Raw genomic sequence first — 72,089 nt, 5'->3', positions numbered from 1 at the left:
TGGAAGGTCCAACACACCCACTGGCTCGCTACTGACTGCCGCTAAATTCCGTGTCCGCGCGCTCCCACGCCGCGGCGTGACGTCACGTGTTTTGAAAACGTCAGTGCAATTGGCCGTTGTCCGTCGCCGTCGATCGCCGTTGCCATCACCCACTAGTGGACGGGTGGTACACATCTTCTTTAACACCGGCATCCATATACCGTTTAATTTCACGCCCTCCTCCTTTCGGTTGAAATGTGGCCGTCTATCAGAGTAAAATTACTGATCTACTGGATCCGCAAGCATATAGGAAGCTGAATAAGGACCCCACTAACAACGTTCTCAGAACTGTGTCGCGGTTAATAAAAAAGTCCTCCATTGAAGAGAGTGTACAGAAAGGTCTCTGCAATTCGATTGCGCTACCACCGAGGCTTTATGGATTGCCCAAAGTTCATAAAGAAAATGTGCCGTTAAGACCGATACTAAGTGCCATTGGTTCGCCCACCTACCCGTTAGCCAAGTTCTTGACTACGCTGTTAAAACCACATGTGGGCCGTTCGGACTCTTATATGAAGAATTCGACACATTTCATCAGCAGATTGAATGGTATAGTGGTCCAGCCGGAGGACATATTGGTCAGCTTTGATGTGGTATCGCTGTTTATCATGGTTCCACTTAATGATGTACTGGAACAGCTGGATCGAATTTTTCCTGCCGACATTTCAGAACTGTTTAAATGTTGTTTGACGACCACATATTTCAAGTGGAATGAACAGTTTTATGAGCAAACGGATGGCGTGGCTATGGGAAACCCCATAAGTCCCGTAATTGCAAACTTCTTTATGGAGAAATTCGAAGAACAGGCCTTAGGTACTGCCAGCAAAAAACCAAATGTATGGTTCCGATACGTGGATGACACGCTTGTGCTGTGGAGACACGGTAGGGAGGAACTAAGCCGGTTCCACGAACATCTGAACAGAATAAACACGAGAATTCAGTTTAAATGGAGGAGGAGGTAGACGGCAAATTACATTTCCTCGATATGCTTGTTTTTGGAAACGAAAATGGTAGTTTGGGCCACTCAGTATACCGCAAACCCACGCACACGGACCGTTATTTGCACCGGCATTCGAACCACCACCCACAACAGAAGCGAGGTGTTATCAAGACGTTAGCGGACGGAGCTAGAAACATTTGTGAACCTGAGTTGTCGACGCTGAGATGGAACATCTCCACAACGCACTAATGAAGAACGGGTATTCGTCCGCCGAAATAAAACGTGCGTTGAAGCAGCCACGCAGAAATCATACTGACGTACAGGCTACTGCAAACTCTAAGGTTTTCCTGCCGTTTGTTAAAAATGGAAAGGATAGGGAGGATCTTGACGAAGCGGAATATTACCGTAATTTACAAGCCCACCAGGAAGATACAGGAATACCTTAAGCCTGCCAAGGACGCTCGCAAACCATTGGAAAAAGCCGGAGTGTATAGGATCCCATGCAGCTGTGGTGATGTTTATGTGGGTACCACTAAAAGAACGGTTTCTAAACGTTTGGAAGAGCACAAGGGAAATTGTAGAAGAGGAGAAACGGAACGATCAGCTGTTGCGGAGCATGCTTTCCAGCCAGGGAACCACAATATTCGTTTCGAGGAGACGCAAGTACTAGCGGCCACAAGCGGATATTACTAAAGGCTCTACAGGGAGGCAATCGAAATCGCTCAACACCCAAATAATTTCAACCGAAAGGAGGAGGTCGTGAAATTAAACGGTATATGGATGCCGGTGTTAAAGAAGATGTGTACCACCCGTCCACTAGTGGGTGATGGCAACGGCGATCGACGGCGACGGACAACGGCCAATTGCACTGACGTTTTCAAAACACGTGACGTCACGCCGCGGCGTGGGAGCGCGCGGACACGGAATTTAGAGGCAGTCAGCAGTGAGCCAGTGGGTGTGTTGGACCTTCCATCGAGCTACGGACCCCCTTGAAGATGTCTCCCGCAGTCGGAGACGAATCGTTGGGAACCGACACAGAATTCATCAACCGACCACGGCATAACAGCCCGGATAATTATAATGGACATGATATTTCCGGCCGTGAAAGTCTACATTTTAGTAATCCTTTTCTTGGATACAATTCGCGCCCCCGTCGTGCACATCTTGTGAATAATTTCCTTGAGGATAATGACATCTCCCGACTAGAGTGGCCATTATGTTCTCCAGAGGTGAACCCAATCGAACATGCCTGGGATAGATTGAAAAGGGCTGTTTATGGACGATGTGACCCACCAACCACTATTAGGAATCTACGCCGAATCGCCGTTGAGGAGTATGACAATCTGGACCAACTGTGCCTTGTTGATCTTGTGGGTAGCGAATACAGGCATGCATCAATGCAAGAATACGTGCTGCTGGGTAATAGAGGTACCGGTGTGAACAGCAATCAGGACCACCACCTCTGAAGGTCTCGCTGTATGGTGGTACATCTTGCAATGTGTGGTTTTCATGAGCAACAAACGGGACCGAAATGATGTTTATGTTGATCTCTAATCCAATTTTCAGTACAGGTTCTGGAAATCTCTGTCCCGAGGTGATGCAAAACATTTTTGATGTGTGTACATTGCCACAAGTTCTCTGCTCAGTGTCTGTCTCACTACTATTCAAACAACCGTGCACCCGTGCTCCTTGCTGCCAAGCAGCAATGACAAAACAAACACATCTTCCAGCGACAGAGCTAGTCTGACCAAACATTGCGTTCGAATAATAAGCGATTCAAAATTGTCGCTTAGTGTTTGATACATCAGAAGTATGTACAAATTCCAGAAATGCGAGTAACAAACTCCCAATTGACCTGTTTTGCCACGGCCATTTGCAACCAGTGGTGTCAAGCGAGAGCTCATTGCAGGGCAGTGTGAATGTCTGTTGTGTTTGTGATGAAATGTGGTTCTGCTTAGGTGCCGATAATGGCAGCGTGTTGGTTAGCAGGAGACCACTTGAGGGCAAGCAACCAAACTGTCAGCATGCTAGACACACTAGACATACAACTGGCGTTATGGTCTGGAGTGTAATTTGGTTATCCTGCGCACCCTAACTGGAAGTCTGTTTGTCAGTCTAGTTCGATCTGTTGTGCTGCGATTCATGAACAGCATTCTAGAGCGTGTTTTACATCAAGACAATGCTCGCCCACATATCGCTGCTCTAATCCAACATGCCCTGGAGAGTGTCTACATGTTGCATTGGCCTGCTCGTTCACCAGATCTGTCTCCAGTCAAGCACATACGGGACATCATCAGACGATAACGTCAGTTTCATCCACAAACAACATCAACCATCGACCGAGTAAGTGTGACAGTCATGATACTCCATTCCTAAAACTGAAATCTTGCATTTGTATAGCCCAATGCTTCCACATATGCATGCTTGCATTCAATCAAGATTATTAATGTACCAGCATTGCGGACTTTCAGTGGTTGCATTAACCTGTCATCTTGCAATGTTAATTACTTATATTTGTTACCCCATTACCAAGACAAAGTATTCCCAAAATTTCATTGCTCTAAATTAATGATTTTTGGTGTTCTGATTCTCTCTCCCTCTCTCTATGTGTATATGTGTGTGTGTGTGTGTGTGTGTGTGTGTGTGTGTGTGTGTGTGTGTGTGTGTGTGTGTGTGTGTGTGTGTGTGCCGGGGGGGGGGGGGGATTGAGTGTGTAGTTACGGGTATGTGGGTGGCTGTGTCTTTATGACACCTTCTCAACTGAAACTGCCAAGTTTTTTTTTTTTTTATTTCAGCAATTTTGTACTGAGTGGTACAGTATCTACTACCCTCGCAACCTGTTAACTTCTATTTCATTTCCTCATTCCATTCTGGGAGATAAATATTTTTAGCAGGAAGTACAAAACATAACTGGTCCTTGATACCCTATATACTGGAGCGCATTAGAGTTCATGGTTGAGCTGATTCCACAAATGGTCGATTGGGCACAGATCTGGGAGCCTTTCTGGCCATAGCACAGATAGTTGATAGGGATATGGGCTGTTATGGAAGATCATTGTCTTGCTGAAAAAATGGCGCTACAATATTGTCACATGAGATGTAGCATACTAAGGAGTAGGATGTCTGTGGCGTAGTACTGTGCCTTTAGAGTTCTGTTCGTCACAGCCTGTGATTAGAATCATATCCATTGGCTCCACATTTGATGAGGCCAGAAGAATTGTCGTGCCTCTCCAAATCATTGGAATAATGAGTCTCACCCCATAAAGCTGTATGAAGCTGTCATACTCCTCAATGATGGTCACCTGAGCAGATCATGGACGAGCAGAATATGCCATTCACCAGGATCTACCCATACCACTTATGGCACTACCCCAAACGAAGCTGTTTCTGTTGTGACATTAATGGTAGATGATGAATTTACAGTAATTAATTAGTCCAATTTGTAGTTGCACCACCGTTTAAGATAGGAAAGTTCGACTCAGTGCAATTTTTCTGAGAGCACAATTTCCAGCCAGTTGCAAGCCTGTTGACAGTAAGTTACAATGACCAGCGGCTGCGAAGTAGAATGGAGACCACAGAGCCATCGAACTGCTAGTTTGCATGGCGCAAGTTACAGGCAGAAGGGGCCCACTTGCCCAACCTAGGTGTTATGTATACGTGACTCGGAGCAGTGCGTTAGCAAAACAGAGGCACACAGCCGAGTATATATTGGTGTCGGTTTTTTAATGAGGGGAATTCAACTGTGGCAGCTCTCCTGGACGATGGGGCGTGTCACACCACCGGCTACACGCAGCAGCAGATGGGATGCAAGCATTCCAGTTAACGGTGGGTCGCTGGTTCGACCCTCTGACGCCGACACTGGGTCTGTAGCCAGAGAGCGGCGGGCAGTCTTGTTGGCTCCCAGCACACGCCAGTGGCAACCCAAAGTGAGTGCTGGAGATTTGGCTGTCAGATCACAGGCATTTCTTGTCGCTGTGATCTTAACAACGACGGCGAAGAAGCTTGCAGTAGGCTACCCTGTGGATCCCAGGGAGTGGCGCTGAAGCAACGGGGTCGAAGGCCACTGAGTCGGCTGCCAGAGCATCCTGACGTCGTCAAAACTACACGGCTGCACACGGTTGGCACGCCGCAGTATGTTGCATGGGTCGCTGAGGTAGCACTTCTGCACCAAGCTGTTTTGCAGACAGCAAAGTGGCGTCCTCAACATTGAAGGACCTTGTGACGTAGACAGACAGGAACGTGGGACTGTAGCTGGGAACAATGAAACACTTGCAGATCATGGCCGGGTTTTAATATGGCGCATCCTGACAGTTTCAACCCATGTCCTACATTCCTCCACCGTACGAGAACATCTACATTTGGCAGTGACAACTACATTTGGTGTCAGAATAGCGGGCGTCGTCTGTACAGTACGTCGTTCGAACCTGCTGCCTGCTTTACAGTCACAAAATGTGGTGAGTGTTGACCCTTTTTTTTCTGGGGGGTTGGACGTTTTCTTTCTTTGCATTGTCAGAGTAAGTATTAGTGTGTTTGGGGCAGTAAGATTTATCTTTCTTTCATCGCATTTAATTACTTTTGTATTGGGTTGAGAATGATGTTTTATTTATCTCATCCTAAACGTAAGAAGAGATACTGAGCTGCAGGAAGTCAGTTTACTTTTTCAGTTAAATGTTTTGTTTCTGTGGCATTTTATAGGTTGAAATGGGACTAACTGGTAATGAAAGCAACACAACGGCAGAGTCAAGAACGCAAGGTGTGTCGGAACCAGAAACGGTACGGATTTTGTTGGAAATGGTAGAACAATTAACAGAAGACAATACGCAGTTGAGAAGTGAATTAACATCTAGAAGTGAGTGGGAAACCGTATCTGATCAGTCGTTGTTGCCTACTGTGACGCAGCAAGAGATTGATCCAGCTGCTGTGAGTTTGAACGTTCCACTTTCTGGCAAGGCATCTGAGGATGTGCGTTCGTTTGTGGAGGACTTGGAAATTTCAGCTGTGATGAATGGTTGGTCTGATGAACAGTTGTTACATATAGCCAAAATCAGATTAACGAGTGAAACGAAGACATATGTAAGGTGTTCTCAGGGCTTAAGGAAGGCAGGACAGTTGAAGCTGTTGAAGGAGCGGCTTTTACAGAGGTACAAGAAACAGAATAGCGCTCAGTACTTTAGGAAGAAATTGAGTACAATGACGGAGAGACAGTGGTAGACGGAAGAGAAGTTTGCGGACAGAATATGAGAAATTAATGAGTATACTTACGAGTTGGGTCAGAGCGATGAAGCAAATAGTGTTCTGTTGAAGAAGGCGAACAAAAGGGCGCATGATGTATTTTTGAGGGTTTACCGATGCATATGGCGCGGAAAGTCTATGAAGGGGCCCCAAAAGATTTTTATTCGGCCATTCAGCAGACAATCCAATGTGAAGAAATAGATGTGGCATCTGGGGTACATGATAGACAAACAGTGTTTACAGCAGGTATAAAATGCTATGAGTGTGGTCGTATGGGACAAGTGCAGAGGCAATGTACCCAGTCACTGAGGAATACAGGAAGGGTTGGAAATCAGCAGAGTGGAGGATGGAGAAGTGGAATTAGAGGTAGACAATTATTAAACGACAGAGGGGCCTAAGACCCACCTAAGGGAGCTCCCGTTTAATTTCAATGCTACAAATACGTATGCAGAGGTGGAATATTCAGTGGTAGGAACTAAAAAGTTTAAGGTTTTGTTGGACACAGGGGCACAAGTGTCAGGGGGTACTAAGAGTTTAATGGGACGAAAGAAGTTAGAGCCACCACGTTATAGGTTGTGTGGAGTAGGGGATAGGGAGGTCACACCTTTGGGGTCAGGGACAGTTGACTTTCGCATAGGGAAAGTCCGATTTGACGCATGCATGGAGATAGTACCATTTGCACCCAGTCACTGAGGAATAGAGGAAGGGTTGGAAATCAGCAGAGTGGAGGATGGAGAAGTGTAATTAGAGGTAGACAATTATTAAACGACAGAGGGGCCTTTCTTGAATCAACATCAAGTCAAAATTGACCTTGGACAACGAACTGTGGAACGGTGGAATGTTATTTCAGCTATGGGAAACTGTTGTCAATACAGATCTGTTGCGAGGGGCTTTCAACGGAACGAACAAACAAATTCAACCGTGTACATTAGCATTAAGGCTTAATTCGCATGAGTGTGTGTCTAGTGGCACCAGAAAGTCACTTTGCGTAAGTGTAGAGTCAAATCTACCTGTGGGTACGGTATGTGTTATTGAACCATTGGATGATAATGAAGTTTTGGATCCATTAGGTTGATTTTTGAAAGGTAGTACAAGAGGGAAACGACGGGCGAGTAGTCCCTGTGAACGTAGATAATTTTAGCGCTGTAGACACGAATTGGAGTAAAGGAGTTTTAGTAGCAAATTTGGGTGTGCCCGATGACGAAGACTGGTGTTTCAGAGGTAGGCGCAGTGATGAACCACTAACTGCCGATAGAACTGCATTGCGTAACAAAGTAAAGGATTTGACAGGAGGAGAAAAACAACATATGGAAGAATTGTTGTGGGAAATGAATTATTTGGTTTTTTTTTCTTTTTTTTCCGAAAGGGCCGTTTCCAGCTACTCCAGTATTTCAACATACAATACCAACAGGGAACTAAGCACCTGTTTACCGTAAACCATGCAGAATACCGAGGTATTTGCAGCCGATTGTGGAGGATTTCATTGGTCAGCACCTTGCCGACGGTATTATAGAGCACAGTAATAATTGATGGGGAGTGGGCATTATCGATGTGGCTAAAAATCTATGGATTTAACTAAGAAATACAGTTTCTGTTGTGGCTACTGATACCTAAATAATAAGACAGTAGCGGAAGCATACCCCATTCCAAACACATCAGAGACGTTGGATCACTTAAGACAGTGCCAGTACTTTTTACGATGGATTTGAAAAATGGTTATCATCAGTTAGAGGTGGCTCCAGAGGATCGTCCAAAAACTGATTTCTCTTCTCCAGGAGACCATTACCAGTACATCAGAATGCCATTCGGTTTGAAAAACGTTCCGGCAACGTTTCAGAGGTTGCTAGACGGTGTCTTAAGGGTTTGAAAGCACGGCAGTGTCTTGTCTATTTGGATGACATGATAGTGTTTTCAAGTAGAATGAAGCAGCATAGACAGCGGTTAAGGAAAGTCTTTATGAGGTTAAGAGTAGCTAGTTTCACGTTGAGCCTGGAGAAGTGTCATTTTGCGTTGGAAGAAGTGAAATATTTGGGTCATATCGCCAGTAAGGACGGAGTGCAAAAAGATACGAGGTTGCTACAGGCTGTAAGGGATTTTCGGGAACCGAAAACACTTAAGGAAGTGCAACCATTCGTCGGAATTTGCAATTTCTATCGAAAGTTCGTGAAGGGTTTTGCAGATTTACCACAGCCATTGACGCCATTGTTACGGAAGGGTGAGAAATTTGAGTAGACAGAAGACTGTCAGAAAGCGTTTGACAAATTGAAAGACGTGTTAACATGAAGTCCGGTTCCTGTGTTCCCAGATTTTGAAAAGTAGTTTATTCTAGCATGCGATGGAACGAATCAAGCGTTAGGGTGTGTCTTCATTCAGGAAATTGATGGGAAAGAACATCCCGTAGTCTATGCGTCTAGGCAGTTGAATGCCGCAGGGTGGAATTACTCAACAACAGTGAGGGAGATGCTAAGTGTAATCTATGGAATCAGATGTCTTAAATGATATTTATATGGGAGAAGATTTCTGGTAGTGACAGATCATGCTGCGTTGAAGTGGTTGTTGGGGTTGAAGGATCCGTCCACTAGACTCGCTAGGTGAGCAGTGAGGCTTACTGAATTCGACTGTGTTGGGAATTGATGTCTTAGGGCCTTTTAGTCTAACACCATCGGGGAACAGATTCGTTCTGACAATAATAGACCATTTTTCGAGATATGTGAAGACTGTGGTTCACAAGCCTGGGAAGAAGCATGGTAATGCGGATGCACTGAGCACAAAGGTGGCAAAAAAAGATGTCATAAGTTATGACGTAGCTGTATGGAAAGAATTACAGGACGCTGACAACGATTGTAAATTGTAGCGGACACAGCCACAATTTAATATGTACGACTGTCTTCTGTGCAGGTAAATGACGTTAGGACCAAGCTGAGAGGTGAGGTTTTAAAAGAAGCACATGATCCCGTGTTATCTGCTCATGGTGGGAGAAGAGCGACGAATAGGAGAGCGGCGGAGAGGTATTGGTGGAGTGGTTGGAAAGTAGATGTGAATCAGTATGTCTAGAATTGTATTTCATGTGCGAAGAGAGCAGATTTGTGTCAGAAATGGATACAGCTACAACGATTGCCGGAAGCGACATGTCCACTTTCTGTGTTGGGAATTGATGTCTTAGGGCCTTTTAGTCTAGCACCATCGGGGAATAGATTCGTTCTGACAATAATAGACCATTTTTCGAGATATGTGAAGACTGTGGCTATGCCTAAACAACAGGCAGCAATGGTCGCACAAGCTTTAATAAACAACTGCATTTTAAAGTTTGGTGTACCAGAGACAATAATTACTAAAGGACCAACTTCATATCGGATTTAATGAAGGAACAGTGTAAACTGTTGAATGTATAGAAGCTGAGGATAAGCGCGTTGCATACACAGGCGAACGGAAGGACAGAATAGGTACACAGAACAATGGGGAAGATGCTGCATTTTTATGTGGATTCTCATCACCACCAGTGGGGCGAGTATTTGAAGCATATTGTACAGTGCAAAAATCCGTACCAATACAAGTCCGTCTCCGTATGGGGTAGCATATGGGCGAAAAATGCCGTCACCGTTTTATTTAGTGAAGCTGCAGAAAGGAAGGACCGTTGAATCTGTACATCAATTTGCGAGGACAATTCAGGATGTTTGGAAACGGGTACAAAAGGCGAATACAAAGGCTTTGAAAGGCAGGAAGACGCAGTGAAGTGGAAAGGAAGTTTACCGCAGTACACAGCAGGCCAATAGGTAATGCTATCCAGCCCCTATATGCCAAACGGAAAACGAAGAAGTACGTCACGAGGTGTCAAGGGCCGTACCATGTAGTTGAAACAATATCCCCCGTCAATGTTAAGCTTCAGCTGGCAACTATAACAACAATAGTAAACATTGGGCAGTTGCGGCCATTTAAGGGTTGTCAAGATGTGATTCCAGGCATGTCACAAGAAAGGGAAGAGGAAAAAAGAGAGAGTGGAGAGAGGCATTAAACGCAGGGAACACTAGGAAGATAGAGTACAGCATGATGCTTTACGATCCAGAAAGTAATAGAGTATTTGTAGTTTTTTGTTTTCTTGTTATGTATCATTGGGTTTGTGTGGATTAATTAGGCATTGTATTCTCATATTTTGTATGTGCTTTCGAGTATTGTGAGACAGCTGGGGACAGTAGTGTTTTTTAAGAAGGAGGTTGGGTGATGGTGATTACTGCCCTCAGGTTACTGAAAAGAGGAGCGTTGAGCAAGTTGGTAGAAGTAAAAAACTGAGGAGGTGTTGCTGATCTCGGCAGTTAACAGCAGGTACACAGAGATGACAAGGGAGGAATTGCGGAGCTGCATACAGGGAAGGGTGATCAACACCAGTCTGGACATATGCACGATGCAGTTATTTTTAGCCAGGAGGAAAGAAATGGACGGTCCAAGGGACATCGTGCAGCCCAAAATTGTGCTTGCAACGGGTCGGGATGCACAGGATCTTCTCCACCTACGAAAATTTGGTAGTATTAGCTAGTTGTTTTGAGCAGGGAGTATTTGCAGAAGCGAAATGTATAGAGCTCGAGGGGAGTGGAATTTTAATCAATGGAACTGCGTGTAACATAATAGGACCAACCTTCCATCTGCCAACGACAATTTCAGAAGTCACGCAAATGAATGTTAGACACCCACACCTGTACTGGCCAGAAACAACTTTTGAGTTTTGCCAAGGTAGAATCTGACCTTGTTAAATCAAACTCTGGACTCATGTCTGTTGAGACCCATAAACCAGTTCATTTCACAGCAAGAGTGACGCATATCAGCCAAGCAACGTGTGCAGCATGTCGCTCAATATAGGCAAAGGCAATGCCAAGTAACGATCGTTTTGAACCACGTCTGTGCCAAGTGTCTTCACAGCCTTAACATTGTTGTGTGTTGTTTCAATTCTGATCAGGCAGAGAACCAGTTCCAAGAGGGAACCGACAGCAGTCCTAATCCTAGTGGATTGGATACCAAGGGTGTAGGATGGGTAGGTAAGGGGTTGGTCGAGCATTAAGTAGAGTGGTCATCCAGCAAGGAATAGTTACGTTTCGTCTCATCTGATGTGCTTAAGAGTACTCGTAGCGGTGCGTTAGCAAAACAGAGGTGCACAGCCATGTGTAAATAGGTGTCTGTTTTCTGAGAAGAGGGATTCAAGTATGGCAGTTCTCCTGGACAGCGGGGCATGTCACACCACTGGCTACACGCAGCAGCAGATGGAGCGCCAGCGTTCCAGTCCAGTCTCAGTCCAGCACAAAGTTTTAATCTGCCAGGAAGTTTCATATTAGCGCACACTCTGCTGCAGAGTGAAAATCTCATTCTGGAAAAATCCCCCAGGCTGTGGCAAAGTCATGTCTCCGCAATATCCTTTCTTCCAGGAGTGCTAGTTCTGCAAGGTTCACAGGAGAGCTTCTGTGAAGTTTGGAAAGTAGGAGACGAGGTACTGGTGGAAGTAAAGCTGTGAGGACGTGGCATGAGTCGTGCTTGGGTAGCTCAGATGGTAGAGCACTTTCCCGCAGAAGGCGAAGGTCATGAGTTCAAGTCTTGGTCCTGCACACAGTTTTAATCTGCCAGGAAGTTTCATATCAACGCACACTCTGCAGCAAATTGAGAATTTCATTCAGGTATGTAGTCTTTCGCTCCTACTGTTCAGTCTGTACATCAAAGAAGCAGTGATGGAAATAAAAGGGAGATTCATAAGTGGAATTAAAATTTAAGGTGAAAGGATATCAATGATATGATTCACAGATGACATTCCTATCCTTAGTAAAAGTGTAGAATTACATGATCTCATGAATGGTATGACCAGTGTAATGAGTACAGAATATGGATTGAGAGTAAACAGATAAAAAACGAAAGTAATGAGAAGTAGCAGAAATAAGAAGATAGAGAAACTTAACATCAGGATTGATGGTCATGAAGTAGATGAAGTTAAGGAATTCTGTTACCTGGGCAGCAAAATAACCAATGATGGATAGAGCAAGGAGGACATCAAATGCAGACCAGCACTGTCAAAAATAGCATTCCTGGCCAAGAGAAGTCTACCAGTACCTAACATAGACGTTAACTTGAAGAAGAAATTCCTGAGAATGTACATTTGGAGCACTGCGTCGTGCGGTAGTGAGACATGGACTGTGGAAAAACCAGAAATGAAGTGAATCTAAGCATCTGAGATGTGCTGCTAGACTCCAATGTTGAAAATTAAGTGAAATGATAAGGAATGAGGAGGTTCAGATCAGAGTCGGAGAGGGAAACTATATGTGGGAAACACTGACTGGGAGAAGGGAGGGAATGATAGGACGAGGGAAAGACTTCCATGGTACTAGAGGGAGCTGTAGAGGGCAAAAACTGTAGAGGACGACAGTAATTGGAATACATACAGCAATAACTGAAGACATAGGTTGAAGGTGCTTCTTTTTAGATGAAGAGGTTGGCACACGAGAGGAATTCGTGGTGGTCCACAAGAAACTACTCAGAAGACTGGTGACTCAAAAAGGAAAGTACAAGAACTTCAGAACTGAAATACAGATATCGCAGTGCAGTTAGATGAAACTCTTAAAAATTCTCGAGAAATCGATCTTTAAGTTTCATGAGCGTTTTTAATGTGTAATATTCTAATACAGATGGCATGTCGCTCTGGTAGAATACTCATATGTCATGGGAGGCTTGGGTTTGATTCGTGGCTGATGCACGCTTCTAAATGGGGGTGTGTACATTTCCGTGGCATATAAAAAACATAAAATTAAAAACATCATTAATTTGTAATGTTTTTCTATCTTTTGTCAGAAATCAGTAATTAATATTTTATATTTTAATGAAATCTGGATTTATGTGCGCAATATGTAATTAGGAACAAAATGACATGAAGGTTTCATAAAATGACTGGATGTCCTAAGAATCAAAATAAGTGTTACTATAGAACTGGGTCTCCCCCTCCTGCAGGGTCAAAGAATGATGTTTTTTCGTTTCGGTCTGTTAGTAATATAGTAATATGAGAAGTAGGTACGAGTTAATAGGCACATTTAATGAAATTTACATGTAAATGGCTTAGATATACGAACTGAACAAAAAAAGAGAAAAAGATACGAAATAATAATTACCAAAACAAGACTTGATCCACCAATTTCTATTCCTGTGTGCTAGAGATGTTTCCCCATCATGTAAGTACTTTACACTTTACATAACTTCTCATAGAACTTGCAGCGTTGTTTAAAAATCCGTTGGATCAGGAATGGGAGCCATGTCCCCCTTCCACACGTAACACAACAGCATTATACCACAACGCCATGCTATCTATAGAATACAAACCTTACTTTAGTGCATTAAAACCCTCGGAAAACTTCAAATACGATTTTCCCGAGAAGTATTTAGAGCTGCGTCGAACTGCCTTGGAATATTGATTTTGACTTCTGAAGATCACATACACTAAATATAAAAAATTATAAAAGTCCGATTGTGCATATGGTCTTCTTGTTAGTGAAGGAACGTAATGCTGAGAGGTGCTGCAATAGATTCACTTGACATAAGTAGCTGATTGAGAAAAAGTCACTTGTGTAAAAGGGGCTTTAGTATGGTAAGCTCTCCACATTCTCAGAACAAGAAAAATAAGAAATATGTGCCAACGGACATGGTAAATCATGTTTTCACTAAATAATATGTCTTTTTAACTGCTGAAACAACTTCAGTCAGTCAATAATCAATAAATAATGGTCTACATATATTTGTATTCTTTTTATACATGGTGTAGGGTATTTTCTTTGTCAACTTATGGTAAAATATTAGTAAATTTTGGCTTTCAGATTATTCAGTGTCACATGTGGGAGAACACTATTACAAAATACTACCAGTCGCTTTTGCAACATTTGCGAACAACAAAGCAAAGTTTAAGAAGACACAAAAGCAAAAAAACCATTTGTAATACGTAATGCTGAAAAGTGTAGCAGTTCAGATCTCCAACCAGGTACTCAGACTCTGGTTTTCCTTTACTCACTTAAGAGTAGGTAATTTTTCGGTAACATGATCACATGTTGAAATAATATGTTCGAGAAAAATATTTTAAGTTGAAATGAAAAATACTTAAGGTTTAGACTGTTTTGCCAATACATTAGAGGGTGCAATCTTTGATGTAACTTTGTTTGTTTTACTTATTACAAAATTGTATTATTATTATGACTTTACATGTAGGGATGGAGTAAGCATCTGGTGTAATTAATGCTGGAACAGTATGAGACAGGACATATAATTACTATAACTGACACTTTGAGAAGGTAGTTTCATTCAGGAAGGGACATGCATTCAATTTCATAAATAATTTGGCACAGAATGCAAAAAATATTTTGTAAAACGTGCAAACAGTGATCAACAATCGGTGTTCGGTGTAATGTTCCTCATGGAATCGTATGGTTGGAGCTTTGTGTCATTAAGGTAATATGTGTAAAAATACTTCATAATCTTGGTTTCATGTTGGTGCTACCCGGCACATGTTGTTCAAAGCACATGAATGCTAAAATGTAAGTCGATAATTTTGGCATAATTACTACAAACTCATATTATCATTCATATGTGAAATGACAGAACGTAATGTATTTTACATCGCTTTGCAGCATTAAGGAAGAACTTTTTCTGAAGAATTCCCATAACTATAGGCTTACACATCATATTTAAATAGTTATTAGAATTATCCAGTTTCGTATTTTAACTATAAAATAAAGAATCTGCCATGGAAATGCTCATAGTGCTATTTTTGTGTGTCTACTACTGTTTCCTGAGGTGATAATATTCGCAAAAAAACAGAAAACAAGCATCATGACATAATAATAATAATAATAATAATGTCGTATGACGAGGGCCTTCCGTCTGGTAGACCGCTCGCCTGGTGGAAGTCTTTCTATTTGACGCCACTTCGGCGACTTGCGCGTCGATGCGGATGAAATGATGATGATTAGGACAACACAACCCCCCTGTCTCTGAGCGGAGGAAATCTCCGACCCAGCCGGGAATCAAACCCGGACCCTTAGGATTGACAGTCCGTCGCGCTGACCACTCAGCTACCGGGGGCGGCACATATGGCACAATGAACAGCACGGAACAGCAAATGAAATTAACATAATGTGAAAATGGAGGTGGAAAGTAGGAGGGAAAGTCGATCAGAGTGTGAATACAATCAAGAGACCTCAGCCAAACACCAACTTCATAAACTATTTGTGTGTTTCATACTAAAATTCGTGGAGTATATTGTTTCCAGTCATGTTGTACAAGTAAGTGAGAGTACTTCGAAAGCAGGTGATACAACACTGAAATGTCATTTTTAGATTTAAAAATGGACTCCAGATGCAAAGAACATATCAAGGAACAAAATAATCGATTTACATGACGGTGACAGCACAGATATAAGCCAGGTACGTTAACTAACTCTTTTTATTAAATATACTTTTTTAACAAACTGGCATAAATTAAAAGTCAGTTCTATAGCTTTTAACACTGAAGATTCTGTTACCAGCTGTCAGGTTCTTTGCGAAATATTTTGATGTAAAAATATTCTCCTCGTTGTTAGTTCATTTTCTCTACGGACTCGACGGTATGTCCTGTCTATCTCTCGTGAGATATAAGTAGCACACTGTCATTTTATACCGCCTATTTACATTTTTCTTGCACTATTAAATCATCTGTACTCAGTAAAAACAATTATTATACTGCATGAAACTCCTCAATAAAGAACAGCATAGTGTAACGTAGTATCCGTACTCTGCTTCAAAACACACTTATCCAAACTTTGATATTACAGTGTTCAACTCCATGGTATATAAGACTTAAGCATTCATATTCCTTTACAATCGACATTAACTCATACTTCGAGGAATACCTTTATTTGACTTGTAGTGTTAGTTTTCGGAGAAAAAATTAAACAAATCAGGTTCAGTTTGCTATTCGAGAAAGTACATCGTAGACCAACAAATTAAAACATTTTTGAATTATTGATAATTCTGAAAATAATGCATTTTTAGCTGAAATCTCTTCGCTCCACTTGGTGTTCAATAACCTAGATCTCTATTTGATTGTCTCAACTATGGAACCTGTAAAGTTACTTAAAGTTTTTAGCTATCTATAATTGTATTTCAGAATTACAAAAGCTTGATAAAAATATAAATGGTTAGTATTTTCAACTACATAGCTAATAAAATGCTCTGACAGTATTCACAACAGAGTAATATGATTACAAAAGGACACTGGTTATCATGTCACAGAAAAGAATTTAATTAAAGTATTATTAGTTGCAAATGTGTGTCTGTATTTGATGAATAAAGAAGTAGAAGAATTTGTCGTATGTATTAAACCTGTTCCTTCTTCTGCGGCTACATCATACTTACTGGCTCTTGTCGTTGAGGGCACTAGCGATTGTACATTTGACTCAGCAATGCGTAGTATGAGTAAGAGGCATTTACCAACTGAAAAACAAAACATCATTACTGTGAACATCACAAACAATAATGCACAGAAATTAAACTCTATTTTCTAATGTCATTCCGATACCTACACATTTGTTATTGAATTGGCCCATATCTTAACGTCGATATGCAGCAGAATTTTGGAACATATATTGTGTTCGAGCATTATGAATTACCTCGAAGCGAACGGTCTAATGACACACAGTCAACATGGGTTTAGGAAACATCGTTCCTGTGAAACACAAATAGTTCTTTATTCACATGAAGTGTTGATGGCTATTGACAAGGGATTTCAAACCGATTCCGTATTTCTGGATTTACGGAAGGCATTTGACGCGGTACCACACAAGCGGCTCGTAGTGAAATTGCATGATTATGGAATATCGTCTCAGTTATGTAACTAGATTTGTGATTTCCTGTCAGAGAAGTCATAGTTCGTAGTAATTGACGGAAAGTCATCGAGTAAAGCAGAAGTAATTTCTGGCGTTCCCAAGGTGGTGTAAAAGGCCCTTTGCTGTTCCTTATCTATATAAACGTTTTGGGAGACAATCTGAGCAGACGTCTTCGGTTGTTTGCAGATGACGCTGTCGTTTATCGACTAATAAAGTCACCAGAAGACCAAAAGAAACTGCAAAACGATTAAGAAAGGATAGCTGAATGGTGCGAAAAGTGGTAGTTGATCCTAAATAACGAAAAGTGTGAGATCATCCACATTAGTGCTAAAAGGAACTCGTTAAACTTCGGTTACACAATAAATCAGTATAATCTAAAAGCCGTAAAATCAGCCAAATTCCTAGGTATTACAATTACGAACAACGTAAATTGGAAGGAACAGATAGAAAATGTTGTTGGGAAGGCTAACCAAAGACTGCGTTTTATTGGCAGGACACTTAGACAATGTAACAGACCTACTAAGGAGACTGCTTACACTATGCTTATCCGTCCTCTTTTAGAACACTGCTCCACGGTGTGGGATCCTTACCAGATAGGACTCACGCTGTACATCGAATAAGTTCAAAGAAATGCAGCACGTTTTGTATTATCGTGAAATATGGGACAGAGTGTCACAAAAATGATACATGATTTGGGCTGGACATCATTAAAAGAAAGGCGTTTTTCGTTGCGACGGAATCTTCTCACGAAATTCCAGTCACCAACTTTCTCCTCCGAATGCGAAAATATTTTGTTGACACCGACCTACATAGGGAGGAACGATCACCACGATAAAATAAGGGAAACCGGAGCTCGTGTGGAAAGATATAGGTGTTCATTTTTTCCGAGCTCTATACGAGATTGGAATAATAGAGAATTGTGAAGGTGGTTCGATGAACCTGCTGGCAGGCACATAAATGTGATTTGGAGAGTATCCATGTAGATGTAGATGTAATGACGTACTCAAATTAACTGTGATTCTGTGATTTCGGTCATTCAGCAATCCTAAATGTGCTTCGTAAATATATCTTGAGTTTGTGTTAGTTACGAGGGAACTTCAAACAGCAAGTTACAGATGATGTCCAACGCTAAGACCATTGGACAGTAACAACGGCACTTGGTCAGAAGACAGTACACGTTCCCTGTTTTCTGCAGTCACAGCACAGCTGTGGCATGGACAACAGGAGCATCATAATGTGAGAGTGAAATGACGAGGCAACTGGGATCGTACTCCAAAGTTGAAGTATGTGGGACACTACGATTCTTGTGGACAAAACGTCTAAGTTGCACATAGTGACCAAATAAAATGTCTTGTCGCGGGGTAGTGTAATGGTGCACACTGTTTTACCAAGGCCACACAGACATATGTGATACTGACCGGAAAGGAACGCATGCTACATCGCCCACAGACGACGATGTCCAGGCAACCTGTTCTGCGACGATGACGATGTTCATATGGTGCTTCTCGTATGGCTTAGTGACTAAGGAACGGATATCAGTCGTCAGCGAGTTGAGTGATCGATAGATCATTCTTTTCGGGATTTCCAGAGACTCAGTGATTACGTTGTAAGTAGTCTCATGTATCTCTGTCAATTTAATATTCAGCGAACTATTCAATAGATACTACTTCGGCTGCCATAATAATGTGTAACTTTATCTTTGATGTCCCTTCATTGGCCGGTCGTTGTGGCCGAATGGTTCTAGGCGCTTCAGTCCGGAACCGCGCCGCTGCTACCGTCGCAGGTTCGAATCCTGCCTCGTGCATGGAAGTGTGTGATGTCCTTAGGTTAGTTAGATTTAAGTAGTTCTAGGTCTAGAGGAGTGATGACCTCAGATGTTAAGTCCCATACTGCTTAGAGCCATTTGTTCCTTCATTGTTATTTACGTATTCAATGGATCAATTGATCTACTCTTTCATTGGTGTGATCCAGAACGAGTTAGTTTACATTGCGTGCATGAGAAATAGACATGAAGAAATATGTATCGCTAGAAATAATGATCGCTGAATGCTATGTGATACGGAAGCCCTTGCAACTGAATACACAACCGTTTAATGTTGTTAAAATACAGTACTACAGAAACTGATATTATCTAATTTTCGTCATTACGTCTTAACAGTCATCTTGCTTGCTATTAGGGTTCATAGATGGAGAGAACATGTGTAACGTGGTTACCTGCCAGACTACACAGTCCATCGTCGTACATTCTCAATAGAGACAATGTATGCTTCCTGAGGTCCAATCTTCAGTGTTTAAGAGAGCGCTATGTTAAGCCACTGATCCTTGCTGCTTACACCAGAGGCAGTGCAGACAATACTGGCCAAGTTACGCCTATTTGCTGCGACGTCGTAGGATGCTGAGTACGTGCTCCCACAGCTGCAGGGTGGAAAACGCGTGGTGTCAGAGCATTCCAGTGAGGCTAGCACCTTGCCGTACGCCGCTACTGTTGGTTACCGTGAATAGTGACCGTGTATTGGGGACCAACATATGCTTGTTTGTTAACAGTGTTTTATTACAGTCTTTGGGCGCAGCAAGTCATCTGTCATCGAGCCACGACTCATCCATCTCCGAAGGATTACTGTCAGGTCTGATCCTGACGTCTACAACCCCATACCGTCAGCTAACGTACTGACCGGTTGCTGGATGGTTACAATACTGACTCAGTTCTATCGAGATGTCTTTTAGGGACTGTTGGCATGGTCACCTGAGGATTTTCTACTGAGCGCAATCGGTCATAACGGTATAAAATTTTATAAATACTACCCGAGGTGACTTCTGATTTATATTAGCGTGGATTATCTTGCGTTAGCCATTATTATTGACTCAGTTGAGACAGTAGTATACCAACCGTAAGGAACGCTTCCTTGTCGATGGGGTAGAGGTGTCCGGCGGTGAGAACCAGCGGCTTCTGTGAGCGACTGATGATGATCCTCAGAGCGCGCTTAAAACGCTCACTAGCGTCCACCCAAGAGCAGCTGTATATTGCTACCGAGACCGCCTCTGCCTGTTGAAAACCGTAAGCATTACTGCGTGGATGTTTTAGCAATTTTGTTATTTTATATTTGGCTTAAAGTGAGAAGTGTACTGAAGTGACAAAAATAGTGATCAGAACATGTACAGTTAGTCGTGGAATCGCGTACAACAGGGCAGAGAATTGCCGGCGCAGTCATTTGTACTCAGCTGATTCATGTGAAAAGGTTTCCGAAGTGAGTATGGCTCCGCGACAACAGTTAACAGTCTTTGAACGCAGAATGGTAATCGGAACTAGAAGCATGGAATATTCCATTTCTGAAACTATTACTTGATAGAGAAAGACATCCATTGTAGAGGCAGGCGACAGTTCAGATTTGACACAACTTTTAAGTATAGAAAGGTCTTAATGGAACAGTTCTTTACTAAGCGTTACACGTTTCAAAATATTATCATCATACTGGAGCTGTGAAGTGAAACGTACAAGAAAATTAGTGACAGAAAATATGTACATAAGTGTGCGTTAAAGTATTCTAATATACAATTAGTATGTACTTACATTAAAAGCAAACTTTAGTACAAATTTCAAGAAAGGGAGTACATAGAAGGAACGCAATATAAATCTCATCTCTTGTAGTGATATTTGACAGTGGAGTTGTCTATTCCAATAGAACCAGTGCAAAACTAAGTGTGGTGATTAAGCTATCAATGAAGTAAAGGATGGCCTTTCATACCGCATCCAATAACATCGCTGGAAAGGATGGCAATGCAATAGGCGGCGTCCGAATGGCCCATCTAGTGTCAGCGGGAGGAACTTTATGATAAGTGAGGACAGAAAGTAAATTTCCAAAAGGCTGAATACCTACGCATTGAACAAATGTAGAAAGCACATTGGTAAATGGCCAGCATATAAGGATATGTAAAGAATTTAATTGTTTGAAGAGTAACATAAAAAGACGGAAAAAATAATCAGAGAATGCAGCCAAAAGTAGTTTATGCGGAAACAGCTACACAGGAGCTATACCCTGTGTTATCATATTATAAGATGGGTTGGAAAGTAAAGAGGATGCGCTACAGAACTATTGTGAAACTTATAATGATCCACAGATGCGGGTGTTATGAGCTCAGAGGAAAAATGAAAGATATTGAGAGCTGGCGAAATGAACTGTCTTAAAAGGTCTTACATAGTGCCTCCGTTTGGACCAGTGGTCTAGCAGTAGCGTCTTTCATTAGCAACCAAACCGTCCTCGGACCCCTGTTCTAAACTCACCATAGCTTAAGTTTTGATTAATCATCATGGGCGGCCAAAGACACCATCATTCTGCAGCGCCCTTGTCAAGGAGAGCTGAGGAGCGTACAGAGGTTCAGGGCCACTATCTTATCCTTGGGGTAGGAAACTGCCCGTAAAGGAGGAACAATCAGCAACCATCAACGTCATGAGGATGCAGAAGGCAACGGAAACCACTGCCTTAAAGATACATAACGTGTCTCCACAGGACATGTAGCTTGTAATTGAAAATGTGTGAACATGATCTCTTTGTGGGCAAAAGGTTCCAGAGAAAATATACTCCCCCAATCGGAAGTCCGGCAAGTGAATGCCAAGGGAGGTACCATGAGAAAACGACTGAATAATCAACGAAAGGATAAAGTTCTATGAATCGGGACCTGGAGTGCCAGAAGCTTGAACGTGGTTGGAAAGCTAGAAACTCTTAAAAGGGGAATTCTAAGACTCAACCAAGGTGTAGTGAAGTGAAATGGAAAGAAGAGAAGGATTTGTAGTCAGACGAATATAGGGTAATATCAACAAAGGGAGGAGATGGTGTAACGGGAATAGGATTCGTTATGAATGGGAAGGTAGGGCAAAGAGTGTGTTACAATGAACAGTTCAGAGATACTATTGTTCTTACAAGAGTCGAAGCAGACCCACACCAACAACGACAGACCAGGTATACATGCAGACGTTGCAAGCTGAAGATGTAGAGACAGAGAAATTATATGAGGATATTGAAAGGGTATACACTACGTAAACGGAGATGAACATCTAATAGTCATGGGCGACTGGAATGTAAATAGAGAGGAAGGAGCAAAATAAAAGATTACTGCAGAATATGGGTTTCGGACAAGGAATGAAAAGAAGAAAGAGTAATTGAGTTCTGTAATAAATTTCAGTTAGTAATAATGAATACTGTGTTCGAGAACCACAAACGGAAGAGGTTTGCTTGGAGAACACCGGGTCATATGTGAAATTTTCAGTTAGAATACGTCTTGCGCAAGCAGAGATACCGAACTCAGGTACTGGATTGTAAGGCGTATCCAGAAACAAACATAGATTCAGATCACAATGTAGTAGGGATGAAGAGTAGACTGAAGTTTAAGACATTAGTCAGGAAGAATAAATAGGCAAAGAAGTGGGGTATGTAAGTACTAAGGAATGACGAGATAAGCTTGAAGTTCTCTGAGGCTATAGATTTAGCAATAAGGAATAGCTCACTAGGCAGTAGAGTTGAAGAGAAATGGACATCTGTAGAAAGGGAAATTACAGATGTTGCAAGGGAAAATATAGGTACAAAGAAGGCGAAGAAACCAAGGGTAACAGAAGAAATACTTCCGCTGATCGATTAAGGAAGGAAGTAGAAAAATGTTAAGTGAAATTCAGGAATACAGAAATACAAGTTGCTGCGCAATGAAATAAATAGGCAGTGCAGGGATGCTAAGAGGAAAGTACTTAATGAAAAATGTGAAGAAATTGAGAAAGGAATGATTGTTGAAAGGACTGACGTAGCATATACGAAAGTCAAAACAACCTTAAGTGAAATTAAAAGCGAGGGTGGTAACATAAAGAGTGCCGCTAGAGAGGTGAAAACACTGCATTGAAGGCCTCTGAGAGTAGTATGATTTGTCTTATGTGATAGAACAAGAAACAGGAGTCGATTTAGAAGAGAAAGGGTATCCAGCATTATAATCAGGATTTTAATGAGCTTTGGAGGACTTACGACTAAATAAGGCTGAAGGGATAGATAACACTCCATCAAAATTTCTAAAATCATTGTGGGAACTGGCAACAAACGAATATTACGAATATTCATGTTAATGTGAAGAATGTAAGACTCTAGTGACACATCATGTCACTTTTGGCAAAATTTCATCCACACAGTTCCGAAAACTGCAAGAGCTGACAGATGCGAGTATTACTGCACTATCAGCTTAACAGCTCATGCATCAAAGTTGCTGATAAGAATAATACACATAAGGATGGGAAAGAAAATTGACAATGTGTTAGATGACGATGAGTTCGGGATTAGGGAAGATAAAGGCACCAGAGAGGTAATTATGACGTGGCAGTTAATAATGGAAGCAAGACTAAAGAAAAATCATGATACGCTCATAGGATTTGTCGACCTGAAAAGGCATTTGACTACGTAAAACGGTGCAAGATATTTGAAATTCTGAGAAAAACAGGTGTTAGCTATAGGGAGTGAAGGGTAACATACAATTTGTACAAGAGTCAAGGGGGAATAATAAGGTTGGACAACCATGGACGAAGTGCTCTGACTGAAAAGGGTGTAAGACAGGTATGTAGTCTTTCGTCCCTACTGTTCAATCTGCACATCGAAGAAGCAATGATGGAAATCAAAGAAAGATTCAGCAGGGGGATTAAAATTGAAGGTGAAAGGATATCAGTGATACGAGTCGCTGATGAGATTGCTATCCTCAGTGAAAGTGAAGAAAAATTACATGGTCTGCAGAGTGGAATGAGTAGTCGAAAAAAAAAAATGGCTCTGAGCACTATGGGACTTAACTTCTGAGGTCATCAGTCCCCTAGAACTTAGAACTACTTAAACCTAACAAACCTAAGGACATCACACTCATCCATACCCGAGGCAGGATTCGAACCTGCGACCGTAGCGGTCGCGCGGTTCCAGACTGTAGCGCCTGTCGAAATACAACACATTGCCGGACGACAATGGCCAAAGCAAACTTTGATGTACCATTCTTAGAGGAGAAAGAAAAGACGAAGACCGAATGTTAGATGGAGTAAATGGGGCCAAGAAAAAAAAGAGGAAAGGTAGAAGGCGAGCAAGCGTTAGAAGATAGAATCAGATGACGACAGATATGAGGGATTCAGCGACAGCTGTAGGAACACCACAAAAAGAAGGAATTATTTCTCACTTACTGGAATAAAACGAAGAAGATGTAATTCACTTATGTAAGCGGCACGCTTGCAGTAGCCTTATTACACCAGTTTTTTGGTGTAGTTCTTCTTTCTGGAGCCATTACGAAATTAGATTAGGGATACAAAAATACTGAAAGAAAAGCAACATGATGCGTCACTGGTTTGTTTAGTGTGTTTTAGTGTGTCAAAGTAATGCCTAACAAACTGATTGCATTGGGAGAAAGATGTAGTTGGCGGAGAGGCTTACTCACGATCCAAAATGAGTGAAAGAAACATACTGTATCCTTCAGTCTAAATCTATCGTAATGATTGGGTCGCGAAAATTTCGGAAATTTGGTCTCTTACAGTGGTGTACCGACTGCATTTCTCCCAATGTGCCTTAGGCATGCTGTTTCATATATGTGCGTTTCCGTACGGTTCGGTTGGTGTTAGGTTATTTTTTGGTCTCTTTCAACAAGTGTGAAATGGTGCTTCACTTTCTATTCCGTACCTAAAGGTAACAGTACGTAACGGATGCTCCTTCGTCACGAACAGGTTCCATCAGGTTTCCATATGCTGTGAACTCGCGTTCAGGGAACAGAAAGTGATCAAGGCAGTCCGGTTCAGTTTCTGTTTTAACGTGATAGTGACTGGATCTCTTGAATAACTATCTTTATTACTATTTTTGGAAAGTTGTTGCAGCAATTTTTCTGATGAAATGAGCCGTTTATTAGATGTTGATGTGAATCCCTAGATTTCTGCAGTGCTATCCGATGCAGTTTTGTCGGACACAACATGTTAAAAATATAGGCACGTGAGACGCAGAAAGCATGGAAAGACGTTTGTTTTGAAATTTTTAACGACTGCGCTGGCTATGCGCTCACCACAAATTGGAATTTGGTAGATACCGAAAAATTCTTTTTTGCCTAATAAGTGACGTGGTACGTTAGTTGATCGTTGTCAAGAGAAACAGAACTGACGTTCTATGAATCGGAGAGTGGAATGTTAGATCCCTTAATCGGGCAGATAGGTTAGAAAGTTTAGAAAAGGAAATGGATATAATGGGAATTGGTACAAAATCAATTAGGAATAGTGTAGGAGTACGTTTAATAATGAGTACAAAAATAGGAACGCAGATAAGCTACTACGAACAGCACAGTGAACGCTTTATTGTAGCCAAGATAGATACGAAGCCCACATCAACCACAGCAGTACAAGTTTATATGGCAACTATCTCCGCAGATTAGAATGAGACTGACGAAATCTATGAAATTCTTCAGACACTTAAAGCAGCCAAAAATTTAATAGTCATTGGGTTCTGGAATTCGATAGTAGGAAAAGGAAGAGAAGGAAAAGTAGTAGGCGAATATGAACTGGCGGAAAGGAATGAAAGAGGAAGCCGCCTGATAGAATTCTGCACGGAGCATAGTTTAATCATAGCTAACACTTGGTTTGGAATCATGAGAATAGGATGTATACATGGAAAAGGCTTGGAGACACCGGAAGGTTTCAGAATGGACATATATCGTTACAAGAGATTTAGGAACCAGATTTTAAATTGCAAAACATTTCCGGGGGCAGATGTGGCCTTTGTCCACAATTTATTGGTTATGAGCTGTAAATAAAAACTGAAGAAACTGCAAAACGGCAGGAATTGAAGAAGATAGGACCTGGATAAACCGAAAGAACCAGAGACTGTAGAAGGTTTCAGAAGGAACATTAGTCAACGATTGACAAGAACAGGGGGAAGGAATACAGTAGAAGAAGAATAGGTGGCTTTGAGAAATTAAATAGTGAATGCAGAAGGCAAAAAAAACAGAGAGGTTGTAGAAATACTTGGGTAACACAAGATATATACAGTTTAATTGATGAAAGGAGAAAATATAAAAATGCAATAAACGAAGCAGGTGAAATGGAATATACACTCCTGGAAATGGAAAAAAGAACACATTGACACCGGTGTGTCAGACCCACCATACTTGCTCCGGACACTGCGAGAGGGCTGTACAAGCAATGATCACACGCACGGCACAGCGGACACACCAGGAACCGCGGTGTTGGCCGTCGAATGGCGCTAGCTGCGCAGCATTTGTGCACCGCCGCCGTCAGTGTCAGCCAGTTTGCCGTGGCATACGGAGCTCCATCGCAGTCTTTAACACTGGTAGCATGCCGCGACAGCGTGGACGTGAACCGTATGTGCAGTTGACGGACTTTGAGCGAGGGCGTATAGTGGGCATGAGGGAGGCCGGGTGGACGTACCGCCGAATTGCTCAACACGGGGGGCGTGAGGTCTCCACAGTACATCGATGTTGTCGCCAGTGGTCGGCGGAAGGTGCACGTGCCCGTCGACCTGGGACCGGACCGCAGCGACGCACGGATGCACGCCAAGACCGTAGGATCCTACGCAGTGCCGTAGGGGACCGCCACCGCCACTTCCCAGCAAATTAGGGACACTGTTGCTCCTGGGGTATCGGCGAGGACCATTCGCAACCGTCTCCATGAAGCTGGGCTACGGTCCCGCACACCGTTAGGCCGTCTTCCGCTCACGCCCCAACATCGTGCAGCCCGCCTCCAGTGGTGTCGCGACAGGCGTGAATGGAGGGACGAATGGAGACGTGTCGTCTTCAGCGATGAGAGTCGCTTCTGCCTTGGTGCCAATGATGGTCGTATGCGTGTTTGGCGCCGTGCAGGTGAGCGCCACAATCAGGACTGCATACGACCGAGGCACACAGGGCCAACACCCGGCATCATGGTGTGGGGAGCGATCTCCTACACTGGCCGTACACCACTGGTGATCGTCGAGGGGACGCTGAATAGTGCACGGTACATCCAAACCGTCATCTAACCCATCGTTCTACCATTCCTAGACCGGCAAGGGAACTTGCTGTTCCAACAGGACAATGCACGTCCGCATGTATCCCGTGCCACCCAACGTGCTCTAGAAGGTGTAAGTCAACTACCCTGGCCAGCAAGATCTCCGGATCTGTTCCCCATTGAGCATGTTTGGGACTGGATGAAGCGTCGTCTCACGCGGTCTGCACGTCCAGCACGAACGCTGGTCCAACTGAGGCGCCAGGTGGAAATGGCATGGCAAGCCGTTCCACAGGACTACATCCAGCATCTCTACGATCGTCTCCATGGGAGAATAGCAGCCTGCATTGCTGCGAAAGGTGGATATACACTGTACTAGTGCCGACATTGTGCATGCTCTGTTGCCTGTGTCTATGTGCCTGTGGTTCTGTCAGTGTGATCATGTGATGTATCTGACCCCAGGAATGTGTCAATAAAGTTTCCCCTTCCTGGGACAATGAATTCACGGTGTTCTTATTTCAATTTCCAGGAGTGTAGATTGGTTCAAATGGCTCTGAGCACTATGGGACTTAACATCTGAGGTCATCAGTCGCCTAGGACTTAGAACTACTTAAACCTAACTAACCTAAGGACATCACACACATCCATGCCCTAGGCAGGATTCGAACCTGCGACCGCAGCGGTCGCGCGGTTAGAGACTTAAGCGCCTAGAACCGCTTGGCCACTCCGTCCGGCGGGAATAAAGACCGACAGGAAATGGAAAATGGCTAAACAGAAATGGCTAAAGGAAGAATTTAATGATGTAAAAGCATAACGGGTAAGGTAGATACTGCCAACAGGAAAGTTAAGGAGATCTTTGGTGAAAAGAGAACCACCTGCATGAATATCAAGAGCTCAGATGGAAAACCAGTCCTAAGCAAAGAAGGGAAAGCAGATAGGTGGAAGTAGTATAAAGAGATTCTGTAAAAGGTAGATGTATTTGAGGGCAATACTGTGGAAATGGAAAGAGAACTTAGAGGAAGATGAGAAGGGAGATAGGATACTGCGTGAACAATCTGACAAAGAACTGATAGACTGAAGTCGAAACAAGGCCCTGGAAATAGAAAAAATTCCATTAGACCTACTGATAGCCTTGGGAGAGCCAGCCATGACAGACCTCTACAGTCTGGTGAGCAAAATGAATGAGGCAAGCGAAATACCCTCATACTACAAGAAGAAGAATAATCTCAATTACAAAGAAAGTAGATGCTGACAGGTGTGAAAATTACCGAACTATCAGTTTTATAATTAATGGCTGCAAAATACTAACACGAGTCCTTTACAGAGGAACGGAAAAACTGGTCAAAGCCAATCTCGGGGAAGATCTGTTCGGATTCCAAAGAAATTTAGGAAACGGCGAGGCAATGCTGAGCCTACGACTTATCTTAGAAGATAGGTTAAGGAAAGTCAAACCTACGTTTATAGCATTTGTAGACGTACAGAAAGTCTTGACAATGTTGTCTGGAACATTCTCTTTCACATTGTAAAGGTGGCAGGGTTAAGATACAGGGAGCGAAAGGGTATTTACAATTTGTGCAGAAACCAGATGGCAGTTATAAAAGCCGAGGGGCACGAAGGGGAAATGGTGTTTGAGAAGGGAGTGAGACAGGCTTGTAGCCTGCCCACGATGTTATTCTGTCTGTATACTGAGCAAGAAGTAAAACAAATTAAGGACAAATTGGAGTGGGAATTAAAGTTCACAGAGACGAAATAAAAATTTTTATGTTGCCGATGACATTGTAGTTCTGTCACAGACGGTAAAGGACTTGGAGGAGCAGCTGACTGGAATGGACAGTATTTTGAAAGAAGGATATCAGATAAACATTAACTAAAGCAACACGAGGATAATGAAATATAACCGGATTAAATAAAGTGTTGCTGAGGGAAATAGATTAGGAAATAAGGCATTTAAAGTAGTAAATTAGCTTTTCTACTTGGGAAGTGAAGTAACTGATGATAGTCGAAGTAGGGAGGATATAAAATTAAGACTGGCAATGGCAAGAAAAGCGTTTTTGAAGAATAGAAATTTATGAATGTATAGATTTAAGGTCAGGGAGACCTTTTTGAAGGTATTAGTATGGCAATCTTCTTAAAATATTTTTTTTTTTTTATTGGAGTGAGTGACCAGTTTCGACTCTATGAAAGAGTCATGTTCAGACTCCGGAGCGGTGGATGGACACTCCTAGATGAGTTCCGTAGACCATCGACGCTCGTTACACGACGACTTTTCGTCAGTTAATAAGAACTCTGTTATGAAAAGCGCTCTTGTAACACGACAATGCTCGTCCCCATAAGAGCTGCAAAACCATGGCTGCCATCGCTGAAATGGCATTCCACGTACTGCCATAACCGCCTTATTCTCCTGACTTGGCCCTGTAATTACTATAGGCCATCTTGAATTACTTTTGTGGAGTGTTTCGAGCCCACCTCAGGGCAGTAGCTCGCAGTTCATCGAAGTCTGCAGAAAAAGATGTCCGAGCTGGGCTTCCTTCATAACAGCGAATAGTAGGTAATCGGGCAACCAGAAGAGGCCAAACCAGGAGAATACGGCGGGTGTGGCAGTACCTGGAACACAATTTCAGTAAGGGTAACCATGGTTTTTCGATTATTATGTGGAGAAGAGCTGTCGATTTCCTCCAACTGACATCAGATGCCTGTTTACATCCTCAATGTTTACGCCCTCCTTTCACAAAACCGGCTTGCCTGCGCTCTCCATGATGATCACACTCAATGTTTCCAGAATGAGATTTTCACTCTGCAGCGGAGTGTGCGCTGATATGAAACTTCCTGGCAGATTAAAACTGTGTGCCCGACCGAGACTCGAACTCGGGACCTTTGCCATTCGCGGGCAAGTGCTCTACCAACTGAGCTACCGAAGCACGACTCACGCCCGGTACCCACAGCTTTACTTCTGCCAGTACCTCGTCTCCTACCTTCCAAACTTTACAGAAGCTCTCCTGCGAACCTTGCAGAACTAGCACTCCTGAAAGAAAGGATATTGCGGAGACATGGCTTAGCCACAGCCTGAGGGATGTTTCCAGAATGAGATTTTCACTCTGCAGCGGAGTGTGCGCTGATATGAAACTTCCTGGCAGATTAAAACTGTGTGCCCGACCGAGACTCGAACTCGGGACCTTTGCCTTTCGCGGGCAAGTGTTCTACCAACTGAGCTACCGAAGCACGACTCACGTCCGGTACCCACAGCTTTACTTCTACCAGAAGTTTCATATCAGCGCACACTCCGCTGCAGAGTGAAAATCTCATTCTGGAAACATCCCCCAGGCTGTGGCTAAGCCATGTCTCCGCAATATCCTTTCTTTCAGGAGTGCTAGTTCTGCAAGGTTCGCAGGAGAGCTTCTGTAAAATTTGGAAGGTAGGAGACGAGGTACTTGCAGAAGTAAAGCTGTGGGTAGCGGGCGTGAGTCGTGCTTCGGTAGCTCAGTTGATAGAGCACTTGCCCGCGAAAGGCAAAGGTCCCGAGTTCGAGTCACGGTCGGGCACACAGTTTTAATCTGCCAGGAAGTTTCATATCAACGCACACTCCGCTGCAGAGTGAAAATCTCATTCTGGAAACATCCCCCAGGCTGTGGCTAAGCCATGTCTCCGCAATATCCTTTCTTTCAGGAGTGCTAGTTCTGCAAGTTTCGCAGGAGAGCTTCTGTAAAGTTTGGAAGGTAGGAGACGAGGTACTGGCAGAAGTAAAGCTGTGGGTACCGGGCGTGAGTCGTGCTTCGGTAGCTCAATTGGTAGAGCACTTGCCCGCGAAAGGCAAAGGTCCCGAGTTCGAGTCTCGGTCGGGCACACAGTTTTAATCTGCCAGGAAGTTTCATATCAGCGCACACTCCGCTGCAGAGTGAAAATCTCATTCTGGAAACATCCCCCAGGCTGTGGCTAAGCCATGTCTCCGCAATATCCTTTCTTTCAGGAGTGCTAGTTCTGCAAGTTTCGCAGGAGAGCTTCTGTAAAGTTTGGAAGGTAGGAGACGAGGTACTGGCAGAAGTAAAGCTGTGGGTACCGGGCGTGAGTCGTGCTTCGGTAGCTCAATTGGTAGAGCACTTGCCCGCGAAAGGCAAAGGTCCCGAGTTCGAGTCTCGGTCCGGCACACAGTTTTAATCTGCCTGGAAGTTACACTCAATGTTGTTAGATCACATAATGACAACAGTAGGGAAAGTGACTTAGAAGGGATAACACTTCTGATGACTAACCTGCAATCTGCAGTTAGACCTAGGTACTACATACTAGCAAATGTAGTGACGAGGCAAATGGCGCACCTTCGCTGATGGGGAAAAATGAACTCCAAATCAATGTGGAAGATTCCCCGTATGTAGAGTAACTGAAATTAGTGACTGGATGGAGAGCAAAGGAAATAAGCCTCAGGATAAAATCGACCTAAGGTTTCTTGATAGATTGAATAGAATTACCAAAACTTAATTTCCTATGTTTGTGAAGAGAGAAGCGTATCATGAGTGGCTATTAACAGTTTGGACTTAGGGTATTGAGACGTGGATTTTCAGTGTCAAAATCATCAAAAACTGAGACTTGCTCAGAGTGTCGGGAATTAATAAGAGGGACAAATGCATCACGGAACAAACTGCAGCTAAAGATGTGACTATGAATGTTATGAAAAGGAAGTTAATTTGACATGCAACTAGGCAAATCGATGGTAGATGGTTCAGGAAAATTCTATGCTGCATGCGAAGAGGTAGAAGAAATATTATATGATTACCTAATGGAAGGTGGATAACTGACACTAGAAAACGTGTAGGAGCGACTTCGAAGCATGGAAAAATCGGGTCTAGGCCTTAATCCAGCGGTGTATGTCTAAAGGCTAATGATGACGACGATAGTGATGTTCAATAAAGTCCAATTTCGTTATTATTTGTTATATATATTAGTTCCAGTGTCAAATAGAGCGACAGTATATAAGAAATTATTTACTTCTAGCCGAAGTGAGAAGAACATTGCAGAGTTTCGTGACAGTGTGACTGTTTGCCCAATGAGAACAGTTCGTTACCGTTCTCAACAATCGGACTTAAGCTGTTCTTCAGTATGGAGAATTCTCCGGTGTGATCACCATTACCGCCCCTACAAAATTCAGCCATCTGCCAAATTTCCTGCGAAACAATTCAGCTGCTCCATGAGCGGTTCCCGGATCGCCTCATTTCCCGCAATGGCCACGAAAGTCATAGGAATTAATTGCATATGACATTTTCATTTGAGGTCATTTGAATCAATGTTGCCTCTTATCGTCCAATCATAGTGAATTTGATGGACAGAGCTAGTGCAAGTCAAATAAGTAGAGGTCATACGCTTCACATTTGTCACATATCATATAGGAAGGTTAGATGAACAAGTTTTTGTATTTTGTTTGTGTTTGACGTAAAAATGATTGTCTTACTTTGGTGTATCAAAGCCGGCTCTCTTTTTGAGCCACCTGTAATTGGTTTCAGAAAAATGAAAGCGCTAATAAACGAAACACCTTGGTTTGGGTTCCAGAGAGATATGAACCTCATATCAGTTGAATGACTGTAGAGGACATTGCCGACAAAAGCTTGCACACAAGTTAGTATATCAGTGCTCGAGGTTGATCCCATGCTCACCTGTGCTGTTACGTTAGTTGCTGCCCAACAATAAAGATACAGCTGGCCAACAGGAATTGTAAGGAAAGATGCACATTTCAGTACTGCACTGAACTCTTCACTCTGCGAAAAATCAAAAAGATATACGTAAGAATCCGAAAAAAAATGTGTGGCTTGAATCACGTGTACAAAATGACAGCAATAAATTGAAAAACAATGTTCTTGGTTACGGGTCTCATGAATTCATTATCGTAAATAGTCTGTTTCTGTCTTTGTTTTACTCTCTTCTATGTATATGAAAGTGAAGATCTTTCTGCTGCTCTAATAAATCGTTGTTTTAACCGCAGAAGGTGAAAACCCTGCACACTAACTGGCACTATATCTTCTTTCTTTCAACTTTCTAAACTTTTCCTAACAAATATTTTTCAGTGTAACTCTCTACCAACACTGTGTTACGGATTGTTTCGAGAATACACCAAGACACAGAATAATTCTGTGCACATATATCAACCCAAAAATTTCTTAGATCAGTTTCACTTTAATTACCATTTTCGGAGATTGAAGATGTGTGATTAGCACTCCTGAGGGTAAAAATAACGAAGGTGACGTCATCCCGAAGATAAAGTCGTCCAAGGTTGTACCCAACCCTTCCATTTCAATACTGGAGTAAATGTCACCATAACACAGTACCATTTAAAAAAAAAATGGTTCAAATGGCTCTGAGCACTATGGGACTCAACTGCTGTGGTCATCAGTCCCCTAGAACTTAGAACTACTTAAACCTAACTAACCTAAGGACATCACACACATCCATGCCCGAGGCAGGATTCGAACCTGCGACCGTAGCAGTCGCACGGTTCCTGACTGCGCGCCTAGAACCGCGAGACCACCGCGGCCGGCAGTACCATTTTATTTGGAGCCATTTTTACCGAGAGCTGCATATCTCTGACTGTCAGTGTAGTGGCCGGCCGCGGTGGTCTAGCGGTTCTGGCGCTGCAGTCCGGAACCGCGGGACTGCTGCGGTCGCAGGTTCCAATCCTGCTTCGGGCATGGGTGTGTGTGATGTCCTTAGGTTAGTTAGGTTTAAGTAGTTCTAAGTTCTAGGGGACTTATGACCTAAGATGTTGAGTCCCATAGTGCTCAGAGCCATTTGAACCATTTATTTGTCAGTGTAGTTAGCTTGGAGAGACATTTGTACAAATGGATCAAACATCGATGTAGTCACATTCATTCTACACGCTGACTATTAGAATATGTAAAAGACACAACAGAAATTTTACGAATCTCACTTATGCTATAGATTTCGCCTAGGCCGTACTTCAGCATTAGACTTTAATGTGTAAATTAGTTACAACATATTTAGAACAATTTTCAGAGAAGAATGTTTAATTTATCATTGTGAAAGTAGCTAAACGGAATGCATTCTCAGGCAACGTATTTTTTCCAGTGAATAAAAGGAATAAATGATGTGTTGTTAACTAATGCACCAAATACCCTCAATACTCTGAAGTACTTAAGAAAGAAAAGTGATTGTAATCCCAAACAGTGATTAATTTAAAATATGATTTGTAAATTTGCATAATCTTATCTAGGAGGCTGAATTTCTGAGTCGATAATCAGACTGTTCTACTTAGGTGTTAGATTGACAATTTTACACATTCAGATTATTCAGTTTAAAGCCTACAATAAATAAAAGATGAATTATCGCACTGAATGGTAGCACTCAAAATCAAAGTACAATTGTCGTTACTCTTGTACTACGCGGATTTTTATATCTACCTATTCGCAGCCACGTATTGCTGTAGTTCAGTCTGGTTAAATGGAAGTAAGTGGAAAGGGAACACGTTTCTAATGTGTATGGGAACTGAACGTACGTTCTCCTTCTCCACCTTTTCTCTCTCCATATCCCCCTCTCCCTCTCTTTGTCCACTTCCTCTTCCTTACCCCTCTCTCTCTTAAAATTACATCTCTTCCTATGCTCATCTTCTCCTGCCCTTCTCTCTCCATCTCTTCCTGCCAACCCCTCTCTCCACTCTTTCTGTCCATCGCCTCCTCTTCCCTTTCCCTGTCCATCTGCCCCTACCCTTCTCACTCCATCTCCTCTTGCCGCTTTCTCTACCCGTCTCTCTCTATCTCCACCTCCACTATCCTCATCTTCTCCTCGCCCTGTCGCTCAATCTCCTTCTGTCCCCTGTCTCTATCCATCTCCTATTTCAAAATGAATATTACATATACGCATTAAATGTGGCACTCTAGAAGGTAGTATAGAAACACACATGTATTCGAAAGCAACATTGTGTCCCAATTTCAAAGCTGTCAGTGAATAGGAGGTTTAAGACTTTCAACCGACGAGCACTTACATTATTGTTTATGTACTTATACAGGGTGTTACAAAAAGGTACGGCCAAACTTCCAGGAAACATTCCTCTCACACAAAGAAAGAAAATATATTATGTGGACATGTGTCCTGAAATGCTTACTTTCCATGTTAGAGCTCATTTTATTACTTCAAATCACATTAATCATGGAATGGAAACACTCAGCAACAGAACGTACCAGCGTGACGTCAAACACTTTGTTACAGGAAATGTTGAAAATGTCCTCCGTTAGCGAGGATACATGCACCCACCCTCCGTCGCATGGAATCCCTGATGCGCTGATGCAGCGCTGTAGAATGGCGTATTGTATCAGAGCCGTACACAATACGAGCACGAAGAGTCTCTACATTTGGTACCGGGGTTGCGTAGACAAGAGCTTTCAAATGCCCCCATAAATGAAAGACAAGAGGGTTGAGGTCAGGAGAGCGTGGAGGCCATGGAATTGGTCCGCCTCTACCAATCCATCGGTCACCGAATCTGTTGTTGAGAAGCGTAAGAAGACTTCGACTGAAATGTGCAGGAGCTCCATCGTGCATGAACCACATGTTGTGTCGTACTTGTAAAGGCACATGTTCTAGCAGCACATGTGGAGTATCCCGTATGAAATCATGATAACGTGCTCCACTGAGCGTAGGTGGAAGAACATGGGGCCCAATCAAGACATCACCAACAATGCCTGCCCAAACGTTCACAGAAAATCTGTGTTGATGACGTGATTGCACAATTGCGTGCGGATTCTCGTCAGCCCACACATTTTGATTGTGAAAATTTACAATTTGATCACGTTGCAATGAAGCCTCATCCGTAAAGAGAACATTTGCACTGAAATGAGGATTGACACATTGTTGGATGAACCATTCGCAGAAGTGTACCCGTGGAGGCCAATCAGCCGCTGATAGTGCCTGCACACGCTGTACATGATACGGAAACAACTGGTTCTCCCATAGCACTCTCCATACAGTGACGTGGTCAACGTTACCTTGTACAGCAGCAACTTCTCTGACGCTATTAGCGTTATCGTCAACTGCACGAAGAATTGCCTCGTCCACTGCAGGTGTCCTCGTCGTTGTAGGTCTTCCCCAGTCGCGAGTCATAGGCTGGAATGTTCCGTGCTCCCTAAGACGCCGACCAATTGCTTCGAACGTCTTCCTGTCGGGACACCTTAGTTCTGGAAATCTGTCTCGATACAAACGTACCGCGCCACGGCTATTGCCCCGTGCTAATCCATACATCAAATGGGCATCTGCCAACCCCGCATTTGTAAACATTGCACTGACTGCAAAACCACGTTCGTGATGAACACTAACCTGTTGATGCTACGTACTGATGTGCTTGATGCTAGTACTGTACAGCAATGAGTCGCATGTCAACACAAGCACCGAAGTCGACATTACCTTCCATCAATTGGGCCATCTGGCGGTGAATCGAGGAAGTACAGTACATACTGACGAAACTAAAATGAGCTCTAACATGGAAATGAAGCGTTTCCGGACACATGTCCACATAACATCTTTTCTTTATTTGTGTGTGAGGAATGTTTCCTGAATGTTTGGCCGTACCTTTTTGTAACACCCTGTATGTTATATTATTATTTATATAGATATATAGCAACGTCTCCATTCCAATATGAGGTTTTCACTCTGCAGCGGAGTGTGCGCTGATATGAAACTTCCTGGCAGATTAAAACTGTGTGCCGGACCGAGACTCGTACTCGGGACCTTTGCATTTCGCGGGCAAGTGCTCTACCAACTGAGCTACCCAAGCATGACCCACTCCCCGTCCTTACAGCTTTACTTCTGCCAGTACCTCGTCTCCTACCTTCCAAACTTTACAGAAGCTCTCCTGCGAACCTTTCTTTCAGGAGTGCTAGTTCTGCAAGGTTCGCAGGAGAGCTTCTGTAATGTTTGGAAGGTAGGAGACGAGGTACAGGCAGAAGCAAAGCTGTGAGGACGGGGCGTTAGTCGTGCTTGGGTAGCTCAGTTGGTAGAACAATTGCCCGCGAAAGGCAAAGGTCACGAGTTCGAGTCTCGGTCCGGCACACAGTTTTAATCTGCCAGGAAATTTCAAGTATCAACTTCTCCATTGAATGCTTTGAAATTTTGACAGGAAGTGGCACTCTAACCCTCGTGTGTTAAGGCCTACTAAAGTACCACATGGTTTATATCGATATACTCAGCTTGGGACTGGGTGTTGTGTTGTCCTCATCATCATCTATACGCAAATCGTCCAGTGTGCCATCAATTGGAGAGACTTGCAACTCGACGGCCGAACTTTCCCAGGTGGGGACAACAGGTCGTTAACGCCATACGATGTATTCATTTTGTACACCTACAGCATATATTTTTATGTATATAGTATATATTTATACACTATACGGCGTTCCAGTACGTACATACATACATGCGCGTATTGTAATACAAACCCCTCTGTCCGTGGCCACAAAAACTCCATCCTCCGTAAAGAAACCTGCCTCTTTCACTTCCGAGAACCGGCTGTCCTCATCTCAGTCCGTTTAGTTATGCTTCGGTCCCTCGCCAGCGCTGACCCATAGTTTCAGGTGACCAGCAGCGGCATCATCGGACGCTTTGTTCACTAGATGCACCAAGCTCCATGTTGCGCATGCGAATGTCCAGTCTCGGCCATCTCATCTCGGCTATTTGTGTCTTATATTCCAAGACATACTGGCGCCCAGCATACTGTACAATTTATTGCACGTATCCAATTTGGATCTCCAAATCGAAAGCATTCGTCCCAGGTGACAGAACCCTGTGGAAAGGAGTTTAGCATTCGGGCCATGTTAAGATAGGTGCAATCAGCTGATAAACGTCTCCAATCTTCCCAACAAACATCGTAAAACAGCTCTGACATACTAGAATTTCAGAAGACACCGTAGAGTTTGCAGCTAGCCTCGAGCAAAAGGTTTCTAGCTTTCCCCGGAAACAGTGATGCAAGGGTGGCCGCTTCTTGAGAGGGCACCGACTGGTGACATTGTTGTGATGTCATTAGGTATTAACAGGTAGCTCAAAGCTTTTTAGAATAGTGAGAAAGGAATGAAGACTGCTGTTTTTTATTTACGTTTGGTCTCTTTTTGCAGGGATACTCTGTTAAGGGAACAATTATTCCATTGGTGGTCCATTATAACTGTAAAGAGCATTCGTTGCCGAGATTCTTGGGGGGTATAATGGTACAGTCAGTTCTTTACTGACAACGGAGAAAATGGCTTCATTTCTGGACTTGGCGCTGAACGCTTTGGTAGTCCGCGAGCTGCACTCTCAACTTGATCAGCAGACTCCTTTAGCAGACTGGGGACCTATATTCGACTCCTTGGTAGAGTGATTCTAGCATCGTACTTGATGACAGATAGCCACGGTGTCGCCGTCCTGCACATATCGCACCAACCAAAGTGGTGAGCGTAATAAGGAGCTGCTGCGTGTTAGGACTTCCATGAGCTAAAAGCACAGGTTCTTGATTACATCGCTCTCTCTCGTTCGTCAGTGCATTCTCATTTGCATGGGTCTTCTTTTGCTTTCCGCACATACAATCACCGTCATAGATGTTGTAGACAGGTCGACACAATTTCACAAAGTCTGATACTTACGTGACTCCCAGATATGTACCGTATAGCACTCCCACCAAATCACATTGCCAACTGATAGTCCACTTTTCTGATTCTCGTATGCCATGTTCTGGGCTTGTAAATCTCTCAATTCAATGAATTTTTTAGGTGACAGTCCATTCTAATGCTTTTAGCAGTAATGCAAAGAGTTCACTTAAATCATGTCCTTGATTCGCGTAAATTTGGCTTCCCTCATTACATCTAATAAAATGCTAAGGCCACGATCTTTCATAGCATTAGTCAATTCGTTGCTTATGTCTATTCTAGCCTTGGTTCTCAAGGGTGTGTCTGCATCACGATTTGTTCTAGCTCAGTTAAATTCACTTATACACACTCAAAAAATTGGCATGGTTAACGGAAGAAAGATAAACATTAATCCGTATAGATTTCTTTGTGGCAATAACATAGTTAGTGGTCGTAAGTTCGTATGTAAGACTTTTTCTGTTACTACAAGTGTGTGTTAGGGAAGTGTAAATTACTGTATCCGGGCGAAGACTACGAATTAGTAAAGTGTCCTTAAGACATACGATTGTCGTTTCCTAAATCCTTTCCCATCTTTCTGTAATGACTTGTTTCTGGGTAGGTCATCACGTTTTAATAAACAATGTTTCCTAATCTTACGAGGATTTGATGTGATCGACGTTGAGCTCTTGTTACATGTTTTGGAATATTTTTCAGCAGCAAGTCGCTTGGCTCTTTCAGTCTTCTGGGATACTTCGTGGTTTTTACTAATGTTGCGGGTAGTCATTCCTAGCTTAACATCCCTTCGAGGAAGTGAAAAGAAACCGACGAACAGTGTGTTTAATTGCGTATGTAGAAAGTTATTTGATGCAGCCATCACAAGTGGTCCTGTCAGACTCCGTCGAAGTAGGAGAATGGTGGTACGGAGACAATGGAAGCACTGATTCACGGAAAACTTGCATTTTTAATCTAGGGTGTAGCCTTAGAGGAATGGCATTTCTTCAAATTGTGGCTTTGGTGTCAGTTATGGGATATACTGTGATATAGTGAAGAAGAATACTTACATAAGTTGCCTGAAATAACGCCATGCATGCGATGACAACGCTCATGACGAACTGCGTCATCGCAATGGGGCTCATGGTGTCCTGGAGGTACGCGACGAACCTAGAATAAGAATGTGTTTTAAACAACACCATAAAACGAAATGTACTATAGCAAGTTTGATGTAGTCATCAAACATGCACTCGAGAACATTAATAGAACCAGAAATTCGTACGGTAATTTCATTTTCTGAGTTTACGCAGTGTAGAAGCCAGACAGGCACTGGGTAAATGTGAAAGAATTAACCTTATGTTAGAATGCTATTTCTCTGATAAACAAAACTTCGTGATTGTTTAATTTGATTAGGTATTGGGCCAGCTTAACTTTGAATGACACACTCTTCAACGCCTTTATGTTCAAGATAAAGTATGCAGATATTAATTTTTTTTTTTTTTGCGGGTTTCATGTCCTGCTATATTATAATTTTGTCACAGATTTCTGACTTTTGGGCTAGGTTGTTTGTATAAAATACCCTCAATGCATTTGTGGTTAAATAAGTAAAATAAGTTTCACCTGCTGAACTACATTATTTCATCTTCTTTCACAAAATATTTTGAAACTTAAATACTGTGTAGGAAACGTTACGAATTAGCGAAATTGGTCTGTATGTCTACTAGAGATTAAATGTTTATAGCAACAGAATGAGATTCGGTGCCCAACACTGGAATTTGGTGGAACGACCATGAGCTGCCCCAACAACCTTTCCAAATCGTAGCATATTCAGGAAAGCACAGAATGCAATGCTTTGTGTCCGATTTGACTGCTGTGGGTACAACACATTGTTGCTATTTTTACTCTTAGATGATGGCTGTAAACCCGTAACCGGAAATATATTTAAATAAATCAAAATACGGCCAAGATTCTGAAATCATCAACTTGTTCTTAATTTAACTCTTAGGATCGAGAGACCACATAGTCAACGAACTCATGTGGTTGGTTGTGGATGAGCGCCAAGCGTAAGCAGCTGGCAAATTGTACAATGGATGACATATGAGGTACATGGACAGGTCCGGGATGAAACAAGAAACAATTCGAGGAAAGCATGAGGCCAAGCAGAGCGCTCATATATCAACTTTCACTCAATTTCTCTAACTTTACACTATCGCACAGTGTTCTGGAAAAATGAACACTTAAGTGTTTCGTATGAGCTCTGGTCTGTCATTATTTTACAACAATGATAATTTCTCCCTATGAAGTTGGGTGTCAACAAAATAATTTCACAGTCGGAGGAGAAAGTTGGAGATCTCACCGCAACGAAAACCGCCTTTGCTACCCTGATTCAAGCATCATGTCCGTAACAGTCTCTCCCTTGTTTTGCCACAGTACAATACTCGGTGTCCTTCTTCAAGTTTTGTCAGTGTATTCCGTCAGTAGAATCTGGTAAGGATCCCATACCTCACAGCAGCATTCTAGCAGATGACGAATGATCATAGTGTAGGCAGTTTCTTTAGAGCCATCGCGATCCACAGAGCTGGGGTCGCATTGTATGGGGAAGATCACGCACCGAGTGTGAGCGAGAGCTCGGGTCTACGCCCAAAGGCGTCATTGGTGCAGTGTTATAAGCAATAACGTTTATTTCGCAGGTAGCGTTTGCAGAGATACAAGGCATCTTCAGGGCAGCAGCTGGCAGCCAGGCATAAGGTCGTATCCTGAAGACTGGCTCACACCTCTACAGCGAGACGTGACGTAGCCCCGCAAGTCAGAGAACCACAGCCACGAGTCGTTCGGCAGCAGTTGGGGAGATAAGGCGTCGCCTATCCAGACGCTCTACGGCACAGTGCCCGTCTTCCATATCAACACACTCGAATACAGCTCGTTGGGCACTTAGATGAGTGCCGCCCACTGTGCTTCAGGATGCCAGCTGTTTTGAAGACAAGGCTCTAATCATCCACCATGGATCCCGTAACATTGCAGACTCGGAAAGGGGGCTGCGCGAACGTGCCTCGTCTGGTAATTGTGAAGGCGACAAGTTTAAGGTGACCCACGATAAACTTCAATAGAAAGAAGCTAGCTGCCCATCAGGATTCTCTTCATTCACAATGCTACAGTAGACCGCAACGGCAGATCATGGCTGTAGTACGCATCAGTTTTGCCGCATCCCGGTGTGGAATTCAGAAAAGAGATAGCAGACTGACCATCACCGGCCAGCCTCTTTTGGTTTCACTGAAACTTAACCCGCGGTCGCTCGTGTATATTGTTGTCACGTTAACTTTCGTGTTAGAGTTTTTCTGACAATGAGACCATGCACCTTTTTTATCTCTTTGTGTCAAACAAAGACAGGTTTATACAATAAATCATATCTTTATTATCGCCAAAGCATTAAAAATTGGTATGGCATATGCAAATTGCTAAACTTAAAAATATTTCAACATGCAAAGATTTCAGAAAATTTTTGATTACAATTGCACCACCTGTGTGGACAGCAGTTCGTAATTTTTATAGCAAGTGGTGAATTAGGTTAACCACACTCCTTTTTACTCGTCAGATTCAGATATTGCTTCTTGTTACATACACTCCTGGTAAATAAGAACACTCGATGCTGTATGTTCTTTATAGATAGGGCTGGAACAATGATGGCAGCGATGCTGTGTGAAACTGTTTTCCCTGTTAGGGCAGTAGTGACGTCTTGTTTTATCTGTTGATTCATTTTGTTCTTTAGCTGTCGGTAGTTTGCAAATGGGTACAACACCTTTTATTTTATCCTTCAAGCAAAGTGATATCCTCGGAATCGACATGCGTTTGATCATGTTGGCTTTTGTAAGCATCATTCCTAATTCTGTGATGAATCTTCTCCGCGGAATTAAGTCATTTGTGTTTACCTTATATATTATTTGAGCATTTAATGTTCTGATGTTCAACAGGCTGAAAAGCAATGTAAGAGGCCAGCGGTTGCTTATTGTTGAAATAGAATATTCTGATTTCAAACGGTCGACAACATATACACCTTTTGTGAGATTGTAAAATGTAATGACTTCAGGTTGGTTCGCTTCACCACTGTCAGCGTCTATAGCATCGTCGCTGTGGATGGTTGATAAAATTACAGCATTCCTTTTCTGTTTCCCTTTTGGGATGTATGAGCAAATCAAGCAGCTGTTGGATGGTTTGTCTCCAAATGCGAATATGCTGCTGTTTAGTTGCCTAAGCTTTACGTCCAGAAGTTCCGGTGGAATTTCTCTTTTATTCTTCCGTAGAGTACCTACTACTGTGATTCGATGATTGCCGTACATTTTGTAATCCAATGGCATAGATGTACAATAATGGTCCATCGTCACGTTTCTGCCTGTTTTGTCAATCGGTCTAATCAATCGTAACACCACATTGTCTTCATCATTGGGTACTTGATATGGCCCAGTAGGCTGTTTGCCCTCATATACTTCCATATTTAGCGTATAAAACGTTCTGGCATCAAGGAGCGCATATAACTTCATGCTATATTTTGCAGGCTTGTCTGATATATACTGCCTGAATTTGCAAGGTCCACGGAATGGTTCTAACATCTCGTCTACCGTTGTCAATGCACCGGTACTATGTCTCTTCTTGCAAACATCCACAAATTCGTCAAATATTTCTCTAATAGGTGCCAGATTATCTGTTTCCTTTCTCTGAGCTCTCGTAGATTTGTCATAAAATCGTATAGCTTCGAGAAGTGTGTGGAATCTTTTTTTGTTCGTCGATGCAATAAATAAATGCGGAGCAGTCCCACCAGTGGCCCATAGCTCGTCAGTATTGAGATTCTGTGCCTTTCTCACTCCGGCGAGATATAATTCATCAAAGAAAGCAAATAACTCTTCACAATCTGTTAGTGGGCAGTCTCGAGCACTCCGTGAGTAAGATGCTGCCTTGTGTTAAGTTCTTGGTTTCTTTATTCTACAAAGCGACCAATTACATTACCTGGAAAAAATAATTTCCAGAATTCCAAAACTGTTTTCGAAGTTTTTGCTACACCCTTCACACCTGGAAGCTGTGTTACAATACTCTGACGGGCAGTTTTTGCTGGCGGAGCGTGTTGCTTCAACCATTCTGTTATTCCATCCTTACCAAGTAAGATTTCACGATCTGTATATTGATAAATAGCTGTAGCACAAGTATCAGATTCGATGTCTGACTGAGCTGTTGCGGTATTGATCTCTTCATGCTCAGAGGGTGCGTACGTATCTGATGACAAACCCTAGATGTAAATATCCTCGTCTAGTGGTTCATCTAGCCACATCAATATCTGCTCCTCTGACATGACTTCTTCCCTGAAAAGTTTTATATATTTTCGTTTCCGACAGAGAATGTCATGTGCTCTGTACAAACAATTGCTTCACTCAATTCGTAAAACCCAATAAGAATACTTACTTTTCTTATAAAATATGTAACATACGCTGAACACTTTCAGGAGGAAACAAACGAACACAGCCGCATGTTACAACAACTAGAAACAGATTAAAAGTGAAGCAAGGCGGTATTCCACGGAAGTAGAAGTAAGTGTTACATAAAGACTCCCGAGTTAGAAGAAATCTAACACTGCGCACCACTCAAATGGCTCTGAGCACTATGGGACTTAACATCTGTGGTCATCAGTCCCCTAGAACTTAGAACTAATTAAACCTAACTAACCTAAGGACATCACGCACATCCATGCCCGAGGCAGGATTCGAACCTGCGACCGTAGCGGCCGCGTGGTTCCAAACTAAAGCGCACCACTCAAATAATGGCACAATTAGGAAGTTATTGTTGAAATGTTTTGGTATAGTCACAGATTAATTGAAGCACGAGATATGAAAGAAAGCGTTTCTTGATCGTCACTTCATGAGCTTTGAAATGTGCTGGAACATTTAACTAAAATCTTAAATGATAGATCTGTTCTAAAAACAGTGATCGCAGGTTAAGAGACCATCATTAGCTCTGATTCTCCCACCATGGACAGAATGCCAGCATGATTGAATGTTCCTTTGTGCTCCGAAAGTATCGTTATTTAAAGGGCCTAGCGCACCCCTGTGACGAGTTGGCTCCGGGTGTATGAATACAGTACGGTCAGCGCTCCTTGCCTCGCTGTGGTAGTTCAGTGATTATTATGGGTCACTGAGCATCTCTGAGGCTATGGACACTGTGATGATCAATAGCTCAGTAGGCAGTACAGTTGAAGAGAAATGGACATCTCTAAAGAGGTCTGTCACAGAAGATCGAAAGAAGAAACCATGAATAACAGACGAAATACTTGAGCTGATCGAAGAAAGAAGAAAAAACGAAAATATGCAGGGAAATTCAGGAATACAGAAATAAAAGTCACATAAAAAGTAAATCTACAGACATTTCAGGAAAGATATGGCACAATGGTTGTATGAAAAGTGTGAAGACATCGAAAAAAAAAATGGTTGCCGGAAGGATGGAGACAGCACACAGGAGAGTCAAAACAGTCTTCGGTAGAATTAAAAGCAAGTGTGGCAACATCAGGATTTCAGTGGAATTTCCACCCTTAAATGCAGAGGAGAGGACTTCTCTTATGACTTCATAGAAGAAACAGAAGCCGACGGGGAAGAGTTAGGCGGTACAGTATTAGAAGCAGAAGACACAAGATTATATAAGGCAGAGGGGATAGTTAACATGCCATCGGAATTTCTAAAATCGTTGAGGTAAGTGGTAACAAAACGACTGTTCACATTTGTGTGTAGAACGTATGAGTCTGCCGACATAACAATTGACTTTCGGAAAAATATCATCCACACAATTCTTAAGACTGCAAAGTGGACAAGTGCAAAATTATCGTACAATAAGCTTAACAGATCATAGATCCAAGTTGAGGAAAAGAATAATACACAGAAAAATGGAAAAGAAAACTGAGGATGTGTTAGATGACGATCATTTTGGTGTTAGGAAAGGTAAAGTACCAGAGAGGCAGTTCTGACGTGCGGTTGATAATGGAACCAAGACTGAAGAAAAAGCAAGACACGTTCATTGGATTTGTCGACCTGGAAAAAGCGTTCGTCACTGTAAAATGACGCAAAATTTTCGAAATTTGAGAAACATAGGGGCAAGCTACAGGGAAAGGCGGGCCATATACAGTGTATTTAAGAACCAAGAGGGAAAATTAAGACTGGAAGACCAAGAACAAAGTAGTCGGATAATGGAAATGCCGTGTGGCTAGGGCCTCCCGTCGGGTAGACCGTTCACCTGGTGCAAGTGCTTCGAGTTGACGTCACTTCGGTGACTTGCGTGTCGATGGGGATGAAATGATGATGATAAGGACAGCACAACACCCAGTTACTGAGTGGAGAAAATCTCCGACACAGCCGGGAATCGAACCCGGGCTGTTAGATATGACATTCCGTCCCACTGACCACTCAGCTACGAGGGGTAGACAGTTGTCAGATTAAAAAGGGTGTGATAGAGGGATGCAGTCTTTCGGTCCTACTGTTCAATAGGTACATCGAAGAAGCAATGAGGGATTAAAGGAGAGGTTCAAGAGTAGGATTACAATTCAGGGTGAGAGTATTTCAATGATAAGGTTTATAGAGGGCATTTCTATCCTCAGGGAAAAGAAAGAAGAATTGCGGGATGCGTTTAACAGAGTGAACGGTCTAATGAATACAGGCTATGGATTGAGAGTAAATCGAAGAAAGATCATGGTAATGAGAAGTAGCTGAAATGGAAACAGCGAGAAACTTAACATTACAACCGGGGATCACGAAGTAGAGGAAGTTAAGGAATTCTGCTACCTAGGTGGGTAAATAACCTTTGACGGACGGAAAAAGGAGGACATAAAATTGAGACTAACACTGGCGAAGGAGGCATTCCTGGCCAAGTGAAGTCTGCTGGTATCCAAAATGGGTCTTAACGAGAGGATGAAATTTCTAGTAATGTACGATTCGAGTACAGCGTTATTACAGACATGGTCTGTGGAAAAACAAGAGCAGAAGAGAATTGAAGCCTTTGAGCTGAGGTACTACAGAAGAATGTCGAAAATCAGGTGGACTGATATGGTAAGGAGTGAGGAGGTTCTTCGAAGAATCGGGGAGGAATGGAACATCTGGAAAACACTGAAAAGAAGAAGGCAATATCTGTCTTTGTTTGGCTTTGCAGTGGCTTTCCGGTGCTGAAGTTACGGAATGCTACTTCTCACAACCGTGTTGTGTAACGCTGCGACATTTGCTCTCCGGCTGTACTCACGCTGGGGTCGTCTAGCAATGCTCGATTCATGTCCTGACGTGCGTTACGTCGGCTGTACTTCATGCTGACATTCTGGTTGGCACACCGGAACAGAGACAGCCTCCTCTCTCGTGAGCTCGCCTGGTAACACTTTAAAAGATTTAAACATGTACGATAAAGCTATTCTGCTGCGCAATATTCTTCCCTTGTTTCAAAAAAAATTGTCCTTAATTTTTCCTTTGATATCCTCTGCAAAGATCACATAGATCTACTTACATAATAGTACATCATGCCTATTGCACCAACCTTTTTGCTCGTGAGAGATGGCTCATATTAATTTTGTCTTTGTTTCACAGTACTGTACCATTGTTCTTACGTTTCAGTTAGCTAACCCTTCGCACAGTCACTGGCATTTTCCTTATTTTCGTGTTTCCGAGTTACCATAGTGCAATGGTTATCTTAGTCTATATTTGCTATATGATATTCCAGCGACTGTACTGTTCAGAATTGCGATACAACGTTCCTTCAGACATGCATGCTCGTGCGAAGGATAAGGCACTGCGCCGGCTACAGCTGTTATGAACTACTTAAAATGATTCGTGGTGGAAAATATGGACAATCATTATCTGTATAATGGATGACGATACCGAAAAGAAAATTTGTCCCGGATCGGGATTCAATCCGAATATCCCGCTTATCGCGAGCGGTCGCCTTACCATTAGTCTCTATGAACACGCTCCACGATCTGATCCAAACCTCCATATGCCATCAATCATGCTTCTACGACCTGTACTCATACATGCATTATGTGTAGTCCTGTACCGGGGGAGGCATTTTAATTAAAAGTAGTTTGTCTGGTGTCAGCGAATATATTCAATATCCCGAGAACGAGATTTTCACTCTGCAGCGGAGTGTGCGCTGATATGAATCTTCCTGGCAGATTAAAACTGTGTGCCGGACCGAGACTCGAACTCGGGACCTTTGCCTTTCGCAGGCAAGTGTTCTACCGTCTGAGCTACCCAAGCACGACTGACGCACCGTCCCGTCGAGGACGGGACTCCTAGATCACTTTTTTCTGTTATACCTCTTCCAAATTTCAACCGAGAAACAAACTTCAATCAGTCTTTATATACGCTAAGCCACACATGGATTGCAGTGGTTTTGGAATGCTGTCTTTAGATATCTTAAAACATACTGCTGTACACCTTCTGATTCTTGCAAAATATTATTCCTTGGCCACCTAAGAGTGACGGCATCTTTTTGCACTTTCCCCTACATTAATAAAACACATTACAGTTCAACTACTATTTCCAAAGCTTCGTATATACACTATGAAGCTACAAGATATGTGTAACACCGGAGCAGTGTTGAGAAAGCTCAGCAACTACTGTTATCGGGCTAATATACTCTGATCATCCGGAACATTATGACCCATCCAGGCGATAGCAGGGTCACCTGACGAAGAATGACTGCTAGTCAGACACACGCACAGTGCATGTACAGCTAGAGAGCGCGCTGTCTATGTGCAGAATGGGGAAGGAGAGGGATCTATCTCAGTTGGTCGAGGGCAAATTTTGATGGCCGGGAGGCTTGGCATCAGCGTTTAATAAACTACACGACTTGTCACGTGTTCAAGGAGTGCGGACGTGAGGTCTTAAACACATGACCAAACCAAGGAGAAACCACATTCTGACATCTTGGGGTTGGGTGGCCAAACCTTGTTACATATATCAGATGTCGTAGTCTGTGCAGACTGGTAAAACAGGCCCGGCGGCGAACTGTGGCAGAACAAATATCTGACTGAAAGCAAGATGGTTCAGATGGGTTTAAGCAATATGGAACTTAACATCTGAGGAAATCAGTCCCCTAGACTTAGAGATACTTACACCTAACTAACCTAAGGATATCACACACATCTAGGCCCGAGGCAGGATTCGAACCTGCGACCGTAGCAGCAACGCGGTTCCGGACCTCAGCGCTTAGAAACGATCAGTCACAGCGGCCAGATCAGACTTTAATGCTGGGCACAGTAGAAGTGTGTTTCACCAGATAGTGCACTGAACATTCCTGACGATGTGTCTCCTCAGTTGATGACCCACGCGTGTATCAATGTGAACACTATGTCATTGACAAGTACGACTGAAATTTGCACATGACCATCAGCACTAGAACTTGGCACAATGGGATGGATCGAATCCATGGCTGCTAGGGAAAAGCTCCTTGCCAAGCAAACTCAGGGCAGAGACAAGCTGACAGCGGCTCCATTAAGCTCTGGGGAACATTCACAAGGGCATCCGGGGCCAAGAGTCTGATGGAGTGGGTCAGGCAACACAGGGCCAGTTCCAGGTGATTGCTCCCCCTACCCCAACTAGCCAGATCTGAAACCATTGATGTGATTGAACATTGATGTGATTGAATGTGGCATCAAAAATCATTGCCCTCTCTCCGGAATTTACCAGATTTAAGTTACTTGTGTGTTCAGATGTTGTGCCAACTACCTCCAGCAACCTACCAACGCCTCATTGCTTCCATGCCATGATGCATCACCACTGTTATCCGTGTCAGAGTTGGACATGCTGGCTATTAGTTAGGTAATGTTCTGACTGATCAGTGTGTATATACATACTGAAGATCCAGGATGTATCCATGTAACAGTTGAAATAGATAATGATTGACGGACTGACTTTCTTCTATTGTGACCACATGTAGCCCAATTACTCTGTGTGTGTATGTTTCTGTATCTTGTGCAGCTACTCCCAGACCATACCCCTCGGACCTATCGCCGATGGATCCACCTCTGGACCTACCTCGGATGTAACATGGATGGATCCCTCTCCAAGTAGCTACCTCAGACTGAATGTGGAATGTACTCACCTCTGGATACTATCGCAGATGTAACACTTGTGGATCAACTTTCAGAAGCTTCCTTAGATCAAACACAGGGTCGATTCACCTCTGGAGGCTACCCCTGACTCTATCCCAAAAATAGAGTGGACAGTGGGGAGCCCAAGAGAGTAATCAACACATGCACATACAAACATAGCACATTTAGGCAATGCGTATTAACAATAGGATAAAGGCAGTGTCTCAGACATTATTATTTCAATCTCTTACAGGCATTTTGTAGCTTTAGAGTGTGTACAAAGTTTCGAAAGCATTAGTTGGACTGCTTTCTTTGTGATTAACATACGAGAAAGTAGAAATGTATGTCATCGTTGTTACGTGGCCATGGAGTGATAGTGTACAAGAATCAATAGGAATAAATCTGTATTTTTTAAATTACCTGAAGTCAGCGCTTCATCACCACTGCTGTCCATGTGTTGTTTAGCGCATGTAAGGGCTGCATTTGGCAATTAGCATTGTCTGTTAATAGGAGCTTTTTCCTGGGTAAACGAGTGTAACAAAAAGGAGAGGAACAAGTGATCTCGCAGAAAATTTGTAGATTCTTCCTGGCTTAGTGTGTCAGTTCAATCCCTGTTGGGTGCTAAAGAAATCTGGTACTGTAAGCAATTAGAGCACAAATGTTATGTGTACTGACATCAAGACTATGGAAAAATATTTGTAAAAATTATGTTAAAATAAGGAAACAAGGAACAAATATCTGTCCAAAATTATGGAATTATCCAAACTTGTAGTATAAGCACTAGATATATAGCAGACGAATGGCATTACACGTGCACTTAGGACAAACAAAAATCTTGTCAAATAACTTACGGGAATGCAGTCAGGTCACGTCATTAACTACTGTTATTTCGACAGGAGCACACACTGGCATTTTCAAGAAAATCTGCCATTTACAAAATATAATTGCCGACGGGTGTAATGGATGGTTCCACGAGCAAGGCAGGAACATGCACTGCTTGAGGTGACTGGCGGTAGGAGAATTAATACGATGCACAACTGTGACAAACGTTGGAACAACATTTTCATCACTACACATCAGCAAGGACGACAGCGCACATTGCAATCTTCCTCTGCTGCTGTGAAATTTATCTTACCTCCACAAGGAACGAAATGTGTCCTCCGTGTAGAAGTAATCACAGACTTGAGTTTCTCCCAGCGTATACAATGTTCAAATAACATACAAGCTTTTGGGTGATGGATCTCACATTCAGACACAGAAACGTCTAATGCTACCAAGACACTGCCACCATTCTTAATGCACTTCAAACTATTTGGAAAAGTGAGATTTTCAGAATCGTCAACAGCCAGTGGCATCCTACCACTAAGTGAATTGTGGGTCTATGTCGTTAGGTCACACATTCAACGAAAGAAGGTATAGATGTGGAACAAAAAAGCATTGTCCACAAGTGGGGTACTCAGTTGAAGATTTCTTTAGAACTATTGTCAAGAGTGTCATAGTGGACCATTATTCCGAAATCCAGGGAAGAGGATCCTGTAAGGCACTCAGCCATGTACTCGATGAGTGCTCCCTTGTGTATGATTTAGTAAATGTGGGTACAGCCTTTTCTCTCTTCCAAGGAATACTCCCACTAAACACACATTTTTTAATGTCCAAATTACTGCTGGTGATTTTTACGTTATATAGCGATATCTAGCTTGCAATTGGAAGTGCCCGATATATATTGATCATACGTGAATGTAGCACACAATTAATGTTTGGGAGCATTACATCACATTCCCTTACCAAAATTTGAGATGAAGAATCAGGATTTGGATGTATGTATCATAAAGCCAAAATATGATAAAGAACACCCTGTACTGAAGAAATAGAAACATTTAAAGCATAAATGGCCTGGAACTATGCGATAGCAAGCCAAAAGAAGTTGACGAGCATACTGTGCAAAATAAAAACAAAAGATCAACAGCGTAAAGTAGATGGACTTCTCTACTCCTCAAAAGTATCTGGTTAGTTCCACAACCTCCAGATATTCGTTGTTATTCTCTGTGGCTGATACACAACATTACTTCTGGATTAAAAATATGCCTCTCCCATTTTCATTCCAGTTGTCAAAATGTCGCAATGCAAGGCATTTTTGTCAGAAGCCTCAAGCGATTCTGTATGCACGAGTATTTAGAAAAGCATCTAACTGACTGCTCTAGTCAGGAACAGGTACACATGCAGAGTGCCTTCTGAGTCAAACAATTTCTTAAAGTTTGAGAATGCACACCAGCAGTAGGGATGTCCCTTTGCTGTATATGTGGGTTTCCCATGCTTCCTAGTGCTTGTAGCATTCTGTGAATATGACCCCCATTGTCTCTCATACAACCTTCACAGAACTGCATGTGCCATATGTGGCAGCATACAAAATTGTATGGTCATATGATACCACTCTGAAACACTTCGTTTCATCAATTGAGCATAACCCTATTGGATGATTGCTCACTAAGCTTGAAGAACTTGCATGACATGTTGATGCAGTTTATCACAACAACATTCCCATAATAAATTTGCTGGAGAATGACTTATTATGAGGAGTCAGTTGACTGTCACCTTTATTGGCAGCAGTTGTGTAGGAAATTGGAAACTCCGTGAAGAGACCACTGTCATCCAGCGGCGAGATCTCTAGATCAGCAGAAAAAGGGTGCGACTTGAAATACCAACTACCATAAGACATACCTGTTCTCTTCCATAATTTGAGAAAGTATGTTTCTTACGGCCTTGCTCAGCACTAGGGTGATTTAGGGCTGAAAATGAAAAAAATCAGGGTCACATGTGACACTTTGAAAACATATCTTTCACTTTTCGAGCGAACCACCCTGAGAATAAGCTCTGTTTCCTGGTTACGCTACGTTTTATCCACATGTTTCTTCAAAAACTTACTGAGACAATCGTCAGGAGAACGTGGATGTCACCACAGATACATATTCATATGATGCAAAGTTCAGCTTGTGACAAGTACCTAGATTTGATGATGAGACTCGATGGAACACTACTGCCAGGCAAAGACACATTCTCCAATAAACTTACAGGCAGGGTCACAATTGATAGTGGATACAGGCATGCAGTGAAAGTTTGGCACGATTTCAACATTCCTGATTTATGGGAGTATGCTAGAGTATACAAGAACCCAGACTTAAACCAGCTTGCAGATAATTTTGAGAAATTCTAGGGTGAGCGCTTATATACACTCCTGGAAATTGAAATAAGAACACCGTGAATTCATTGTCCCAGGAAGGGTAAACTTTATTGACACATTCCTGGGGTCAGATACATCACATGATCACACTGACAGAACCACAGGCACATAGACACAGGCAACAGAGCCTGCACAATGTCGGCACTAGTACAGTGTATATCCACCTTTCGCAGCAATGCAGGCTGCTATTCTCCCATGGAGACGATCGTAGAGATGCTGGATGTAGTCCTATGGAACGGCTTGCCATGCCATTTCCACCTGGCGCCTCAGTTGGACCAGCGTTCGTGCTGGACGTGCAGACCGCGTGAGACGACGCTTCATCCAGTCCCAAACATGCTCAATGGGGGACAGATCTGGAGATCTTGCTGGCCAGGGTAGTTGACTTACACCTTCTAGAGCACGTTGGGTGGCACAGGATACATGCGGACGTGCATTGTCCTGTTGGAACAGCAAGTTCCCTTGCCGGTCTAGGAATGGTAGAACGATGGGTTCGATGACGGTTTGGATGTACCGTGCACTATTCAGTGTCCCCTCGACGATCACCAGTGGTGTACGGCCAGTGTAGGAGATCGCTCCCCACACCATGATGCCGGGTGTTGGCCCTGTGTGCCTCGGTCGTATGCAGTCCTGATTGTGGCGCTCACCTGCACGGCGCCAAACACGCATACGACCATCATTGGCACCAAGGCAGAAGCGACTCCCATCGCTGAAGACGACACGTCTCCATTCGTCCCTCCATTCACGCCTGTCGCGACACCACTGGAGGCGGGCTGCACGATGTTGGGGCGTGAGCGGAAGACGGCCTAACGGTGTGCGGGACAGTAGCCCAGCTTCATGGAGACGGTTGCGAATGGTCCTCGCCGATACCCCAGGAGCAACAGTGTCCCTAATTTGCTGGGAAGTGGCGGTGCGGTCCCCTACGGCACTGCGTAGGATCCTACGGTCTTGGCGTGCATCCGTGCGTCGCTGCGGTCCGGTCCCAGGTCGACGGGCACGTGCACCTTCCGCCGACCACTGGCGACAACATCGATGTACTGTGGAGACCTCACGCCCCACGTGTTGAGCAATTCGGCGGTACGTCCACCCGGCCTCCCGCATGCCCACTATACGCCCTCGCTCAAAGTCCGTCAACTGCACATACGGTTCACGTCCACGCTGTCGCGGCATGCTACCAGTGTTAAAGACTGCGATGGAGCTCCGTATGCCACGGCAAACTGGCTGACACTGACGGCGGCGGTGCACAAATGCTGCGCAGCTAGCGCCATTCGACGGCCAACACCGCGGTTCCTGGTGTGTCCGCTGTGCCGTGCGCGTGATCATTGCTTGTACAGCCCTCTCGCAGTGTCCGGAGCAAGTATGGTGGGTCTGACACACCGGTGTCAATGTGTTCTTTTTTCCATTTCCAGGAGTGTACATACCGGACACAGCCTTCTATTACACCACATCAGGGCTTTCGTGGGACATAGCTGATAAAGGAACATGTGTCAGCATCTAACAGTCGGCTGAAGTTGACATGCTATTCTTTTTCGAACACAGGATTTTCAGTGGGGATTGCTATTGTATGCAGGGGTACGCAAAGGCAAGTTCGTGGGCCTTACATCGAAATTTTATACGTATCATAAACAAACAAAATTTCAACCAAAGGCGGGCTAAGGCTGTGTATCGTGTGACCTCAATGTCACTCACTGTCAATGATTAGAAGGCGTGTCTGCTCGCTGGTGACAGCAGTGCTACGTCTTGACCTCAGCATATGGACCGCCTGGTGGTGTTACGACACAAGGGGGTACACAGTGTATCACAGCCTGGCACTAAGCCACCCCTTCGACAGTAGACGTGCCTTTCTACGCTAATGGATCGTAGGAGGAACTTCTGTTGCTTGTTATACAGTGACCGCGACTGACTGCCTTGACTGCTAGTGGAGAAGATGAAGCTCGCTGCTGCGTGGACAAGCAATTACTCCTGTGAGGAGTTGCAGGAGGACATTAGAGTTTAACATCCCGTCGACATCTAGATCATTAGAGACGGAGCTCAAGCTCGGATTAGGGGAGGAATGGGAAGGAATCGGCCGTGCCCTTTCAATGGAACCATCCCGGCATTTGCTTGAAGCGATTTAGGGAAATCACGGAATACCTAAATCTGGATGACGTGAAGTGGGTTTGGACCGTCGTCCTCCCGAAAGCGACTCCAGTGTGCTTACGAATGCGCCACCTCGCTCGGTTTTCTCCTGTGCGATAGACTGTTGCCTTGGTGGATGACGGTAATGGACACAGGTTTCCATCGGCAGTTTATCTTTCTCTTGTGTACCGGAAAACGCTAGAGCCTTTACACAGTTCCAGGGAAAAATGAAGTGCAGAAGGAAACCTGTGTCCAAAACCACCATCTACTGAGGCAACAGAGCGTCTCATTCATAGGAAACAAGGCGTTTCTAAGCGGCAGCTAGCTGCATCTTCTCCACATGAACGAAATACCAACACCTATGGACGAACCAAAGATTGACTCTACTAAGGGTCTGTAGGACAGTGAATGATTGACGCTAAAGGAAGAGACAATGGGAAGTCATTGTATGTTAGATACATATTAAATCTGGCAAAGCATGACTGGCATCAACAATGCTCAAAAAATTATAAGCCCCTTCTTCAAGCCTACCGAACTGCAAACTTGAATCTAAGTGGTATTTTCATTTCACGTAAGTTAAATAGCCTGAACGATTTTTTATATGCAAACAATATCGACCATGCTTTGGTTCAAGAGTAAATGGGTATAATGCTATTTTTAACTCTGGGAATTGAAGTGACTAGGGTCAGCAATACTAACGAAAGAAGGAATTGTCGTTAATGACGTTGGAAAACTTCCTAGTAGTAGAGGAGTTGCTTGCAGATTCCGTAACACGAGTATTATCAATATCTACGCACCGCAAGGAAGCGGTACCCGACGCAACATATCAGTTTCTCAAACAGGAAATTGCTCATCTGTTTGGTGTGCGCCATGACAGTATCATAATTGCGGGAGACTTCAACCATGTTTTAAATCCCAAAGATCGAAACTCCAGTTTTAACGCGTCCATTGAGATAGCATACATAGTCAAAGAGTTTAGACTATATGATAAGTGGGTGATTAAAAACGTCGACGTGCCTGACTTTATTTTCATTACGAACACTTCAGTGAGCCACTTACAGAAGATCTACGTGCCTAGCATCTTGAAAAAAAGAGCGCTTCCAACCGAGGTGTGGCCCGTAAGCTTTTCCGACTATGCTACTTACATACCAACATTAACTATGGAACGCCAGAAAGCTGTTGAGCCGGCTGCGGCGGCCGAGCGGTTCTAGGCGCTTCAGTACGGAACCGCGCTGCTGCTAAGGTCGCAGGTTCGAATCCTGCCTCGGGCATGGATGTGTGTGATGTCCTTAGGTTAGTTAGGTTTAAATAGTTCTAAGTTCTAGGGGACTGATGACCACAGATGTTAAGTGCCATAGTGCTCAGAGCCAGGTCTTCTAGGCCTCACTGACACGGAAATTGTTACAAATATATAATGAACTGAGATTTTACTCGAAATCCAGGAAGATTTCATGAAAGGAACGGTTGTACTCATTCCACGACACCCACTTAGTGTCTCTTGGAAGCCTACGACTCATCATAGTGATTAGCAGTGATTACAAAGTAATGACCCGTATCATTGCACGAAGTCACTAGACTCTGAAAAGACTTTTGAGATGGTCAACCATCGATATCTCCTTGAGACAAAGAGCGCCTTGAGATTTTCTCTACAATACTTAAGAACGAGTCATCAAGAATTACGATCAACGGTCAGTTGTCGAGGAGTTTTGATTTGAATAGTTCAGTGGTGCATTGCTGCCCGATGTCGATGGCCTTGTGTTCCCTACATCGCTACTGAACCTTTGCTCGTCACTCTGCAGCAAAAGCTTCGAGGATTACACGGGCGAGTCTGCAAGGCATACGCCCAAGATGTAGGTTTGTGGTAACAAACGAAAACGACATACAGGTCGCAATACACATTATACGCACATACGAAATAGGGTCAGGTGCAAAACTGAAGTAGGCAAAATGAAGGATAATGAATGTAGGGTGATGACTTCTCGGGCAAAACACTCAGGAAACAAAAGTGGTTTCCCTCACGCATACATTAGTAATCGAGTATAGGTGTAACATAACACACACCAACTCGGCCAGGTACAAGAACATCATAAGGAGCATGCATGTTGCAGTCCAGGCACACAGCTTCAGAAACCTGCACGATGTTCAGAGAGCAGGACTTGCAAATACACACATAATATCATAAATGAACTATGTGGCCCAGTTGTTGCCAATACCAAAGGACATAGATACAACAATAATGTCAGCATTATGACGCTACATGAGCTGCGGCAATAATTTCAGAGTAAAATTCGGCAGCTTATCTCTTTCTGTAGAAAACAGAGGGTTATAGCTCACTGACGTCAGTGTTAAATCGTAATTGTATACTTGAGTAACATCTTCAAGCCCAATAGTTTAACGGCCCGTTTACTGAATGAGATCACTCCTGTTAATGTGAATACGACCTTACATGTGCAGCACATTCCAAACCGTTTTTCTCATTTCAAGTAATTTTTAATAGAATTTAGTTGTATCCAAATGACACTCGCTGCTAAAAGTATGGCAAAACTTTAAGGTTGAAATTAATAGAGGACAAGAACAGGAATGTGACAGAGCAGAAATACCCTCACTACGACAGGAAGAATATCTGGAAAAAACATTTGTACTGGAACTTAGCTTCGCATTTGAAAGCGTCTTGGTACAAGGCTGTGAACAGAAAAACACCTCCCAACTCCAAATTTCACTCCATCAACCTAACAGGGTCCTCTCTGTATGCTTCTTGTGGCTGAATGGATACCGAGGAACTCAGATTAATTTGCGTTAAAGTGTAGGACGTCTGGCAAACTATTAAGCGTAAGTTAGATTCGATATTTAAGATAGCACCGAAGTATCACACCAGCAGACTTTTTATACACAGGTGAAGTTGAAGTTGCACACCCGAAAACGAAAAGGAGTGCCAACAGTTGCTACAAGCTACAATCGATTCATTGGATCCTGACAGGAGATGCCAAATGTAAGGAAGAAATTTTGCTGTATCTTACCACGCAGTATCAAAAATTATCCGACACGAAAAAATGTAAGGATACACATGTAAATTTTTTTAAATACACAATACGTAAGGTAGAATCACCATTTTGTTGCATTGTGGAACAGTGTACCGTTATGGTTACATGTCATTTTGTTTTCCTCAATCATTTGGATAACAATAATGTTCAGAAGAACATGGATAAGTTAATCACCACGATTGAATGTAGCAGAGTTGAGCATTAATTAAAAAACTAGATGGCACAAGAAAGAAAAGCAATCCTCTTCATTTTATAGTGCGTAATTATTTCCCACAAATTTTTTAAATCAAGAGGATGACATTTACTTGTATTACATGAAGGATTAGAAGATGTACAGTAGAAAATGCTCCATCTAATTCTGGCGAATAAAACATTTCATGGCAAAGCAATCCCAAAGAATTTATTTTCATTTCAAGATTGTTGAGTCAGGAAGGAGGAAGGAGGTTCCCCAGCCCGACCCCCCCCCCCCACCCCCCCCAACCTCCCACAAGAAAAAAGAAAAGGAAAGGAAACGGGCTGTGGTAAAGTGCTTGCTTGATAACGGAGACATCACGGAACGAATCTTAGGTAGGAAACGAATTTCTTATCTGTCTTTTATGTAGCAACCACCTCTCAATAATATAGAGATTCATCACAAACAAAACGTGTTTTGGATTCCATTTAGTCTGTTGGATAAATGGCTATGGACAGGCAATTCGTCGATTTGACGTCGAACCAGAACACTTACGACAGGACAACAAGCCACGTGAAAGTATTTATACGAAAATCCTCCATCTATATTTGTTATAAATCTAAGTTCCACGCAGCCCTTTTCTACCTATACTTGGAGGCTAATTGCAGGACCTAGTAGAGTTTTCGATACGGTTTCACGAATAGATACATTGATTAACGAGGGAGGTTGGTGTATGTATAAATATTTGATGCATATCTACTGAGCTACGGTGAATAACAGTCCCTGAGTACCTTTTCCTGTCTGCATATGAAGGCTTCTCTCAGATACTACTGTACAGATTTTGATACATGCGATGCAGTGGCGCAGTCTTCCCTGTCGACAAATGATCGACCGCCGTGCCTTTGATGAAAGAATCACACACTTAATGGTTTGCCGTCTGGCAGAGTGCTCACGCTTTCCGGCACAGCAGCCAGCAGGCAAGCGGTCCGTGCTGCTTAAATCGTTTAAGTTATATGAAAGCCATGATATTGAGATACCTCAATTTGTTCACTGACAGATTTTTATAGCTCTACGTAGAGCCCCTTAAACGAAATTGCCGCTACGGCAGACTAATACACTGCCGAAAAAAATTAGTACTCCGAGAAATACGACGTCGATTTTAATCCGATGACCGCATATGCCTGGGACGCAGTGGATGTAGTGATAATGATTTCAACGTCGCCCGCCAATAGATAGTGTAGTGGCATAGCTATCAGAGCGCCATGTGTGTCTACCCTTTAACAGGGAATGCTCACTGACAGAACGACTAGTTTGGTGCAAACGTGTGAATCAAGCAGGCAGCCAAGTCAGCAAATTTGAAAGACATCGAACTGTGGAGTCTGACCTTCCGAGTCTCTAGACGGTTCTTTGGGAGAACTGCCACTGAAGTTGGACGTGCTGCGTGAGTTGTGCAACAGTGCTGGTATCAGAGGTCAGGTGAACTTTCTCACGTCCGTAGAAGAGGTTGTGAACGCCCACCCACCACAGACGCCCGCCAGGATCGTCGTATCGTATGGGCATCATTGCCAGATCGTACAGCTACCACAGCCTGTGAGGCCAGACGCGTGAACAGAAGCAGTTGTAAACCGGTTATTAGCAGTGGGACTACGGGCAGCCACCCCTCTGTGGCCGAGCAGTTGTAGGCGCTTCAGTCTGGAACCGCGCGACCGCTACGGTCGCAGGTTCGAATCCTGCCGCGGGCATGGATGTGTGTGATGTCCTTAGGTTAGTTAGGTTTAACTAGTTCTAAGTTCTAGGGGAGTGATGACCTCAGATGTTAAACCCCGTGGTGCTCAGGGCCATTTTTGAACCCACCCCTCTAGCCCATCTTCCACTCACGCCACGGCACCGACATGCACGGCTCGGCTGGCGCCGTCCGAGAGTCACTTGGAATGGTGCGCAGTGGCCTTCAGCGATGAAAACGGATTCTGGCTGTACGCAAGGGATGGTCGTTTGCGCTTACGACGTAGATCACGTGGACGCTGGCTCGTAGAGTGCTTCATCTACATCTTCATGGTTACTCTGCATGTCACACTGAAGTACCTGACAGAGGGTTCATCGAACCATCTTCACAATTCTCTATTATTCCAATCTCGTATAGCGCGCGGAAAGAATGAACACCTATATCATTCCGTACGAGCTCTGATTTCCCTTATTACATCATGGTGATCGTTCCTCCCTATATAGGTCGGCGTCAGCAAAATATCTTCGCATTCGGAGGAGAAAGTTGGTGATTGTAATTTTGTGAGAAGATTCCGTCGCAACGAAAAACGCTTCTTTTAATGATTTCCAGCCCAAATCCTGTATCATTTATGTGACACTCTGTCCCATGTTTCGCCATAATACAAAACCTGCTACCTTTCTTTGAACATTTCCGACGTACTCCGTCAGTCCTATCTAGTAACAATCCCACACCGCGCAGCGGTATTCTAAAAGAGGACGGACAAGTGTAGTGTAGGCAGTCTCCTTGGTAGGTCTGTTACATTTTCTAAGTGTCCTGCCAATAAAACGCAGTCTTTGGTTAGCCTTCCCTACAACATTTTCTATGTGTTCCGTCCAATTTAAGTTGTTCGTAATTGTAATAGCTAGATATTTAGTGGAATTTACGGCTCTTAGATTAGACTGATTTATCGTGTAACCTAAGTTTAACGAGTTCCATTTAGCACTCATGCGGATGACCTCACACGTTTCGTTATTTAGGGTCAACTGCCACTTTTCGCACCATTCAGATATCTTTTCTGAAAGGTTTTTCAGTCTGTTTTGATCTTCTGATGACTTTATTAGTCGATAAACGACAGCGTCATCTGCAAACAACCGAAGACGGCTGCTCCGATTGTCTCCAAAATCGTTTATATACACTCCTGGAAATTGAAATAAGAACACCGTGAAATCATTGTCCCAGGAAGGGGAAACTTTATTGACACATTCCTGGGGTCAGATACATCACATGATCACACTGACAGAACCACAGCCACATAGACACAGGCAACAGAGCATGCACAATGTCGGCACTAGTACAGTGTACATCCACCTTTCGCAGCAATGCAGGCTGCTATTCTCCCATGGAGACGATCGTAGAGATGCTGGATGTAGTCCTGTGGAACGGCTTGCCATGCCATTTCCACCTGGCGCCTCAGTTGGACCAGCGTTCGGGCTGGACGTGCAGACCGCGTGAGACGACGCTTCATCCAGTCCCAAACATGCTCAATGGGGGACAGATCCGGAGATCTTGCTGGCCAGGGTAGTTGACTTACACCTTCTAGAGCACGTTGGGTGGCACGGGATACATGCGGACGTGCATTGTCCTGTTGGAACAGCAAGTTCCCTTGCCGGTCTAGGAATGGTAGAACGATGGGTTCGATGACGGTTTGGATGTACCGTGCAATATTCAGTGTCCCCTCGACGATCACCAGTGGTGTACGACCAGTGTAGGAGATCGCTCCCCACACCATGATGCCGGGTGTTGGCCCTGTGTGCCTCGGTCGTATGCAGTCCTGATTGTGGCGCTCACCTGCACGGCGCCAAACACGCATACGACCATCATTGGCACCAAGGCAGAAGCGACTCTCGTCGCTGAAGACGACACGTCTCCATTCGTCCCTCCATTCACGCCTGTCGCGACACCACTGGAGGCGGGCTGCACGATGTTGGGGCGTGAGCGGAAGACGGCCTAACGGTGTGCGGGACCGTAGCCCAGCTTCATGGAGACGGTTGCGAATGGTCCTCGCCGATACCCCAGGAGCAACAGTGTCCCTAATTTGCTGGGAAGTGGCGGTGCGGTCCCCTACGGCACTGCGTAGGATCCTACGGTCTTGGCGTGCATCCGTGCGTCGCTGCGGTCCGGTCCCAGGTCGACGGGCACGTGCACCTTCCGCCGACCACTGGCGACAACATCGATGTACTGTGGAGACCTCACGCCCCACGTGTTGAGCAATTCGGCGGTACGTCCACCCGGCCTCCCGCATGCCCACTATACGCCCTCGCTCAAAGTCCGTCAACTGCACATACGGTTCACGTCCACGCTGTCGCGGCATGCTATCAGTGTTAAAGACTGCGATGGAGCTCCGTATGCCACGGCAAACTGGCTGACACTGACGGCGGCGGTGCAGAAATGCTGTGCAGCTAGCGCCATTCGACGGCCAACACCGCGGTTCCTGGTGTGTCCGCTGTGCCGTGCGTGTGAAGATTGCTTGTACAGCCCTCTCGCAGTGTCCGGAGCAAGTATGGTGGGTCTGACACACCGGTGTCAATGTGTTCTTTTTTCCATTTCCAGGAGTGTAGATAAGGAACAGCAAAGGGCCTATAAGACTACCTTGGAGAACGCCAGAAATCACTTCAGTTGTACTCGATGACTACGAAGTGTGACCTCTCTGACGGAAATTACAAATCCAATCACATAACTGAGACGATATTCCATAAGCGCGCAATTTCACTACGAGCCGCTTGTGTGGTACAGTGTCAAAAGTCTTCCGGAAATCTAGAAATTCGGAAACGATCTGAAATCCCTTGTCAATAACTCTCAACACTTCATGTGAATAAAGAGCTAGATGTGTTTCACACGAACGATGTTTTCTAAACCCAATGTGACTGTGTGACAATAGACAGTTTTCTTCGAGGTATTTCATAATGTTCTAAAATCCTGCTACATATCGACGTTAACGATATGGGCCTGTAATTTAGTGGATTAATCCTACTACCTTCGTCCTACTACATTCGTCCAAGACACACTGGCCCCACCTCCTGGCGTCATGTCCTGGGGTGCGATAAGCCAGAACTCCCGTTCAATTTTGTCGTTTCCGGAGGGGACGCTAAACAACGTTCGGTACATGCAGAATGTTACTGAACGTTTTCTTTTGCCATTCATACAAAAGGAGGGGATGTGTCGTTCCAACAAGATAATGATCGCTCACACATCGCCTATGAATACGTGTCCTGCAAGTCATGCAGCACCTTCCCTGGCCACCATGATCTCCGGGCTTGTCTCTAATCGAGAACGTGTTGGATATGCTAGAATGACAAGTGACTCGTGTGACTTGTCAACAAACAACTATTAGAGAATTACGTGAACAAGTCCAGCGGGCGTGAACGTCCCCTGGGACAGTACTTGCCGTCTCTACGATCGACTGGATACCAAAGTCAGATCGTGCATTACCGTCCGTGCAGGCTACACCACGTGCTAATATGGGTGTTCCAACATGGGTCAGTACTTCATAACTCAGAACCGCTTGTGCTATTGATCCATAAATGTAATCATTTTGTCTACTCCATATGCACCGTTGCAGTAATAAATTTTGAGTGAATTCGAAACCTATGAAAGGATGTGCAATTATATTTCTTCCGGCGGAATAGTTCTACGCGTAAGAACAGGTGGGAAGCGGTGGTGCATATTATAAAGTCCCCTGTCGCGTTTTGCTGTCTATATGTGAAGACTAATCGCGAGAGCTGTTGTAGGGATTTTGACACTGTTTTCACTATGAGATAGACTGATGATCTGTATCTATAATTTATTAATGCTACGGTAGACATGTCATCCGGTCACACTTACTCAGTGGCACACGAGAAAAGCTGCAGCAGATCACTAACGCTTATATAAATGCACACAAAAGAGTGCAATAATGTACGCATGAAGCCGTAAAACTCTAAAAAAATGGTTTCGTTTTAGACGAATATAGTTTTGGCTATCAATTAATATATAAGCGTCCGTCCCTGGTAGCTGAATGGCCAGCGTGACGGATTGTCAATTCTCTGGACCCGGGTTCTGTTACCAGCTGGGTCGGGGAATTTTCTCCGCCCAGGGACTGGGTGTTGTGCTGTCGTCATCATCATCCTATCACTCTCATCGACTGCAGGTCGCCGAAGTGGCGTAAATTTGAAAGACCGGCACCCGGCGAACGGTCTGTCCGACGGGGGGCCCCAGCCAAGCGATTAAATAATTAAATGAAATATACAAGCTACTTTGTACATGTGCTTGTATACGGTCAATGTACATAGAACGTAAAGGTGAAGCTACAGTGTTCTATACCAAACTGTGTGACTTGTAGGACTGGATAGTAAAAAGCATTTAATATGAAGTGTCCGCGAATAATCTGTAGAAGAATCCGTTACAATTCTGAGAGTTACAGATGTTAAAACACGTGTAATATCATTTCAGCAATAATCAGTGTGATTCACCTAGTCAGTTTTCTTACTGACGTGGCGAAAACTTACTAATTTTCATTCAGTAATCTACCTACTGAGCGCCAGAGACAATTTAACTGTGTGGGTTGTGGAGGTAGAGTACACGTGTCGGACATTTCCAGACGAATAAATTTAAATGTATTACAGCTTATCTGCATGTTGCTAGTGTACATCATGTCTATAACTTAGTAAAATTTGGCTATGGAATAATATGTAACAAGATTTAAGCCTTCGGAACGTGATAAATATTGTCATGGAACAGAATTTAGATATGAGCTATTTCAACTCAAGATGATACTACAATTCGTTATTGACCAATATCGATTTGCTTTCGAGCACAGTACAACGTAAACGAGTATTATTGTTACGATATTCTTTGAGATGTAGTGCGTCTATAGAACTACTGAATGTGTATAGCACGAAATCCAATAGGTGTTCACTTAGTTCCACAGACGCACGACTTCTCCAAGAAGCTATTAATAGTAACGATATTAATAATAACACAGAATTAATTAAGGAACGACAGAGATAGAATAAGTTGGTATCAATGTGCAACAACGAGAACAATAGTGACGGAGCCAGAACATGATGTTTGAAGATGGCAAACTATTTGTTGCAACATTTAATTATCAATATAATAGTTAAAGAAAAATTTCAACTTGTTTCGTAAGCGGAGAAAAAATACCTATTAATATGTGTTTGCAATCAGATATCGTGCAGTGTGGCTTACCTGAGGATATCTTGGTGAGTTTTGATACAAACGCGCAACTCGTCGTACATGTTTTGATCAAATTTGCTGTCAACTTCCTTCTTCTCCAAAACGGCTGTCTCCTTGTACACTCTGTCCGCGTCGTTTCTGACGTCCAAGAGACGGTGTACGAGGATCTCCAGCTGGGCAGCCACAATAATCATGACGGATGCGAACAGGCAGTCCACACCCAAGCTTATCTGACTCACCCAGACAGCCGACAGGCATTGTACGATATAGGAGATCCCATAAAAGTTGTTGTTGTGGTCCCACTGGTGCTGAACAAATGGCAGACGGCTCTCCTCTGGGTAGGCTACGAGCGGCACCGACATCCACAAGAGAGTCTGCGACAGCATGAGCAGTAGCAGCCCCTTCGTGAGGCGCGCAGCTTTCCGACGGGATGATGCTGAAATGGCTGCCAAGTTAGGGTCCTCTGAGCAGGACCCACGTTGGAGGGACAGCAGCTCGTCTAGCTGGTTAGCCAGGGAGTGGTACTGCCGTCTGTTGTAGGCAAAGACAGCCATTTTCACGACTCCACTGCCACCGGTGAAAGTAATGAGCAGAACAAGCGTGGTTAGCTCAAAGTTCCCCCAGATGAAGTAAACAGCTACAGCACGATCCACTACAATGAAAGCGCCCATCCCGAATGCGATCATTGACTGTAATGTGAACACGCTGGTTTCACCCAGTTCCCAAATTCCCAACAGCCACAAGTGGCGGATGTTGAGCATTAGAACAGATTTGCCACTGGCTGTCCAGGACAAATTATCGTTCATTTTAGCGATATTTGAATCTTTTATCAGAGCAATATAACAGCGAGTACCTAATATATTTTGGTGATTACTGTACTTTCTGTCTGAATACTCTACTCTGACAAAACAACTGTCCTTGTCAGCTAACCATGGTGAGATACAGAGCTGAAGAAAGTCGACCCACCGCCTCTGTAGTTTACTGACTCTCCTCTGTCACTGGCGCTGAGGCTGTCATTTATATATAAATACGTCTATGTCATTGCAAAATCTTACAAATTGCAGTGGCGGAAGTAAGTTCTGAATTATGAAGACCCACTGCAGCATTTTGTGGATGATTTATTTAGGTCCTTTTGCAAGTGGTCCCATCTGAGTTATATAATAGGAAACAAACGTAATTCGTCGATGGCGATAAATTATGGAAACTTCTCATTTTTCTTTTCCACCAGACTGATCGAAAGTGACAATTAAGTTTAAAATTTTAGTCTCACACTTGAAACATTTATTTGTTGTGTGTCAACGCAAGACCGTTATCAATATAAATAAAATACCGACAATAGTAGGCTCCCTACATAAAAGTAACGTATTCTATGAATTATTAAAATATTCATGTCGCACGTCAGCTAACATATCACAGGATACTTACCTCGTAGCGACGGCAGACAATACGAACACGATGTAGGAGGAATATGTGATGTAGCATGAGAATCGCGTCCGTGATATACGAGGGTGATTCAAATGAAAACCTGAGAAGTGCTAGAATATGTTTATTGAAACGATGAACAGAAAACTCAAGTGTCATTTTCGGCATAGTCTCCCTTACGTTGCATCCACGTATTCCACCGCTTTGGAAGTGTATAGACACAGCGATGAAAGAATTCTTCTGGCCATATAAGCAACCAGTCGTGCACGGCGATTTTCACCTCTTTGTCACTTCTGAAACGCCTGCCTCCCATTGATTCCTTTAATATACCGAACAGATGAAAGCCACTAGAATCGAGATGTGGTGAAAAGAAGGATGTGTTAGACAATCAAATTTAATTTTGGAAATTTGTGGTTAGGCCTTACGGGACGAAACTGCTGAGGTCATCGTTCCATAACCTTACGCACTTCTTAATCTAAGTTAAACTAACTTACGCTAAATACAACACACACACACACCCATGCCCGAGGGAGGATTCGAACTTCCGACGACGGGGGCCGCGCAAAACACGGCAAGGCGCCCTAGACCGCGCGGCTACCTATCGCTGCTCAAATTTAATTTCCTTACTGGCTGTATGCAGTCCGTTGTTGTCATGCTGTAGCAACACTCCTGAAGTCAGAGGTCAGCATCGTTTACCCCTGACTGCACGGCGAAGTTGATCTATCAGGATGCCTGAATAAGAATTGCTGGTTACTGTAGCTCACCTATCCATGTAGTACTCCAGAATCCCTCCATTTTCATCTCCGATGAGAATGAGCGTATCTTTCCCAGCAGACAGTTGAGTCCGTAAGTTTTTTGGTTTCCTTGATGACCTATAGCACCATAACCTGTTTGACCTTTTCGTTTCTGTTGATAGTCACAAGTCCCATCAACTGTAACCACTTAACATAGAAATGCGTGAATTTGGAAGTGGAAACGACGGAAAAATTCTTCACAGGCACTGACGCGAGAGCCTTTGAATTCGACAGTCAAATCACGTGGCACCTATCTTGCAGACACCTGACTGAAGTGCAGTACATTGTGAACTATATTCTGCGATGAACCAATACTAATTTTCAAACCTCTGCCTATTCCATTCAGCGTTATTCGTCTGTTCTCCCTTAAAAGCTGCTCCACTAACGCAGTGTTCTTGTCCCTCACTATGGTCTTGGGGCACACTCCACAGAACTTGAGCCGCTTTTAAACTTCCTGTTCCACTCGTACCTTTTCTAGAATGAAAAACAAGAATCACCGTACTGCGCTGTCATTCTCCAATGAATTTCGATTGACTCGACGTCCTCACCAGACCGCTGCTTAATAGCGGTGCATGTTCACAGTGGGATATCCATCTTGTAGTGGACGCTTCTGCCAGCTGTCTATCACTTTCTGAACGTCAGAAAACGTTACTGCCACCTATCAACCGCATCACACAACGTTTTGAAATTTTCTGGGACTTTTAAGTTTTCCATTTGAATCACTCTCGTTGTTTGTGATTCTGTCTTACAAAGGCTGAGTTCATCACAAAAATACAGCTTCGCTTCTCTAGAGGTTTGACACCAACTGTACGCACTGCACCGTACTCCTTTGGTTGTTACCAAGGGATTGGTCAGTAGAACTGTGCGTATTACCAAACACTGGAACCAAATATTATGCAGTGAAGCAGTTGTATACAGTACTTCAGCTCTTAAAGTACATAGAAATAGTAGTTGATCCAGTAGTCAAAACATACGATGGTATTACGCTTGGTAAAGAGCACAACTCCGCTTCCTTCTACCGTAAGAGCGAGTTACTAGTATCTTCACAAGATTGACATTTTTTCGAAAAACAGCGGCATATTGTTGCAATTTTTACTGTAGAGTACTTTCTCAGTGATAACTGCATCAGCTTCAAAGAGCGTTAGATTTGTAAGTAGCCTATCCTTAAAGTCATTTACCTATAACTTGAAATGCAAAAGCATTACTACACTCCCATGCTGTACAGCAGATACAGTTTCAGTTTCTAGAGATGATTCTGTTTCCTGATAAAGTTGCTGCGTCCTGTCTGAGAAAAGTCTTTGGTTTCCTAAACTAAATTGATAATTACAATGTCCACGTTTCTACAGCGTCTGTATCTTCGCAATAACATTTTATTCTGAACATCCATGCCTCGGTGGGCAAAACTGACTTTATGGTAATTGCCCTCCTTTGCAGGAATCACAACTTGTGCGAGCATAAGGATTTGTGACTACGGGAGGCATCGAAGTTTGATCCGTCCTGGAGGCACACTCGGATTGCCGAAGGGTTTATGGCGACCGCTTTCGATAAGCTGGAAGCAAGGTTCGACGCTTTGTCCGGCACAAATTTTCATATGCCATAAACAGCTCTTGTCAATGCATAGCACCAGAATGAGAGTCTATTGCGTAATGTTTACGACAGCTGTAATCGTCAGTAGCAGTGTCTATTTCTACAGACACGCATGCATGTTACAAGAACACTGTATTTTGGTCATACGGACACTGTATAAACACAGACATTGTAAACATCAATCATGTATCCATGCTGCGACAAACAAAAATGACAATGGCTCCACAATTTTATCCTGGTATATGATGAAAGATGGGAGGAGGAGGAGGAGGAGGAGGAGGAAGAGGAAGAGAGAACTTTCCCTGTGGAACAGCTTCCAGCAGAGAAAACGAAGAAGAAACTGTCACGTAAGTATTGAAAAAAATCTGTGTAGTAGTAGTAGTAGTAGTTTTGTAACTTTTTTTTTAAAAAACCATGTTTTATGTTCTTACAGCAACTTTTCTAGAGGCCACAGACAGACCACCGGAGACTGTTCATCAACTACAACAGTCTCCAGCACCCAATGAAACAGCTGAGAAGCCCTGTAAGTGGAAAAAGAAAATTTAAATATATAGTTTTTTCTTCTCTAACAAATCTGTATAGTCTTCATGGAAGGCTAGGTGGATGGTAGATGGCTGTAGAAGAAGAGCTGCAAAGTCAGCAAGACCCTTTTTTGATGAAAGGCTCTCGCCTTTGATGTAGAGTGGGGAAGGTGATCACTCCTTCACTCACTCACTCTGCAGACGATATACTTAGTTTTGTTACTGTACAGTGGTCTCGTCACCACAGCCACAACATTCTCTGATGCAGTTACCTATGGCAATTAAGCCTGCCTTGACGAAGCGTGGCCCAGTGAGATGCACCTCAGCGGCAAGAGCGCCGCTACTTGTGGTGGAAGAAGCTGCGTCCGCCGCAGCCGTCGGTGGCCCCATACCGGCCTGGCCTCTGTGGATTGAGCCACAAGTTACCACCTCTCCAGCTAGCGGGTGTGGCCTGCAGCAGCTATTGCCGCAGCCAGGCTCCTCCCATTGGCCTGACCTGGTAGCGCCGCCTCATCCTCCTACTCATCGTAATTACAATCGTAGACCTTGCAAGGTACATGTGCGTCTACGTGTACCTCATTGCACCTCACCGACTCCGTCATCAACAGGATGCACAGGATGCATCGCATCATCGCCTAGTAGTAGTAGCAGCAGTAACAGTAGTAAAAGAAATGATCCTGTGGCTAGCGGCAGTTCCCTCTCGTAACCCTTTAGCAAAGAACATCGGGTCAGTGACACCATACTGCAGTTACAACACTAGGTGATTGCGGACGCCTTTGAGGAGCGAATATCGTTCACTAGGACCCAGAATCTGGCAGGGTGGTACCCTGACCGTGATGGGTTTCTATGAGCGTGCCTTCCTGTAGTGGAAAAGGAGGTTCTCGGGGTTATTAATGATCCGTGGTATCTCACCGTAAACTCTGGTGCAGTGCTGTGTATTGAAAAGTAACCTCCTCCCCAAAGTGCCTCTGATGTTGAAGAGACAAGCCGTAATCCTCCTTGGGGGAAAATGGCGTGATAACTCTGAGCACATCAACCACTGAGTGGTTTTGTGAATCCACCTCGAGAGCTGTATTGGCCTGGGATGGAAGTTTGGTGGTCAACTAAAACACTCAGCTGAGTACTGCATCTGGACATCAATACATGTCTATGTTCCAGCAAATAGAGGGCCCAGCTATACAGAACTGCCTGAAGTTTAGCTCATAAGAAGGCATGCATTGTCCAAAATAAAACCAGTCAGGCTTGGTTTGCATGGTCACTTCTGTCTTGTGAAAGAAACTACACAAAACATACACAGCAGACATATCTATTGTTATTCGTAAGTGTTGTAACATTGGTGGTATCGAGTTCACCGTCAAGATCCATATCCAGAACGTACACAATTTTGAGGGGCAGAAAACTGGAATATTTGTTCATGTTTATGGTCTGAAGAAACGCAAGTCAGATGAGCAGAACAAGCATATGGTCGTCGGCGCCCTCCGTTTCTCAAAATTTACCGATGAGCGTAAGATGCATGTAAACACGCTCTTATTAACAAAGGAGCTAAGCAATTGTTTGGACCAAGGACACGTTCCACCTTCTAGCCCCCCCCCCCCCAGATGAGTAAACATAAAGATTAAAAGCATATTGGCAGTGCCTTTTCGAAAAGCGAGTATTTAGCAAAGCATCTAGAAGAGTGCGCTTCCAAGTACCTGGTACGTGTTGTATGCCTGCTGAGGAAAACAAATTTATGAAGTTTAAAAAAGAGTACAATCAGGAATGATCCCCGTTTGTGGTGTATGCGGACTTCGAGTGCCTCCTCGCTCCTCGCTGCTGTCATGGGGAACCTATGGCCTCACATACCACTTTCACAGAAAACCACATACCATATGCGGCGCCTGACGAAATTGTATCGTCCTATGATTCAAGTCTTAAGCGCTACAAATCTTATGTCGGGAATAATCCTACGATTTGGCTTCTCACTAAGCTCACAAATTTTCATGGGGGGTTGATAAACTTTACAGTGACAACGTTCCCCTGACTAAATCGGAGAATGAAGATTTGTACAATAATGCGGCTTACTGTCATATTTGTGTACTGCCATTAGACAGAAAAGCGGAAACTCCTCGTAGGCACCACTGTCATATTTACGGGGAAGTTCCGTTTCCCATCTCACAATACATGCAATTTGAAGTACCAGTTTCCAAGGCACATACTCGTTATATTCCCTAATTTAAGCAGGTATGACGCTCACTGTCTTCTCGAACACTTGGATGATTCCCGCGTGGAGAAATTTCACATTAGTATCTTACCTGAGAGCGTTCAGAAATATATTTCATTCTCCAAATGAATAACCCCAAGAATTACGCTCCGCTTCCTTGATTCTCTATGTTTTGTGCAAGCTTTTATGCAGCCACCACACCAGAAACTCGTTGAAACTCTACCTCGGGAGGCTAAGCATATCACTCGAGCTGCATATCCCCATGAGGAAAAGTTTCGACTTATGACTAGGAAGGGGGTTTTCCCATACGAGTATCTGGATAGTATGGCAAAACTCAAACCAGGCT

The 72,089-nt window shown here is 43.5% G+C and overlaps 1 protein-coding gene across 1 annotated transcript; it reads right to left on the bottom strand.

Moving 5' to 3' along the window:
* Nucleotides 1-32,497: 32,497 nt before the first annotated feature.
* LOC126204124 (odorant receptor Or1-like) lies at nt 32,498-69,933 on the bottom strand. Its single transcript, XM_049938538.1, has 5 exons — nt 69,816-69,933; nt 65,232-66,000; nt 39,689-39,788; nt 32,691-32,792; nt 32,498-32,524 (listed from the first exon to the last, which is right to left on the bottom strand). The coding sequence occupies exons 1-5, from the start codon at nt 69,931-69,933 to the stop codon at nt 32,498-32,500; spliced, it is 1,116 nt and encodes a 371-aa protein (XP_049794495.1).
* Between the last annotated feature and the right edge of the window lie 2,156 nt (nt 69,934-72,089).

This window comes from Schistocerca nitens, chromosome 9 (assembly GCF_023898315.1).
Source record: "Schistocerca nitens isolate TAMUIC-IGC-003100 chromosome 9, iqSchNite1.1, whole genome shotgun sequence".
Lineage (NCBI taxonomy): Eukaryota > Metazoa > Arthropoda > Insecta > Orthoptera > Acrididae > Schistocerca > Schistocerca nitens.
This window is presented reverse-complemented; position numbering and strand designations above follow the sequence as displayed.

What these genes read in the sequence shown, in the direction of transcription:
- LOC126204124 (XM_049938538.1), bottom strand. Translation starts at nt 69,933, where the DNA reads ATGGGGCCACCGACGGCTGCGGCGGACGCAGCTTCTTCCACCACAAGT. An exon ending in GGCAGGCTTAATTGCCATAG is followed by an intron (nt 66,001 to 69,815) that starts GTAACTGCATCA and finishes TGTCCTGGACAG; the next exon opens with CCAGTGGCAAATCTGTTCTA. An exon ending in ACTCACCAAGATATCCTCAG is followed by an intron (nt 39,789 to 65,231) that starts GTAAGCCACACT and finishes TTCTTATTCTAG; the next exon opens with GTTCGTCGCGTACCTCCAGG.